The 72,089-nt window shown below is 42.7% G+C and overlaps 1 non-coding gene across 1 annotated transcript; it reads left to right on the forward strand.

Moving 5' to 3' along the window:
• The first annotated feature begins 28,910 nt into the window (after window positions 1-28,910).
• Window positions 28,911-29,017, forward strand: LOC131252395 (small nucleolar RNA R71). The gene has a single exon (XR_009174417.1). It is a non-coding gene; the product is annotated as a small nucleolar RNA R71 (small nucleolar RNA).
• The last annotated feature ends 43,072 nt before the right edge of the window (window positions 29,018-72,089 follow it).

Raw genomic sequence — 72,089 nt, forward strand, 5'->3', positions numbered from 1 at the left:
TGAATGATTTAATTTTTGTATCTGTGGTGAATGATTGTAATTCATTTAAGCATATGTGGTGAATGCTTGTAGTAGATAGCACTCTTGTCTCTTACTTAGTTTGTGATCTTGATCCTTACAAACGTTCGTGAAATCATGTTGTCCTACCTAAAACTTTATTTTTGGTGTAAGGTTATCCTACAAACTAAGTTTGAATCAATTTCTCAATACTATTGCTATTGAGATCTGTGACTTATTCTGCTTTATTTATTATTTTTTTTTGGCATAGCCCCCCCCCCCCCCCCTCTAGGACTATTAGCTTGCCTTTTTCACTTTTTTTTTATGATGCTGATGAACTCTACTCTGATCATTAATTATGAATGAATGTGATCTGACTATATGCAAATGTGGGAGACAACACCCATATGTGACTTTTCCCTAAGTGTAATACTTAGGTTTTCATAGCTAGGATAGTATACCTGAGCCATGAAAGTCAAAGCATTACAAAGTTGTTTTAAAAGCATTTGCACATTCTTTAGTTAATGTTCACAACTCCAAGTGTAGGGTCACGATATAGTAATAATCTCAGTAAGACCGAGGTCGAATCCACAGGGACTAATCTCATGTGTAATCTGAAAGTAACTAGAATCAAAACTAGAAGAAGATCTAAATCTAAATTAGGAATAAAAAGGAAGTAATTGTGAAGTGTTTAATTAAAAACTTAAGAATTCAAAGGTGGGAACTAGGGTTTCCAAGGATCCACTTGTAGCAATTAGGGTGATTCCTTACTTGGTTCAAGTAACACAGTTGAAATTGGAGTCATATCCTATCCAATTGGAAGATATAGCAATTAAGATCACATCTGAACTTCCTTTGACCTAATTCTCAAAAGAGGAGAATTATGATATTTGGCAGGGATTCCATCACCAAACCATGCCCATGAGACAATGGCAAACAATAGGATTTACCAATATCATAATCTTAAAATGGGAAAAGAAGATACTCAAAGCTATTGCAGATCTACTGTAATTTAACTCACAATAAATAATTCAAAACTAAAAGTATTCCTTAAATATCAAACTAAAATCAAAGTAAGTTCAACATAAACATGAATCAAAGCAATAAAAATATCCCACCACACTACAAGCTTCACCTCTTAGCCCTACCTAAGAGGTTTAGCCAACCATAGACATGATTGGAACTAAAACCCTAGAAGAAAGCATGAAAAACTAAGGAAGAAATGAAGAAAAATGCTTGACGATGACTCTCCACCCTTGTGTTTTGCACCTCCACACCGACTTAGAAGAATCTAGAAACTGCCTCAAATTTACGTAGTCTGCGTAAAATCTACGTAATAGCTTCAATGTATCGAAGGTCTTTCGATATGATCTTCGATATAAGCTTTAATGCATCGAAGGTCTTTCGATATCATCGAAACTGATCTAGAACTGTCCAACAAGTTTGGCTTAAAAATCCTATAATTTTTAATTCCACCTTCGATACATCTAAGTACCTTCGATATGATCATCGATGCATCTAACTACCTTCGATATAATCAAAGGCGATTTTGACAGTTTTTCAGAATTAGACTTTTCTAGTCCAGGAATCTATTTTTAAGGCAATTTTAAGGATTCCTTTTCTTCACATTCTGTCTTCGATTCTCTTACTTCATCACTTGGTTTCCTTGGATCTTTAGTATGTGAATTCTTCAATATTGGTCTCCTAAGATCCATCCCTTGCCTTGGTGATCTCTGAGCATCAAATTTATGCTTTTAGCACCTTTTCCAATCCAAGCTCTTAAATTCACCTTACAACACAAACATGAGTAAAATAGGACATTAAGCAGTATCATATTCATAAAAGCAAGTTATAAATGGGGAATAATATACAATATTTGACCCTTAACACAATCCCCAACCAGCATTTTGCTAGTCCCGAGCAAAGTATGTGTGAAATAAACCTCAATACTAAATGTCCAAACCATTTTTTTTATAAATCAATCCTTTATGCAGTCGAGTATGAATGAGTAGAATTAAGGTGAGAGAATGAGATTTTGAAAACCTAGAGCCGAATCATATAAGCTATCTATCAAATTAGAGTATAAGTCTATTTATCATGTTTTTCAATGTGTTCAATGAAAAATCAACTTCCCATAACAATACTATCTTTTCATCAAGCTAGCCATGCTCATCACTTCAAGATTAGTTTGAACTCAAATACTGATTTCGAACTTATCCCATTTTCCTTCTTTTTTCAGTCTTTGATTTTATATTGACGGTCAAATTTTGTACATTCTTTTCAGTCCTTGCATTTTTTTTCATTCTTTTTCCATTTTTTTCATCATACATGACCTTCTTGTCAATCTCACTATTTTTTAATTGGTTTTTCATCTTTTAAGGTGGATAAAATTCTCCAGTCTTGATTCTCACCACCAATCAATGATTCACATGCTAACAATCAGAAATTCTAACACGACTTATAGAAAGTAGAATAACCGTGTCTTGTGATTTAGATTAACATGATATTTGAACTTCCTCATAATAAATTACATGCAAGGACTTAGGTGATAGACTACTTAATTGATCAAACTCCAACAATCCAAAATTCAATATCTATCTTATTATACTCAAAGCATTCTTGAATACACAATTCATCGCTTCCCAAACAGATTTCAACTTGAAACATTAAAAATTTCAAAATTCTTACTCAAAACTGAGAAAACACTGATTAGTTTACCTATTCCCCCATCCCTAACCTAAATTCTACAATGTCCTCAATGTAAAGGAAATAAGCATGTAATGCAAAAGAGGCAATGAAAAGAAAAGAGTAGTGATGGAAAGATAATACCTGAAGAAGGAATTTTGAGGCTTTTCCAATGATTTCAGTGTGAAGATGGATTAACACAAAAACTAAACAATTGAAAGCAAACTATCCTAGTCCTAAATCATATGAAAGCAATAAACCTAAAATAGGAAGACAGGGGAAAGCTACTCAGTCACGCAAAAAGCTTCCTCCTCTGGCCAGTATCTTGATAAATTCCTCAGTAGGTTTTCTTAATAAGATCATCCAAAAGCCCATTTTACAATAGGCTCGGATGTCTTGGAGCATGAATGTCTAGAGAAATTTATGGACCTCAGCATAAAGTTTCCTTTAAAGCTCCTGAGGTGTCCAAAGTATATATGCTTCACTTGTGATAGAAAAAGTTTTGAAGTTAGTACAACATGGTGAATCAGAGACTACAAGTAAATGAAATTCAGAAAAATTCGTACTAGGTGGTATAGTCCCAACACATTCCGAAGTTTTAGACCTTGGTTCAATTTTCAGTTCCTCCTCCTTTGATGGTAAACATTTACGATCTATGGAATGAAGGATTTCAGAATGAGGGTTCTCTCGGTCAGTAACAATTACCAAGGTATTGTCTTGCAAGGCATCCACTATGTCTTGTATCAATGGATCATTTGAATCCACCAAGTGAGCCAAGCATTCTTTTAAATAGTCGAAGTATTCAGTTGAAAGGAGTTCATTCACCACATCTAGATATGTGATGATATGCCCAATAACTCCGTTATTTTTTTTAGAGTAGAAATGAGCATACTCTCCTATTTTTTCTCAAGGTGGGATGAAAGCACCACCGTGTATGTCTCTTCTTAACCTAAATAAACCTGTTGAAGCTCAACGGGCAAAGGTTTTAGGTCAAGCTTCGGTGTCTTGAAGCTAGACAGTAGAGGCATTACATTAGTTTAGGGAAAATCTTCAAATTATGGCCTCCAGCGATTAACTTCAAGTACCGGTGTGGTTTTAAGCATGACATCCCTCTTCCTGATCGTGCCATCATCCAAATCAGGGGAGTGGGCTAAACACGTCTCAAGAGGGTCATAATATAGAGTTAGGAGCGCTCTATCTTCCACGAACGAGTCAATCATGTTAATGTCGTGGGCCTCGTCATCATCCTCTACCTGTTTGCTCATATTGAAAAAGATATTGAGCTCTAATGTCATATTTCTAAAAGATAAACTCATGACCCCGTTCCTACAATTAATAATTACATGTGATGTGGCAAGGAATGGGCGACCAAGAATGACAGGAATTTGAGTGCTCAGGTCCATGATGGGTTAAGTATCTAGGACGATAAAATCTACTAGGTAGTAGATTTGTCAACCTAAACCAACACATCCTCGATTATCCCTCTTGGTACACGAACTAATCGATCAGCAAGTTGTAATGTGGTCCGGGTGGATTTTCATTCACCTAGGCCGAGTTGTTCGTAAACCGAGTAAGGAATCAGATTAACACTTTCCCTCAAGTCAAGAAGTGCATGCTCAATTTGGTAGTTCCCAATTACACAAGTGATGGTTGGGCTACCAGGGTCTTTGTACTTTTGTGGCACATCTTGCTTGAGGATGGCACTCACTTTTTCTGTCAGAAAAATTCTCCGTTGAATAGCTGCCGTCTCTTGGTAGTTCATAGATCTTTCAGAAATTTAGCATATGAAGGGATTTGTTTAACAGCACCCAGTAGAGGAATGTTAACTTCACTTGCTTAAGAACCTCTAGAATATCCTGAGAGTTTGATAGAGGTTTTGGTGCAATAAACCGGTGAGGGAATTGAGCAATCAGCTTGCCTCGAGGTTTCGGTTCTAACCCATGTTGGGCAATGCTAGGTCTATCATTCATGTCTTCTTCTGGGCCCTTAGACTATTCAATCTTTACTGGAATAGATTTTTCAATTGATTTACCACTTTCAGAAAAACGCAATCGTTAGTCCCTGACAACGGCGCCAAAAACTTGACCACAACCCCAAGTGTAAGGTTGCGATGTAGTAATAATCTCGGTAAGACCGAGGTCGAATCCACAGGGACTAATCTCGTGTGTATTATGAAAGTAACTAGAATCAAAACTAGAAGAAAATCTAAATCTAAATTAGGAATAAAAAGGAAGTAATTGTAAAGTGTTTAATTAAAAACTAAAAAATTCAAAGGTGGGAACTAGGGTTTCTAAGGATCCACTTATAGCAATTAAGGTCATTCCTTACTTGATTCAAGTAACACAATTGGAATTGGAGTCATATCCTATCCAATTGGAAGATTTAGCAATTAAGATCACATCTGAACTTCCTTTGACCTAATTCTCAGAAGAGGAGAATTATGATAATTGGCAGGGATTCCATCACCAAACTATGCCCATGAGATAATGGCAAACAATAGGATTTACCAATCTTATAATCTCAAAATAAGAAAAGAAGATACTCAAAGCTATTGCAGATCTACTGTTATTTAATCATAATAAATAATTAAAAATTGAAAGTATTCCTTAAATATCAAACTAGAATCAATGTAAGTTCAACATAAACAAGAATCAAAGCAATAAAAATATCTCATCACGCTACAAGCTTCACCTCTTAGCCCTAGCTAAGAGGTTTAGCTAACCATAGACATGATTGGAATTAGAACACTAGAAGAAAGCATGAAAAACTAAGGAAGAAAGGAAGAAAATTACTTGGTGACAACTCTCCACCCTTGTGCTTTGCTCCTCTATAAACCCTAGATGATACCCAGGGATGCCTTGGGGACTCCTGTTTATAGTTGAGCAACACCTCCTTTCGCATCGACTTGGAAGAATCCAGAAACCGCCTCAAATTTACGTAGCCTGCATAAAATCTGCGTAACAGCTTCGATGCATCGAAGGTCTTTCGATATAAGCTTCGATGCATCGATGATCTTTCGATATCATTGAAACTGGTCTAGAACTGTAAGCCCCGTATCCTATATCGTACCGTTCCATAGGCTTCCGCGGTCTTTCCAGTCGAATTCCGGCAACCTTCGACCCTTAATCGGTATTTGCGCGCGACCTGGATTCTCGTGCCGTCAACCCGAGTCGACTTAACCCAGGACTCGTACCTTAGCGACCGCGTCGTCGCCGCGGTTCCGATGCCGCGATTCGCGCGCTGATGCGATACTCTGGTCAAGAGTTGTGGGCCAGCGTTCGGTGCGAGGAAACGCCGCGCGTGCAAATTCCGAGGGAATCTCTACAAGGTTCACATCAATCTCATCAATCCCATCATGTCAAGTACACATCAACTTTCACCCTTTCCCAAGCAACCCCCAAAGTCAAAAAGCTCTTACACAACCCATGCTTTTCTTACACATTTAGCCAAAAAAGTCAAAAAAGTTCTTACACTCCCATCCCTCTCTCCCATCCATCACTCCATCACCCATCATTCTCTCTCTCTCTCTCCCTTACAAATCTCTCTCTCATTTCAACTCTCCCTTAAGCAATTCCATACGTATGAGCCCCTCTCCCATTTCTCCCAAGTTTCAAGTGTGGCCCATTTCCTACCCCTTCATCTCTCATCTCAACCATCCATTTTTCATCTTCCTCCATCAAAGAGGAGCACAAGGAGCTAAGGAAGCCAAGGGAGCAAGAAGATCAAGTGGTGGGTGCCTTGATAGGGTAGATTTTCATATTTTTAAGATGGGCCAAGTGAGACCAACCGATCAATGGTTCGATCTCACTTTGGACCTTAAGATGTGGCCGATGGCCCACTTGGATTATCATGATCATTCCATGATGGGGCCATTCTCCATGGACCCCATCATGATGTTTATTTTCTTGCATGCTTAGGGTCATCTAGACCGTCTATTTTAGTGGAGAAGGGATCTCCACCGTTGGATTTCAATTCCATGGACCCACATGTAATGGGACCCACTTGATGTATGATTTAGTGCAAGGGAGGGCCCATAGTGCCGGGGTCCCTCCATCACGCGGGTCTCACTCTCTATCTCTCTCCCTTTTTATTTTATTTTTATTTTTTTGTGGTGATGATAATGAAGTTGTGTGGGACCCCACCATGAAGTAAGTATTTTACCCAAATTATTTATAAGTGGGGACCCACCTTATATATGTAGTACCATGCCATCCATCACTTGGTGGCCCACCTAAGCAGGGCCCACCTCCAACCAATATACAAAGTCCAGCGTCCAGGGACGCTGGACGTTGCTGGAAAGACACCAATATCAGCTTTTTTTCCAAGGCTTTGGGGTGGTCCACTTGTGTAGGCCCCACCTTGATGTATGTATTAAATCCACACCATCCATTCCTGTCCCAAGCCCCTTTTAGGCGTTGAGCCGAAAGATGGGATCAATCAGACCTTCGGGCGGGCCATACCATACCAAATGGTGGTTTTCACCATTGAAACCTTCCCTGATTTCCTATACGCCAAAGTATGTCCGATATTGGACTTGTTTTGCTTATCTTGAGCCATGGAGGCCATTGGACGGAGTGGATTGTCAAAATATGTGGACCCCACCTGTAAAATCCATGGTTTCTAAAAATAAAAAAAAAATAAAGTATTACATCGTTCCCGATAGTCATTTCTTTAATCAGTGGAGAAGAGCATACTCTAGATCGGAATCGTGGGGAAGTACTCCTTGATCATTTCTACCAACTTAAAGCCATTCATAGGGTGGGCCACTACCTGAAGTGGGCCCACCCCAAAAATCAGCTTGATCCAAGACTCAGGTGGTCCACACTGTAGGAAACAGTGGGATTGAGCCTCTACCTTTGAAAACCTTTTTGGGCCCACAGAAGTTTTGGATCAGGGTGAAATTTGTTTTCACCCTTCATCTAGGCCCGCTTGGCCTCATCAACAGGTTGGATGGCATAGAAACATTACGGTGGGCCCCACATGGAGCCCACACAGATGTATGTGTTTCATGTCCACCGTCCGCCTGGACGGTGGAGCCCACTGTGATGGCGTGTGTGCTGTGATGGCGTGTGTACTGTGTGCGTGTGTGCTGTGTGCGTGTGTGTATAGTTATATATATTTATATATATATATATATGATATTATATTATATATAATATTATATGTATTATATATTATACCATATTTAATATAATGATGATGGGAGGCCCATCTCAATTATTTTGGCCCATGAATGAGGCCCACTTTGATACGTATGTAAAGCCCATGGGTCGAGGCCCATTTGAGGTATTAGGGGCCCATGGGTTATGGCCCATTAAAAAAAATGTTTTGGGGCCTATGGGCTTAGGCCCATTTGATGTACATATGGGGCCCAATTGGCGAGGCCCATTTGATATACATAAGGCCCATGTGAGTAGGCCCATTTGATGCATTCTAAGGCCCACGGGTTATAGCCCATTGCAATGTACATAAGGCCCATTGGTGCGGCCCATTGATGTGGCCCACTTAATGAATATAGGCCCATATGATACGGCCCATTTGATGTGTTGAAGGCCCAATGGGATATACCAAAGGTCCATTGCAATGTGCAATCCCAACATGATTTATGTAATGATGTTTGCCTTAGGAGCAATGTTGGTTTGACGTCCACATTGCAAGTATAATGTTGGTTAAATGTCCGCATTATGCCTTTCCCTAGGGCCCATTGTTGGGCCTATGCGTGTGATGTGTAAGCCGTCTAGGCCCATCTTCATTATGAACATCATCTATCCCATATAACATGTTTAATTCCATGATTCATGATCATATGCATCATACGTATGCTTGATATGAGAAATGACTGATCATAGCGTATGCCTTTGGGCAGATTGTTTAGGGGCTCCCGTACAGGGGGTGTTGCCGTACATGAGCGCACTATACGCGTAGGATTGCTGTATGACTGGATAGTGTGATTCATGCATTTGCATTGTGTGATATGGTTACTATACGCCCTAGCGACATCAGGGCCGTAGCCTCCACAGACACATCGTGGTTGGCAGGATTGGATACCGAAAATCTTGTTCTACATGGGGTGCTATAGATATCCCTGGGTGAAAGTCCCTAAACCCTTATGGTACCAAGAGGTTGCTCCAACGTCTAGACCGAGTGGGTGCATGAGCGCCGAGTGCCGATTACCAGATGGTCGCGCTTTCCACTGTGTCGTGGTCGGTTGGAAGGGGGTGCGGCCTTACCCGCCCGAGAGGAGGGGGCAAAGCTAGGCTGAGTCTGACCAACTCGAGGAATGGGTCCGCTATTGACGAGCCGAGCCCGATATTGGCAGGCGGATAGTGAGGTCTTTTCCACTCACCTTATTGCGCGCGATGGGGCGACAATCTGGCTTGGAGTGTACTAGACCCCGGTGATATTTCAGATTTGAGCCGTATTGACATGTGGACTTAGATGAGGATTTGCATGCTTGAGTTGCATTTCGCATTGCATGGCCTTGGTATGGCCGACATCATTCTTTGCACCGCATGGCCTTGGTACGGCTAATGGGATTCTTGGCATTCATCAGCATGTTCCGCATTACTCTGATACTGCATAACTACATTACCACCTTGAGTATAAACTTTCACCACCCTCTAAGCTCTCTATAAGCTTATGCATGACCGTTGCGTGCAGGTGACGTTGGATCGCAGCAGCGCTGAGGCTTGGGCACGTAGCTGATCTTTTTGGAGCTTTTGGTCTATCATCATTGTATTTCCCTTATGCTTATTGTACTTGTAAAGTTTTTTATTATAGTGAAAATGTAATGGAGTTTTTGGTTGTTGTTTGTGGGTTATGCCTTTGGTTATGCTTGTTACGAATCAAACTGATGTTGAAAATCCTCCTTGTAGCATCCTAGAATCGGAACCTGGCGAATGGACGCTGGGAGCCGAGAATGGGGTTCTACGGAGGCTGTCGGCGCCAGATTCGGCGATCGGAAATTTTGTGAGCCCGGTTTCCGAGTTTGGGGCGTGACAGAAGTTGGTATCAGAGCATAACTCGGAAATAACTAAAGACAACATTACATGTCTGCTATGAATGATTTAAGTCCTAAGTTCGGATAGCCTAACGATCTTTTACTACCGACCCTTAACAAGTGTGCCTTCGAGAGTTTTCAAAGTTGATAGGCACCTTCACTCTTTCCTGTGGGACATGTCGCATAGGAGAGTGACCCGATCGACTCCCGCACCACCACCTAAGACTCCGGCTCCACCACCTGCGGCTCCCACGCTACCACCTACGATTCCTGCTCCACCACCCGAGATTCCTTCTGCCCAGCCTGAGGATGCCGCTCCTCTACCAGGGATTCATGCTGCCCAGCCTATGGGTGCAGCTCCTCCACCAGAGACCAGTGCGGAGCCGACCGTATCTGTGAGTGCTTCCCAGTTACAGCAGATGCTGCAGGCTGTGACGGCCGCACTTCAGGGGCAGGGCAGACCCCCAGTCGTTTCTCCAGCACAGGCAGAGCAGGAGCGCTCGAGTGCCCTCCTTCGAGAGTTCCGACGCCTCGATCCCCCGCACTTCCAGGGTGAGCCAGACCCGACCGTGGCTGAGAGATGGCACGCCGATGTAGAGAAGATATTTGAGACGATGGGATGCGCGACTGAGCGATGAGTCCGATTAGCCGTATTTCTTCTCCATGGTGAGGCTGAGCACGGACCTCCGTCACCCGTGTTGCAGGGCCTGATTTTGTATGGACTTGGGAGGATTTTGTGGATCGGTTTGACCGATGTATTTTCCCGATCACATCCGGCGACAGCGTTGGAGTTCGAGGCCTTGGTGTAGGGCGATATGACAGTGGCTCAGTATGCCGCTCGTTTTTGTAGCAATGTCCAGATTTGCACCTTACTTAGTGGATGATGAGGAGCGGAGAGCCCGCCAATTTGAGGGCGGCTTGCGTTACGGTCTTCGAGGCCGTGTTATTGGGCATGAGCTCCCTACCTTCGAGGAAGTGGTGCGAAAGGCCAGATTTTTGAGGCCGAGTGGGATGGTTCTCAATCGTGGTCCGAGGAGAGACCGGAAGAGGCAGCCCCCTCCGAGTGTCCCCAGCAGCGTCGACCAGCAGAGGCGCACAGTCGCCCAGCCTTTCGAGCACCAACAGCACCTCCAGCACCAACCTCCGAGGCAGTTCACCGGCACTTGTTTTAGGTGCGGTGCGACAGACACCGTATGTGGGAGTGTCTCCCCCAGCAGCAGCAGAGAGGTCCATAGCAGCCTCCACCACAGGAGCAGCAGAGACCCCCACAGCAGCAGAGAGCAGCCCCCCCCACCGAGGCCACCTCAGAAGAGCTCAGCCACCTCCGAGACGCAGCAGCAAGAGGCAGAGTCGACCGCCTCAGGCAGCAGAGAAAGACGCTCGTAGGGGACAGCACCTCCCCACCGGCCTGGCTCGATTCTATGCGGCCCAACAGGATCCTAGTCATCCGGAGGAGTCGCTGAGGGTATACTTCCAGATTCGCATGCATTGCACGTGTGTTGTTTGATTCTCGTGCATCTCATTCTTTTATGGCCGAGAGTTTTGCCGATCGACTGGTTTGCCATTGGAGTCTGCTCGTGAGGGGTTGACAGGATCGACTCCCTTGGGGAAGACCGCAAATGTTGGGCCGATTTTGCTTGTCTTGCCGCTTTGGCTTGCGGAGATATCGTTTTGCCTCGCCGACTGCTTTGCTTTGCCTATGTCCGAGTTCGATGTCATCCTCGGGGCATGGATTGGCTTGCCGAGTCACCTACGCCATATTGGATATGTTCGCGAGGATCACATTTGTATACCGGCTTGCCGCAGCTTCAGCTTCATTGCCGAGCCTGCAGGGAGAGCCGTTGTCTTGTTTGATGTCTTGTGCCATAGAGGAGCCCTTAGCGGTGAGCATCGACCAGTTGCCTGTGGTTTGTGATTTTCTCGATGTGTTTCAGGAGATTTCGGGATTACCGCCTCGTCGACTCACCGAGTTTCGATTGATCTCATGCCCGGTATCGCGCCTATTTCAAAGGCCCCGTATGCATGAGCACCATTGGAGTTACGTGGAACCGCAGGAACGCTTGGACGAGGCTGAGTTAGGCTTTATCCGTCCGAGCAGCTTCACCGTGGGAGCGCCGGTACTTTCGTGAAGAAGAAGGATGGCTCGCGAGGCTCTACGTAGATTACCGCGAGCTCAACAAGGTCACGATCAAGAACAAGTACCCGCTCCCGAGGATTGATGATTTGCATCCATTTGACAAGATTGACTCAAGGCTTGAGGATTAACTTCGGGTCCGAGAGGAGGACATTCCAAGACGATTCGTGACGTCGTTATGGTCATTTTCGAAGTTTCGTGTCATGTCCTTCGATCGACCAATGCGCCAGCAATTGTTCATGCAGCTTGATGAACGAGGTCTTCCGTCCGTATCTCGATCGCTTTGTTGTAGTCTTCATCGACGAAATATTCTGATTTATTCGAGGACTCGTGAGGAGCATGAGCAGCATTTGGAGGTTACGTCGCAGACCCTCCGCGCACACCGGTTGTATGCGAAGCGGAGAAGTGCGAGTTTGGGCAGGAGGAGGTGAAGTTCTCGGGGCCACGTGGTGACGAGGGAGGGTGTCGCAGCAGACCCCTCGAAGGTTGAGGCATGCGTCAGTGGGGCCAATCCACGATCGCGTCCGAGATCCGTAGTTTCCTTGGTTTAGCGGGCTACTTATCGGCGTTTCATTGAGGGCTTCTCTCGTATTGCAGGCCCACTGACTGGTTGACCCGGAAGGGCGCAGAGTTTATTTGGAGTGGCGGCTGCGAGCGAGCATTTATGGAGTTAAAGGACCGTCTGAGGACTGCCTCCTATCCTCACTCTTTCTTCTGGGAGTGATGGTTTTATTGTATTTACTGATGCCTCGCATATTGGTTTAGGTGCTGTCCTGATGCAGCACGGGAGACCAGTGGCCTTCGCGTCTCGCCACCTCAAGGTCTATGAGCTAAACTACCCCACGCATGATTTAGAGTTAGCTGCAGTTGTCTTCGTACTGAAAGTGTGGAGACACTATCTCTATAGGGTTAGGTTCGAGCTCTTTTCTGACCACAAAAGCTTGAAGTACCTCTTCTCGCAATCTGAGTTGAACATGAGGCAGAGGCGCTGGATGGAGCTCCTGAAGGACTATGATTTCGATCTCCAGTACCACCCGGGTAAGGCGAACGTGGTGGCGGATGCCCTCAGCCGTCAGCCACGAGGCCTGGTGGCGCATATGATGATTCAGGAGTGGCGGATGCTCGAGGATATAGCAGAGTACGACTTTGAGTTTGGCTTGCAGTCTTCTATTGTGCAGTTATCGAGCCTGTCGATTCAACCCTCTCTTGTCGAGTCATTACAGGATTACCAAGAAGAGGCAGCATTTAGGAGTCAGGCAGATTGGTACAGATGGTGGACTTTGCTTCAGAGGCCGATTATGTGTCCCGGATATTCCTGAGTTACGCCGAGATCTTATGACCGAGGCACATCGATCGCGGTTTTCTATCCATCCTGGCTCGACGAAGATGTACCATGACATGAGGCGACAGTATTTTTGGGCGGGGATGAAGCGCCAGATCGCCAGCTTTGTGGCCGAGTGTGACACGTGCCAGCGTATCAAGGCCGATCATCAGAGACCCCCTAGTCTATTACAGCCGTTGAGTGTCCCAATGTGGAAGTGGGAGCACATGTCGACAAATTTCATTATTGGCTTGACGAGGACTCAGCACAGCCATGACGTCATCTAGGTTGTTATGGATCGTCTAACGAAATCGGTACATTTTATTGAGATTCGTGTGACTTGGCCTTTAGACCGGCTTGCGGATTATTCATCGAGGATATTGTGAGACTGCATGGCGTTCCAGTGTCGATCGTTTCTGACCGAGACCCGAGGTTCATGTCTCAGTTTTGGGGGAGCTTCCAGAGAGCGATGGGGACTGATTTGCAGCTCAGCACCACATACCATCCACAGACCGATGGCCAGACCGAGAGGGTCAACCAAATCCTTGAGGATATGCTTCGAGCCTACGCGATTGATTTTGGGGATAGCTGGGATGAGTATCTACGATTGGCTCAGTTCGCGTACAATAACAGCTAATCATGCGACCATCGGCATGGCTCCTTTCGAGGCACTATATGGCAGGACCATGCAGATCACCAAGTTGTTGGACCGGTTTGAGAGCGTCGTCTCTTAGGTCCCGAACTTGTGCGGAGACGTCCGAGGCTATTGATATCATCAGCAGAGGATGCGCATAACTCAGAGCCGAGAAGAGTTTTGCCGATCGTCGGCGTCGTCCCTTGAGTTTGATGTAGGGGACCATGTGTATCTCAAGGTCTCGCCCATGAAGGGCCTAGTTCGATTTGGGGTCTGAAGGGCAAGCTTGCCCCGAGATTCATGGACCTTTTGAGATCACTCGGGCGCGTTGGCGTGCTGTGGCTATCGGTTGCCTTACCATCTCGTTGCCAGGCCCACAACATTTTTCATGTCTCCATGTTGAGGAAGTTTGGGTCAGACATCGTATCGATTGGCAGCCGGTAGAGGTTCGTGAGGACGCTTCCTATATTGAGTAGCGCCAGTATCCTTGATCGGAAGGAGCAGTCCTCCGGACCAAGGTCATTCCGTTGGTGAAGGTTCGTGGGGTCACCATTCTGTGGAGGTCTTGGGAGCGCGAGGCCGAGATTCAGAGCGTTATCCCCATCTTTTTCGATGATTGATTGTGTTGTATGTTGTATGTTATCCCGATTTTATATAGTGATGTTTTTTTATTTCGACCCGACCCTTAAGGATTGCCGCGCGACGATTCTCCGGCCAACCCAGCACTCAACCCAGACTTAATTCAGCAATCGCTCGCCGCCGCGGTTCCATGCCGGACTTCGCAACCGATACTCTGAACAAGATTTGGCCGTGGCAGGAAGAAACCGCCGTGCAATTCCGAGGAATCTCTCAAGTTCCACATCAATCAACCATCATCCCATCATGTCAAGTACACATCAACCTTTCACCCTTTCCCAAGCAACCCCAAAGTCAAAAAGCTCTTACACAACCCATGCTTTTCTTACACATTTAGCCAAAAAAGTCAAAAAAGTTCTTACACTCCCATCCCTCTCTCCCATCCATCACTCCATCACCCATCATTCTCTCTCTCTCTCTCCCGTACAAGTCTCTCTCTCATTTTAACTCTCCCTTAAGCAATTCCATACGTATGAGCCCCTCTCCCATTTCTCCCAAGTTTCAAGTGTGGCCCATTTCCTACCCCTTCATCTCTCATCTCAACCATCCATTTTTCATCTTCCTCCATCAAAGAGGAGCACAAGGAGCTAAGGAAGCCAAGGGAGCAAGAAGATCAAGTGGTGGGTGCCTTGATAGGGTAGATTTTCATATTTTTAAGATGGGCCAAGTGAGACCAACCGATCAATGGTTGGATCTCACTTTGGACCTTAAGATGTGGCCGATGGCCCACTTGGATTATCATGATCATTCCATGATGGGGCCATTCTCCATGGACCCCATCATGATGTTTATTTTCTTGCATGCTTAGGGTCATCTAGACCGTCTATTTTAGTGGAGAAGGGATCTCCACCGTTGGATTTCAATTCCATGGACCCACATGTAATGGGACCCACTTGATGTATGATTTAGTGCAAGGGAGGGCCCATAGTGCCGGGGTCCCTCCATCACGCGGGTCTCACTCTCTATCTCTCTCCCTTTTTATTTTATTTTTATTTTTTTGTGGTGATGATAATGAAGTTGTGTGGGACCCCACCACGAAGTAAGTATTTTACCCAAATTATTTATAAGTGGGGACCCACCTTATATATGTAGTACCATGCCATCCATCACTTGGTGGCCCACCTAAGCAGGGCCCACCTCCAACCAATATACAAAGTCCAGCGTCCAGGGACGCTGGACGTTGCTGGAAAGACACCAATATCAGCTTTTTTTCCAAGGCTTTGGGGTGGTCCACTTGTGTAGGCCCCACCTTGATGTATGTATTAAATCCACACCATCCATTCCTGTCTCAAGCCCTTTTTAGGCGTTGACCTGAAAGATGGGATCAATCAGACCTTCGGGCGGGCCATACCATACCAAATGGCGGTTTTCACCATTGAAACCTCCCATGATTTTCTATACGCCAAAATATGTCCGATATTGGACTTATTTTGCTCGTGCTGAGCCATGGGATGCCATTGGACGGTGTGGATTGTCAAAATACGGACCCCACCTGTAAAATCCATGGGTTTTTCTAAAAATAAAAAAAAATATAAAGGATAACACAGCAGCTGCTGCTGCTGTGTCAGACGCAGCAGGCAGCGCCTGCGCACGGCGTCCGGGCGGACGGACGTTCATGCAGCCACCCACGGCTGTGGCTGTGGGCCCCACCTTGATGTTTACCTACCATCTAAGCCGTTCATAGGGTGGGCCACTACCTGAAGTGGGCTCACCCCAAAAATTAGCTTGATCTAAGACTCAGGTGGTCCACACCGTAGGAAACAGTGGGATTGAGCCTCTACCTTTGAAAACCTTTTTGGGCCCACAAAAGTTTTGGATCAGGGTGAAATTTGTTTTCACCCTTCATCTAGGCCCGCTTGGCCTCATCAACGGGTTGGATGGCATAGAAACATTACGGTGGGCCCCACATGGAGCCCACACAGATGTATGTGTTTCATGTCCACCGTCCGCCTGGACGGTGGAGCCCACTGTGATGGCGTGTGTGCTGTGTGCGTGTGTGCTGTGTGCGTGTGTGTATAGTTATATATATTTATATATATATATATATATAATATTATATTATATATAATATTATATGTATTATATATATATATATATATATTATATATTATATCATATTTAATATAATGATGATGGAAGGCCCATCTCAATTATTTTGGCCCATGAATGAGGCCCACTTTGATACGTATGTAAGGCCCATGGGTCGAGGCCCATTTGAGGTATTAGGGGCCCATGGGTTATGGCCCATTAAAAAAAATGTTTTGGGGCCTATGGGCTTAGGCCCATTTGATGTACATATGGGGCCCAATTGGCGAGGCCCATTTGATACGCATACGGCCCATAAGATTAGGCCCATTTGATGCATTCTAAGGCCCACGGGTTATAGGCCATTGCAATGTACATAAGGCCCATTGGTGCGGCCCATTGATGTGGCCCACTTAATGAATATAGGCCCATATGATACAGCTCATTTGATGTATTGAAGGCCCAATGGGATATACCAAAGGTCCATTGCAATGTGCAATCCCAACATGATTTATGACAGTCGTGCCTTGGGAGCAATGTTGGTTTGACGTCCACATTGCAAGTATAATGTTGGTTAAATGTCCGCATTATGCCTTTCCCTAGGGCCCATGCGTGTGATGTGTAGGCCGTCTAGGCCCATCTTCGTTATGAACATCATCTATCCCATATAACATGTTTAGTTCCATGATTCATGATCATATGCATCATACGTATGCTTGATATGAGAAATGACTGATCATAGCATATGCCTTTGGGCAGATTGTTTAGGGGCTCCCGTACAGGGGGTGTTGCCCTACATGAGCGCACGATACGCGCAGGATTGCTGTATGACTGGATAGTGTGATTCATGCATTTGCATTGTGTGATATGGTTACTATACGCCCTAGCGACATCAGGGCCGTAGCCTCCACAGACGCATCGTGGTTGGCAGGATTGGATATCGGAAATACTGTTATACATGGGGTGCGATAGATATCCCTGGGTGAAAGTCCCTAAACCCTTATGGTACCAGGAGGTTGCTCCAACGTCTAGACCGAGTGGATGCATGAGCGCTGAGTGCCGATTACCAGACGGTTGTGCTTTCCACTATGTCGTGGTCGGTTGGAAGGGGGTGCGGCCTTACCCGCCCGAGAGTAGGGGGCAATGCTAGGCTGAGTCTGACCAGCTCGAGGAATGGGTCCGCTATTGACGAGCCGAGCCCGATATTGGCAGGCGGGTAGTGAGGTCTTTTCCACTCACCTTATTGCGCGCGATGGGGCGGCAATATGGCTTGGAGTGTACTAGACCCCGGTGATATTCCAGATTTGAGCCGTATTGACATGTGGACTTAGATGAGGATTTGCATGCTTGAGTTGCATTTCGCATTGCCTGGCCTTGGTATGGCCGACATCATTCTTTGCACCGCATGGCCTTGGTATGGCTAATGGGATTCTTGGCATTCATCAGCATGTTCCGCATTACTCTGATACTGCATAACTACATTACCACCTTGAGTATACACTTTCACCACCCTCTAAGCTTTCTATAAGCTTATGCACGACCATTGCGTGCAGGTGACGTTGGATCGCAGCAACGCTGAGGCTTGGGCGTGTAGCTGATCTTTTTGGAGCTTTTGGTCTATCATCATTGTATTTCCCTTATGCTCATTGTACTTGTAAAGTTTTTTATTATAGTGGAAATGTGATGGAGTTTTTGGTTGTTGTTTGTGGGTTATGCCTTGGTTATGCTTGTTACGAATCAAACTGATGTTAAAAATCCTCCTTGTAGCATCCCAGAATCGGAACCTGGCGAATGGGTGCTGGGAGCGGAGAATGGGGTTCTATGGAGGCTGTCGGCGCCGGATTCGGCGATCGGGAATTTTGTGAGCCCGGTTTCCGAGTTTGGGGCGTGACAAGAACTGTCCAACGAGTTTCACTTAAAAATCCTACAATTTTCAATTTCACCTTCGATACATCTAAGTAACTTCGATATGATCTTCGATGCATCTAAGTAACTTTAATATGATCGAAGGGAATTTTGGCAGTTTTTCAGAATTAAACTTTTCTGGTCCTAAAATCTGTTTTTAGGACAATTTTCAGGATTCCTTTTCTTCACTTTAAGTCTTTGATTCTCTTCCTTCATCCCTTAGTTTCTTTGGATCTTTGACATGTGAATTCTTCAATCTTGGTCTCTTAAGATCCATCCCTTGCCTTGGTGATCTTTGAGCATCAAATTCATGCTTTTAAAACCTTTTCTAATCCAAGCTTTTAATTTCACCTTGCAACACAAACATAAGTAAAATAGGACATTAAACAATATCATATTCATAAAACCAACATATAAATGGGGGATAATATGCAATAAAGTTTCCTTTTCTATAGCGTTTTGATTATTCTCAACTGTTCAATTCAGGAGAAAACTACTAACCGTCAACTGATTGTTACACGTGTAGGAAACCTCTATTTTTATAAAAGAATAAGGTTCTTTTTACTATCCTGTCTACTAACTTCGCAACTAAGACTCCACATTCTCAACTATCGTATCTACTAAGTCATCATACACGACCACCCATACATAAACTTAGAAAACTAAACAAAAGATTCTTTTTATTAATGAATAAGAATTTACAAATAAATATATATATATATATATATATATATATATATAAAGATAATAAATGGGGAAGCCTATCCCTGAGGAAGCTCCTCGACCTCGGGGGTAGCAGCATCATGGCCTTCAGGAGCGTCGTCATCAAGGCACCCTAAATCCATGTCATGATACCTTTATTGGACATCTTCTCCGCACCATTGGAAGTCGATAGTAAATATGTCCTCCATCTCAGCTGTGTGCTCCTTAAAGGCCCTGAACGCCTCCATGGCGACTGCTTCCCTCCCAAGAAATAAGGCCTCAACTTCTACCATCTGACCCACCGCCTCAACAAGGCGAGACTCCCCCTCAACCACATAGGCCGCCAGATTAGCCTTCTCCCACTGCTCTATGGCCAGCAAAGCAGCGTTGTTGGCCTTGTCTGCCTCAAAGGCCCTTAAGGCCTCATGGAGGGCCTCAACCTCAAAATAGCCTGCTGCTCGTGCCTCCACAACCACTTTCATCTCCTCAGCCTTGACATGAAGCTCAAGCCTCTCAGCTACTTCTTCCATGTGACCCCTCAGGTCAGTCAAACAATGGCAAGGGGAGAGAACCCGGTAGCACTCTGCAGATTATAGACAAACAAAGATTAGTAATGCCAGCAATAGAGGATAAAGTATAAAAAAGGGGACCGATGATAATACCTTGATTATCATCGATGCCACCATGCCTAACAGAGATTTAGGGTGTAGGGAGAGCATCACATTGATCTCCTTAAGCACATGACAACATCTCCAATGAGCTAGCATGGCCATATGTTGCTGAAGAAGCATAGGGACTACCATCCTAGACGTCCTGACAGTCGTAACACCTCAAGAGCCTGAGACTCAGAAGCTCCCCCAGCTGCAATATCCACAGCCGAGCCTACTAGAGTGCCCTCTGCTCACCTACGTACGAATAGGAGACAACTCGGTTCTACGACCTCCCTTGGGGTAATACACAAGAGGGAGGGCTTTGTATAGCACTATCTAGGCAGCATCGTGAAGCACCCCAGGAGCTGCCCCCATGGAAGATCTTATAAAAATATCCTCCTCCAACCTCGCCTGCTTAGTCGGGAGAAGAACCTTAGGGGAAGGCTCCATCACCAACCTCCTCGTGCCGATCTCCAAAGCATTGACCCCAGATGCCTGTCAAGCTGATGATGAAAGAGAAACCCTCTTTGCGGCAGTCCTCAACCAGTCTAGCTTTGTTGCAGAGGGGAGTGTTCACAACCCCAAGTATAAGGTCACGATGTATTAATAATCTTGGTGAGACCGAGGTCGAATCCATAGGGACTAATCTCATGTGTATTCTAAAAGTAACTAGAACTAGAACTAGAAGAAGATGTGAATCTAAATATTAATAAATTGAGAGAGTGATTTTGAATATGGTGATTAAAACTTATAAATTTAAAGGTGGTAACTAGGGTGTCAAGGATCCACTTGTAGCAATTAGGAAGCTACCTTGCATGATTCAACGACACACTAGAATCAGAGTCCTATCCTATCCAATTGGTAAGAAGAGATTTATCAGATCTTTAAACTTCTTATGAATCTAATTATCAATGGATGAAAGTGGTGAAGATTTGGAAGTGATTCTGTCACCTAACCATGCCCAGGAGACAAGGGAAACAACAGGATTTACCAATCCCACAACCAATCATAAGAGAATTGTGAAAGTTAGGAAGGATTCTGTCTTCCTACCATGCCCAAGGGATGATAATGAACAACAGGACTTACTAATTTCACAATCTCAAATCAGAAAAAGAAAATATCTCAAACTATCGCAGATCTATTATAATCTGTCACAACAAACCATTAAAAACTAAAAATATTCCTTCATAATCAAACTAGAATCCAAGAGAGTTCAATAAAACATGAATCAAAACAAAGCAAACATCCCAATCATGCTATAAGCTTCATCTCTTAACCCTAGTTAAGAGGTTTAGCCAACCTTAGACATGTTGAACAAAGAACTCTTAAGAAAAGCATAAAAATAACTAAGGGAAGAAAAACTCTTGGCGACGGCTTATCTACACTTTTGCTCCACTAATTTAACCCTCGAAGATGCTTAGGGATGCTCCGGGGACCCCTATTTAGAGTTTTGTAACTCAAACTTTCACACTGAGTTGGAAAAATCCATAAACCACTTCAAATTTCCACAATCCGTGTGTTAGCTGCGTAATCCAGGACTAGTCGAGGGTCACCTTTGACGGGTCGAGGGTTTCCTTTGACAAGTCGAGGATGACCTAATTTTCCATGATTTTATCGCTGGAGTTCGAGTCGAAGAATCCTCGATTGATCGAGTTGGGCCAAGACCAGTCGAGCAGGAGCCAAGATCAGTCGAGCAGGAGCCAGGACTAGTTGAGCAAGAGCCAGGACTAGTCAAAGATTACGCAAATTCACTTAAAAACTTCAATTCTCTTCATTCTTGACTTGGTTTTCTTGGATCTTTCGCATGTGAGTGCTTCATTCTTGGTCTTTTAAGATCTATCATTGGCTTTAGTGATCTTTGAGCATTAAATCCATACTTCTAGCATCCTTTTCAATCCAAGCTCTTAAATTAACCTTGCAACACAAACATGATTAAAATAAAACATTAAGCATTATAATGTTCATAAAACCAAGTAATAAATGGGGTCTAATATGCAATTTTTTTCCTCAACACAATTCCCAACCAGCATTTTGCTAGTCCCAAGCAAAGTATGCGAAAAATAAATCTCAATGCTTAATGTCAGAAATCTTTTTTAGAAAACAATCTTTTATGCACTCAAGGATGAATGGGTAGAATTAAGAAACAAAAGTAAGATTTTGAAAACCTAAAGGCCAATCACATAAGCAACCAATCGAATAAGTTCTTTATCCACCAAATCGGAGCGTAATTTATATATCAAGTTTTTCAATGTGCTCAGTGAAAGTCAATTTACTCCTCGCACGAATACTATAAATTCATCATGTTAGCTATGCTCATCACTTCAAGAACAATTTGAAACTCAAGTACCGATTCCAAACTTAGCCCATTTTCCTTCTTTTTCCAGTTTTTTATTTTATATCGACGGTCAATTTTTTATTCATTCTTTTTATTTTTGCATTATTTTCTAGATTTTTCATTCTTTTTCATGACCTCTTTGCCAATCTCCTATTTTTTACTGGTTCTTTTCTTCTTTTAAGGTGGATAAAATTCTCCAAACTCAGTTCTCAACATCCATCAATGATTCATATACTAACAATTAGAAATTCTAGTATGTCCTACAGAAGGCAAATTGAATGTGTCTTATGATTTGACATGATATTCAAACTACTTCTTAATCAATTAAACACAACCACTTAAGTGATAAGTTACTTAGATGATTAGACTTCAGCAATTCAAAATTCAATCTCTATCTTATCATACCCAATTCATCGCTTCCCAAATAGATTTCAACTTGAAACTTTAAATTTTGAAAATTTTTGCTCAAAACTGGGAAAACACTGATTAGGTTACCTACTCCCCCATCCCCAAACGAAAAATCTACATTATCCTCAATGTAAAAGAATAATCATGTAATGTAAAACGAGGAAATGAAAAGAAAAGGAAGTGATGGAAAGGTAATACCTGAAGAAGGAATTCTAAGGCGTTTCCAATAATCTTAGTGTGAAGATAGGTTAGCACCAAACAAAACTCAACAAAGTATAAGAAAACTATCCTAAACGGTAGAAAGCAAATTGTCCTACATTCCATGAAAGCAATAAACTAATCCTAAAGTAAGGAAGTAAGGGAGAAGCTACTCAGTCATGCCACAAGGTTCCTCCTCAGGCCAACATCTTGATAATTTTGTCAGTAGGTTTCTCAACAAGATCATCCAAAAGCCCTTCTTGCAATAGGCTCAGATGTACTGTAGCATGAATGTCCAGAGAAATTTATGGACCACAGCATCATGTTCATGATTGGAATTTAGAGGTTTCCAGAGAATATATGATTCACCTACAAAAGATAATTTCTCAATATTAGTGGGCAGAGGTGAATGAGAGACCAGAAACAATTGAATAATAAAAGGGTTGTTCACCGTGGTCCCTTTAAAATCTGAAGTTGTAGGCACCGTTTCAAAATCTATCTCTTCCACCTGTAATGGTAAGATTTTAGTGTTAGTAGAAAGAGTGGCATCAACTTCCTGGCTAATATGATCGTTTGAATCCGTAAAGTGTGCCAAGCAGACATCTAGAGATTCAGGAGTTTCAATTAAAAGAAACTCATTATCTTCAAATGTATCTATCAAGTTTATCTCATAGGTCAGGTCCTCATCCTCTTATGACTTGTGTAAATGAAACACATTGAATTCTACTGTCATATTCCCGAAAGATATTTTCATTACTCCATTCATTTAATTTATGATAGCATTAGCAGTGGCCAGGAATGGCTGACCTAATATGATTAGAATTTGAGCACCCATATTTGAAGCCGAGTGTGTATCCAATACGATGAAATCTATTGCGTAGTAGAATCTATCGACTTAGACCAACACATCTTCTATCTTACCTCTCGGTATTCTAGTCAAGCGATCAGCTAGTTGTAATGTTGTTTTAGTAGGTTTCAACTCACCGAGGCCTAATAGTTCATATACCGAGTATGGTATCAGATTAACACTTGCCCAAAGGTCTAAAAGTGTGTTGTCGACCTTAAAGTTTCTGATTACACATGAGATCGTAGGACTTCCAAGATCCATATATTTTGGGGGAGTGTTTCGATTCATTATGGTGCTCACCTGTTCAGTAAAAAATACTTCTTTATGTACGTTTAGTGTAAGACCTGTACCCTAAACTGTACTATTTCGTAGGCTTCTGCAGTCCTCCCGGTCGAATTTCAGCGACCCGTGACCTGTAATCAGCATTTGCACGTGACCCTAAGTCGCATCCCGAAGATCTGAGTCGGCTCGACCCAAGACTCGTATCCTAGTGACTGTGCCGTCGTCGCGGTTCCAATGCCGCGTCTCACGCGTCGATGCGATACCCAGGCCAGGGTTGTGGGCCCACGTTTATTTTGAAGAAAACACCACGCATTGCAAATTTTGATAGAATCTCTACAACCGATCATATCAATCACTCAATCACAAGTTAAGTACATAACCCATCCCTCTCTTACCAACAAGGCATGGCTCCCATCTCTCTCCCATTCCCAAAGTCAACTCTCTCTCTCTCTCCACCCATCCCTTTCTTACAACATCCACTCCTCCCATTCCATCTCTCTTATAACACCCTCTCCTCTCTCATTCTCTCCACCATTTCCAAGCCTCCATGAGAGAAAAATTCTAAGGAGAGAAAGCCTAGTGTGTGGCCCACTCCCTACCCCTAAATCCTCATCTCCACCCTTCAATCTTCATCATCTTCCATTAAAGGAGCTTAAGAGATTAGCATTCCAAGGAGCTAAAGAAGAAGGCCAATTAGTGGGTGATCCACCATTGATTTTCATTTGAGGGCCCACTTATGATGGGACCCACTTTGATGTATGTGTTGTGATCTAAGAGGGACCCATAGTGGCGGGGCCCCTCCACTACTCTCTCTCTCTCTCTCTCTTTCATTATTTGTGACCCACCTTAGCGAATGGATTAGATCCACACCGTCCGATCATGAGGCCCACCTTGCTGCTGCCCATTTTGGGCAGACCCTGGATGAAAGGAAATAATATATATCAGCTTGATCCATGTGGGGTGGCCACGTGTGGACCCCCTACCCTGACATATGCGTTATATATATCCACACCGTCCATTGCTTGGACGGTGGGACCCACCCCACGTGTGGGGCCGTACCTTGATGTATGGTGTTCATCCAGGTCGTCTCAGGCCTGGATACTGTGCAGTTAAAAAAAATATATATATATAATATAAAAATAATAATATAATATTATATTATTCATATATATATATATATGTATGTGGTGGGCCCCATGTGGGACCCACCTGTTGGATGGATTGGTTGGGATCCCCACACCAACTACGTCTGATGTATTGACATTAGTTCCGTGGGACCCACTAAATGTATGGGTTTCATCCACGCTAACCATCCATATGTGGGCCCTATCATGAGGTATGCGTTAAATCCATACAGTCCAACATCCTAGACATGTGGGACCCACACCATATGTATTGTATCATCACCGTCCATTCTCTGGATGGTGATTGCTGGAATACCTCACACTAACTATAAAGCTGGTACATTGACGTCAACAAGTTATGTGGGTCCCACCTGAAATTTGGATCTATCCCCATCTCTTGAATGTGTACGTGGAACCCACTACTGATGTATATGTTATACCACACCGTCTATTATGTGGGCTACGATGCAAACCAGTGGATAGTTAAACATCCACCATTGAAATCCTTTTGGGAGCACAAAAGTTACAGATCCTTTTGGGAGCACAAAAGTTACAGATATTTGATTTTCCTCTTAATTCAGGTCTTTGTGACCATATGAATAAATTGGATAGAAAATAAACATTATGGTGGCCCTGTGAGGATTAAATAGTGGAAATCATTATCTCCACTGCTATTTGTGGTATAGTCCAAATGATCTTCCGATATGATTCATTTTCTTTTGAGTAATGCTCTAAATTGATCCCTAAAATAGATGAATGGTGTAGATGGTGCGGCCCATGTGTTGCGGCCCACTTAATGTATGTGAGGCCCATTAATGCGGCCCATGTGATGCGACCCACTTGATGTATACGAGGCCCAATGGTGTGGCCCATGTGATGAGGCCCACCTTGATGTATCTGTGGCCCATTCATTAAGGCCCACCTTGATGCAATTGCGGCCCATTTGATGAGGCCCGATGTGATATATATTAGCCCATATGATGAAGCCCACTTGATGTATATGAGGCCCATTGGCGCGACCCATTGATGCAGCCCACTTAATATATATGAGGCCCAATATGATATATTTGAGGCCCATGAGTAAGGCCCAATGTGATGTTTCTATGGCCCATGTGAGGAGGCCCATTGTGATGTGTTTGTGACCTTTGATGAGTCCCAATGTGATGTATGAGAGGCCCGTATGATGAGGCCCGATGTGATGTATATGAGGCCTTTGAGTGAGGCCTAATGGGATGTGTATGAGGCAATGGGCCCGCTATATTTTAGGCTTTATGTGGGCCACTCCATGGGAACAATGTTGGTTAAATGTCCACATTGATGGGCAATGATGGTTAAATACCCACATTGTGACATTCCCTTAGGCCTTGTTAGACCCATTCTCATCATTCTCTAAGTGGGTTAACCCAAATCATTGGGCCCCATTCATGTTGCATGGTCCATCATCGTCGGAGATGGATGGCTTCGTACTATCGAATTTGATATATCCACAGTCGAGGGCCGATCTTTATATTATGGTTTAGATCGGTTGGTCATCTAGCAACCCCACCTTGCATGTAGGCCAATTATCAAGGCCGATTATCAACACTGATTATGAGTATACTTAGCATATCATCATGATACATGCCCATACGCATCATCTATATGCTTGGTATGAGACGCAGTTAACCATTGCATATGCCATTGGGCAGGTTGTTATGGGACTCCCAGGTAGGCAGAGATTGTCTCACATGACCGCACGATATGCGCAGGATTGATGTATGACTGGATTGTATGACTCATGCATCTTGCATTATGTGTTGTGATTACTGTACGCCCTAGCAACACCAGGGCCTTAGCCTCCACAGGCATATCGTGGATTATAAAATTGGACACTGAAAATACTGTTATTAACATCGGGGCACCATAGATGTCCTTGGGTGAAAACCCCTAAACCTAACGGTACCAAAATATGCTCCAATGTCAAGACTGAGTAGATATATGAGACAACGAGGGCTGAATACCAGGAGGTCGTGTCTCCCATTATGTCATGGTCGGTTGGAAGGGGTTGTGGCCTTACCCGCCGGAGGGTAGGGGCAATTACTAGGCTGAGTGTGACCAGCTCATAAATGGGTCCACTATCAACGTCCGGATAGATATTGGCAGGCTATTGGCTAGGTAAATAGTAAGGTTTCTTATGTTCATTTGGACTGCGCTCTGGAAAAGGGGTAGTGTCATTTGGAGTGTACTAAACCCCGGTGATTTCCCAGCGTGAGAATTGTACTAATATTTGATTTTCTAGCGATAAGTTGCATTGATATGTGGATTCGAATGAGGACTGGTATGTTTGAGTTGCATCTCGCATAGCATGGCCTTGGTATGGCTGACATCATTCACTCCTTACATCGTATGGCCTTGATGTGGCCAATAGTATTCATGCCTTACATCGTATGGTCTTGATGTGGCCAATAGCATTCATGACTTGCATTGCATAGCCTTGGTAAGGTTGATAGTATTCATAGATTCGCCAGCATATTCTGCATTACTCTGATATTGCATTCTGAGCACGCTTATATTGTGCACACACTTTCACCACCTTCTAAGCTTTCTATAAGCTTATGCACGATTGATGCGTGTAGGTGACGCTAGACCATAACTGAGCAGGAGTGCGCCGCAGAGCTTCTGGGGCTTTTGACTATCGATATTGTATTTCCCTTTATGCACATTGTACCTTAAAGATTTTAATCATAGTGGATTTTGTGATGGTGTTTTGGTTATTGTTTGTGGGTTATGCTTATGGTTATACTTATTGCGAATCAAATTCATGTTCAAAATCCTCCTTATAGGATCCGAAGATCAGAACCTGGTATATGGGTGCCGAGAGTCGAGAATCGGGTACTATAAAGGCTGTCAGCATCAGATTCGGTGATCGGGAATTTTGTGAGCCCAGTTTTCGAGTTTGGGGCGTGACATTTAGCTTCCGCTTTACGGCACACAGATCTTTCAGGAATTTGGCGTAAGATGGAAACTGTTTAATTTCATCCAACAAAGGGGTGTTGATCTTGACTTATTGAAAAACCTCTAGAATATTTTGACTCTCACTTAGCCTTTTTGATGGGATGAGGCGTTGGGGAAATGGGGCCACGAGTTTGTATCCCTGCATTAGTTCTTTGTCATATGGAGTATTGCAAGATTCACCACCATCCTTTGAATTTTTGGATTCCTTGGGCTTCTCAACCTTCCTTGGAATCTTTTTGTCATTTCATTTCCATTTGCCAAGGTGGTGATGGTCTTAACATGTTCCAGATGCTATGTTGAAGAGTTGAGATCACATATCTCACATTGTCTTGTTGGGTTAGGTTGCAGTTGGGCCACAAAGATCCCAGCCTCCCTAACATTCAGCTGTGTCTCAAGTCTTGCAACCGAAGTTCTAGGCTCATTCATAGACTGCAGTTGCTCTTGCCTAAATGTATCTAATGTATCTTCAATGGTTCTCCTTAGTGGAAGTCCACTAAATGGCCCTTGTGGATAATTAGTTACATTTGCAGTTGGTTCATTTCCCCAATTAATGTTCCACTCATCGGGAGTGTGCATGTCAGAATTTGGTGCATTAAGTGGTCGTTAATACACATTTGTAGTATCTGCTTGAACATGAAACACCTCTTGAAAAGCTAGGATTGTAAGACAATCTTTGATTGGGGGTACAATGCTCTCACAAATTTCACATACGGTTTCAACGACTACTTTGGGTTGAGATGATTCCTTCCTTGATTCCAAGTCCTCAATTTTTCATGCGAGAATTGCCAACTATACATTAATATCGTCCTCCTTCTTAAGTACATGCATTTCCATCTCTCTTGTCATTTCCTTGAGAGTACTAGCTTGGTTTGATGTGTCCCATGATTGAGCGTTTTCAGCTAGCATGTCAAAGTAATCCCATGCATCTTCTGGTTTCTTATCCATGAACTCGCCATTACACATCATCTATACGGATTGGCGCATGTTTGGACTGAGTCCGTCATAAAAAAGATCAATTGTCCGCCAAGTTTCGTAACCATGGTGTGGGCAGGCGAGAAGTAAGTCCTTGAACCATTCCCAACATTTAAAGAAAGTCTCAATATTTTTCTGGGAGAAGTTCATTATTGCCCATCTAAGAGCATTGGTTTTACGAGCCGAGAAGAACTTTTTAAAGAACTGCTGGCTCATCTTTGCCCATGTGCCAATGGATCTAGGCCTTAATGAATGAAACCATGATTTGGCTTTTTCTTTTAGAGAGAATGGAAATAATTTAAGGCTAATTGTATCAGGAGGAACATCATTAAAATGTATGGTTGTAACAATCTCTTCAAATTCTTTAATATACATATAGGGATTTTCTAAATCAAGTCCAAGGAACTTAGGAAGTAATTGGATTATCTCATGTTTCAAGTTCACATTTTTTGTATTGATTAAGAGAATTATGCATGAAGGTGAACTTGTTCTCACAGGTTGTAAATAATCTCATAAAGTTCAAATTGGGGAACTTGATGCACTTCATTCCCATCACACACCGTCCTAATAGGTGGTGTGTGATGCACAGGGTCTTCATCAATCCGATGTTCCTCAGCCATGTTCTTAGATGATTTTTCAAAAATATTTGAGGATTTTCCAACTTGTCAATCGACCTTTCAACCAAAACTCCTTTTCTCAAAGATCTCAAAGTATGTTTTCTTACCCGTGAGGGCATGAACCACACCAAAATTATTTTATTTATTTATTTATTTAGTTTTTAAATTCCTACAACAAGTATGGAATCATAAGGAGAGGAAAGAAGTTAGAAAGAAGTTACCAGATTGGAGAGTTCTATGTTAGGATCCTACAAAACAGAAAACAATGTTAGTTTCAAAAAAAAAAAAAAAAATTTACAGGAAAAATCCTTTTAAAAAAATTCTAAAATTAGAAAGTTCTAAAAAGAAAAACAAAAATAGAAAGATGAGTTAGTTTCTAAAAAGGAAAGTTCCTAAAAAAAAAAAAAGCAACCTAGTTTCTAAAAACAAAAAATAGAAAGTTTCAAAAAATAGTTAGTTTCTAAAAACAATTAGGAAAGTTTCTAGACTTAGAAATAGAAAGCTAAGTTAGTTTCTAAAATAATTCAGAAAACCCTAATCCTAAAAATAGAAACTAGAAAAACCCTAATCTTAAACTAATTCTAAAACTAATTAATCTAAGAAAAACACAACTGTTAGTCCCGGGCAACAACACCAAAAACTTATTCACAACCCCAAGTGTAGGGTCATGATGTAGTAATAATTTCGGTGAGACCGAGGTCGAATCCACAAGGACTAATCTCGTGTGTATTCTGAAAGTAACTAGAACTAGAACTAGAAGAAGATGTGAATCTAAATCTGAATAAATTGAGAGTGTGATTTTGAATAACGTAATTAAAACTTAAAATTTTAAAAGTGTTAACTAGGGTGCCAAGGATCCACTTGTAGCAATTGGGAAGCTACCTTGCATGATTCAAGGACACAACTGGAATCAGAGTTATATCCTATCCAATTGTTAAAAAAAGATTTGTCAGATCTTTGAACTTCTTATGGATCTAATCATCAACGGATGAGAGTGGTGAAGATTTGGAAGTGATTCTCACCTAACCATGCCCAGGAGACAAGGCAAACAATAAAATTTACCAATCCCACAACCAATCATAAGAAAATTGTGAAAGTTAGGAAGGATTCCATCTTCCTACTATGCCCAAGGGACGATGGTGAACAATGAGACTTATTAATTTCACAATCTCAAATCAAAAAAAGAATATATCTCAAGCTATTTTAGATCTATTGTAATTTGTCACAACAAACCATTAAAAACTAAAAATATTCCTTCATAATCAAATTAGAATCCAAGAGAGTTCAATAAAACATGAATCAAAACAAAGCAAACATCTCAATCACGCTACAAGCTTCACCTCTTAGCCCTAGCTAAAAGGTTTAGCCAACCATAGACATGATTGAATGAAGAACTCTTAAGTAAAGCATAAAAACAACTAAGGAAAGGTAAGAAAAATTCTTGGCGACGGCTTCTCCACACTTTTGCTCTACTCCTCAAACCCTCAAAGATGTTTAGGGATGCCCAGGGGACCCTTATTTATAGTTTTACAACTCAAACTTTCGCACTAAGTTGGAAAAATCCAGAAACCGCTTCAAAATTCTGCAATTTGTGTGTTGGCTGCATAACCCAGGATTGGTCGAGGGTCACCTTTGACGGGTCGAGGGTTTCCTTTGATGGGTCGACGATGACCAGATTTTCCATGATTTTATCGTTGGAATTTGAGTCGAGGAATCCTCGACTTGTCGAGCTGGGCCAGGATCAGTCGAGCAGGAGCCAGTACTACTCAAGCAAGAGCCAGGGCTAGTTGAGGATTACACAAATTCACTTCAAATTTTCGATTTTCTTCATTCTTGACTTGGTTTTCTTGGATCTTTCGCATGTGAGTGCTTCATTCTTGGTCTTCTAAGATCCATCCTTGGTTTTGGTGATCTTTGAGCGTTAAATCCATACTTTTAGCATCTTTTTCAATCCAAGCTCTTAAATTCACCTTACAACACAAACATGATTAAAATAAAACATTAAGCATTATAATGTTCATAAAACCAATTAATAAATGGGGTCCAATATGCAATTTTTGACCCTCAACAGGGAGCCCCAACCTCTTGCCCTAGGGATGATCTGCCATCTGTTCAAGATAGAAAGGAGAAGGATAAAGTAAAATATATCGACTACAACCATCAAAACCCTACTAAAATCAAATGTACCTGACGAACCGGCCGTCGAAAAGCCAACTTGCTACATGTTTTGCTATAGGAATTGTTTTTATTTTGCTGTAGGATTTTGATTTAGGTTTAATTAGGGTTTTGTCATGTTCATGTTTGAGTGGATACGGGATTACTCTAATCAACTTCTAGAAGACAGGATATTAGTTGAAGGGCTGTCAGATCATATATAATTAGGAAACACCCTATATCTCATAAGTTAATTGGAACTACGATTGAGAATCGACTTGTTTATGAGGAAAACTAGGTATATGATGTTTCACTAGTTAGGATGATATTGGATTATTATGTAGGTGATTATACTTATCAATAGCCATTGAGTACACCCACATATAATACGTATTATGATCTTGATTGGAGGAATCATCAAAATTTTAGTTGGAGGAATAGACCAATGGCTAGCACTGACAAGAATCCTCAAGGTCCTCTTTCTTTGATTCTTTGATTCTTATTCCTTTTTTAACACCAAAGAAATTTCAAAAGGATCAAGTTCAAAGGTTCATGAATGATCAAGCGCAATTCAATCAAAATGTCGTACAAACATTCTAAGACATCAAAATATCATTAGGGATATTTGCATCCTCCATTAAAATATTAGAATCACGCCTCATTAGGGAGGAATAGACCTTTCTAACTCAACCTAAGGCTAACCCAGAAGCATAATGGGAGGCGAGTGATTTCAATTCTCCCAGCTCGCTTGTTGAGCATGTAGGCAGATGGACACTTATGTCCGGAAAAAGAGTAAAATCTCATGTCAGGGTTGAAAAAGTATAGCCCCACGGGAAATGGCTCATTTGCGCTTCTGGCGTACAGTATCCTATAAAGCTATTATAGTAAAAATCCTAAGAAAATCTGGGTTTCCTCCAAAGATTTTGGCACCGATTTCCTTAGCTGGGAAGCTAGGTGGGGCCACCACAATGTTTATATGCCATATGTTTTGCCAAACATGAGACAAAATACGAGAAAAATCAAAATTCAAGTTTGCCTCGAGATATTAAAAAAATAAAATAAAAATAAAAAATAAAAAATAAAAAAATAAAAAAATTATTGAAGCCTTCTTAGGGTCCACTTTAATATTTATATGCCATCCAAACCATTCATAAGGTCATTACCACTTGAATGAACTGAAAATATAGAAAATCTTAGCCTGATAAAAGACTTCTATGGCCATACAAATGTTTCAACGGTGGTCGTTTAATTTTCACTTTTTCCTCTCTTGTGGCCACAATTGAGTTTTGAATCTGCCTTATTTTTTAATTATTATTATTTTTTTTTATCCTGTCTTCTAAAATAAACCGAAAACATAGACGCACGGGTAAGATTGCTCGCAAACATCGCAGAGGACCCCACCCACCTTTCCAGAAACTTCTAATATGCGTCGCACCCTAAGATACCCAAAATTTCGCTCTCCATGCGTTAGTAAGAAGGTTAGGAGGTGCGCAAATGTGCACGGGTGCACATGTGAAAATCTCTCTCCATGTCTCTCTCTGTATATAAAACAAACAATAATATTCAATTGTCAACCCTATCAAAAGGCATTGGACTATTAGCTTGGCCCATCAGGGCTCATCCAGATAGGCATGAACAAGTCAATTTTCAGGATACGGTGGACCTAGCGGAATTTCATGTGTACTTCCATCCAACCAAGGTGGACCCTACATGATGGATATTTCACCTTTTAATGATTTTTTTTTTTTTTTTTAAAAGCGTCATACCTCCATTTCCTTTCCACTAGGATTAATCCTTTTCTATTGTAATAATAGTTAGGATCATTGTCAAATGAGCTCCCCAACCAATGGATCCCTGTAGTTCTCAACAATCGGTTTGATTGGAAGTTTCCACCCATACTATCAAATGGAAAGAAAACAAACTTTCCAATTGTCTAAGAATGTTCTAATCTTAGATTTTGATTTTCCAACATTTGATTGCCTTTTTGCCTCTAAATAACTGATAAATCATAATCTTAATTTAGGCAGTTTCCTATTACTCACACTACTTGAAACTCGGTAACATTGCAATGTACGATAGGCTAGACAAACTGAAAACTTAATAAAACTAAATCTCATTAAATTTTGCATGCCAAACTGTCCCTAAATATTTTAAAATATTTGATAAGTTGGGGTTCATAAACAAAGGAAGAGACGAAGACGATTCGAGCAAAGTCACGTGGCTAATTAAATATTTTAAAATACTTGGTAACTTGGGGTTCATAAACAAAGGAAGAGACGAAGACAATTCGAGCAAAGTCACGTGGCTAATTTTGGAAGGGGAGGCACTTGTTGCATGTGGTTGCGATTTTATGCCCACGCATCTCCATGTTATAGGTTGAAAAAAAAAAGTGATAAACGTGCGGAGTAGGACAGCTGACATGGACGGAGCTATCCGCTCTCATCAAGTCACGAACACACGCCCACTCAACTTTAGATGCCACATCTTATAATTAGATCAAAAAGTGAATTTGGACAGTTGAATGTCTGTCATCTTAACCGTCTATTTGTGACATGTACGTCGCTTGCTCTGTTGTATCGCACTCCACTATTGTACCAGTTAAGTCCAATTTTCTTGAATGTGCTTGTAAGAAAATACTAAAAAATATATGGTACAATGGGTAATGTTCTTTTTATTTAATCAAGCCAAATATTTCCCTCCAACATGCCACCTTTGCAGGATATCTGCACCATGCAAATGGTATGCCCCACCATGATAATCACCTATAATAATAAAAAAAGTATGACTGATCTATGTTCTCCCTTTCTTTCGGTTTCAATTTTGGTCATGTGATTTGTGCGGGAGTGATAAAATTGAATGGTTGGCTCAATTCATAACGAAAAACTACGACCCCATGCATCAAGATAGGCAGAAACGCTGGAAATTAATGTATGTGACCGAGATCGATCATCTATTCAGCTATGTGCATAGCATTGTTTAAGATGATCAGGCGATTATTAGAGGGTGGGGATCGTCCTCTAAAAATGGGTTACACCTACCTTTCATGCAAATAACTTTTTCAATACAGATAAAACAAAAAGTAAATTCTAATAGACAGCCACAAAGAATGACTGCAGGACACCTTTCCGAACGAAGAACTTTGCATGATACTCAAACTGAATCTAGTTTAGGAGCGTAGACTCGAATAACTTCTAAAGTTAATAACCACTTGATTATTGTTACGGATTACAATAAGAAATGTAAATGACAGACAATGCTAGGGTTAACAACTGCTTGATTACTACTACGAATTATACTAAGGAATGTAATAAGGAGCATAAAGTAGTTGAAATATAGGGTTGATTTGGTTGGTGGGTATGAGACGTCTTCTTTTGCCGAATTCCTTTGATATTTATTACCTTAAACTGATCATCTTATTGTTTCCCACATTCTAATGATTGCTATAATCGTTTCAACATTACTGACCTTCTAGAGCCCTCCTTTTAAGTCCGTCATCTGTCCTATAACCACTCCAATCTTTGTTATTGACTTGACACCGCTACAACTGGCATTATCACTACAAAATCCTCTTCGGATATCTTTACAGATTTTAAATACATCATGCAACTCTTTTAAAATTACATATGTCCCTCTCTGATTGACTCTCATAGCAACGGACAGAACTAGGATACAACATTGCCCCCCATGCTGCTTCGCCTTTGGAAAAAGGTGTAAGCGACTTGTGACCTCTCATAAATGTGGTCGTTCTTTTGGCCACATGGTGACGCTTCATTTACTACGCATGATCGAGACAATTCCAAATGAGGGTCCTATTTTCCTTTTTTAAATTGAGAGTTATTCCCATGACGACGTGTGTATAAGAGGCATACCATACAAGATCATGAATACACCCTAATTAATACACCAAACTTCGACCAAAATAAACCCCATTTCCACATGTTTCTGAGCTTATCAAGCATTCTTCCATGTTTATTCATTTTCTAAACCCTAACTCTCTCATTTCAGCAATGGCTAATTGTTCATCATCTGTCTCTCCAACCTTCCAGTAAGATGATCTAATACAAACATTAGAAGGTCTTTCCAAAAAGTTCACTAACGAGATCATCTTCAAATCCACGTTGGATGATTATTATTGCCTTCACCTAGCCTTCTTCACCGAAATCGAGGTAGATGAGATCCGCCCAATCGATCGTTTCTTTCTAAACTTCCTTGGCGAAAACATGCTTATTCTATCTCAATCAATCAACGATCCTTCCAATGCCCTAAAAACTTGCGATCTTGGTTGAAACTCTTGCTAGTATGGCACGATTGGTTTGACCGAATCGCTGCACAACATAATGTTTCTTAGAAAGAGATCGACATCTATGAATGTATCAAATTATCACTATATGATTACATACTAGATCTCCCTCTCCTCGCTATAGCATCAACATTCTAGAATTCATCCATGAACAATTTCTTCTTTAGATGCGTCCACTTGAGTTTGAAAATTTTGGATGTCTATGCCCTTACCCAGCCTCTTCCTATTGGATGAATGGGTTTTCCAAGCTTCACTCATGATAAAAAGAGACACTTCAGCAACAAGGCCGGTAAAGCGTATTCCTATTTCATGCTTGCTTACTATAAACATAAAGGCCCGATCGAGTATGAAGAACAGACAACCGTATTACTACTATGGATCTGCCACCATCTACTTTGTGTGAATGCTCTCCATATCACCAACGAATATGTTCAACCGGTTGAGGTACTTACATTAGATAGAAAATTAGCACTTGCGCCCTTCGCACTCAAGCAACTGTATAGAGGCATGTTCGAGCTAACCACCAAAGGCCTATTTCACAGTGGAGGACCGTTATGGCTTCTCCAACTGTGGTTATATGAATATTTTCATTCTTTACTTGTATATTCTCCTCTTCCTGATATCATATATACCTCTTATGGCCATCGCAACATTCATTTTTCCCAATAAGTGTGTAAATTTTCTATATACATGGAGGCAAGAATGCCAAGACTAAAATCGAGCAATACTATCTAAATTTAATTGCTCGACAATTTGGCCTTGTCCAATGTATTCCTTGTCCCTTCACCCAAAAGACTTGCAATCAACCCCCTTAGTTTTGGCCAATCATCGATCAAGTCGAACTCTACCATTCTCTCCATTCCACTTTTTAGTCGGCCAGTATATCTTTTGAGCTTCCTAAATTTTCGAACCATTCATAGATAATGGACAATTTTTATGAATGGTGGGTGAGGCATTATAAGTAATTGGTCGCCACATCTATTGAGCATGTTACTTCTCACCTTTATTCCTTGATGGACTTACGAGGAAAGAAGAAAATTGCATCCTAATCAGTCACGACTTCAGGACGAAGGATAACCAGGTTGAGGGATATATCAGTCTAAATCACTACAACAACAGAAACTCAAGTAGTTGAGACTGCTTCTAAACCAAAATGCCAAAAATTTATAGTGAAGGGGCCTGTTCTTTGAAAGAGTCCAATCCAATCTCCTCCATCTACTCCCATAAGGATTGCTGATTTGGAACCTCCTCTTCGTCTAGCTCCTGAAGCTCCTACTATGGTTATTGTTCGAGCTGATCCAACTATACCGCTGACGTTAACAAGTTAGTCATCATCAACCATAATGTGTGGCCGACTAACATTACAAAAATCAGGTACTTCTTTGGCTGACATTGTGTCTTCTTTTAAAAAATATTTAAAAGCTAAGTACTGACCAAGACTCTCCATTGAAGATTATGCTATAAAAATTAAGGAAGGCCTTAAACGTCATACATATGCTCATTATAATCAATACTGCACCAAATGGTGGCAAGAGAGGGAGAGATTGAATAATCCAAATCTTCCTTTTGATGACAAATATCTTGCCCCCTATAAACCAAATCTGCCACTCTTCCCAACTTTTGCTTAACCAATGGCAACGATCATTAAAAATCCTTGGTTAGTAAACAATCGATTCACCGTCATCGCTATCCATTCTGACTTAAGTGGATGTTACTTTCATTCCTGTCTTTTTTCACATTCTTCTTATTTTCATCATTTTCTTTTTAACCATGTTCTTTACTCATAGTGACTCATGAGTTGTCGACCGTAAAAAGGCAAGTTTTTCCAGAATCAACACTTTAATAATTTGAACAAGCTGTCGAGGCTGTCGAAATAATAGATCTCTTCATCTTCCTCCAATCCAAGAAATAATAACTGATGAGACAGAACTCATGCCTAGGGTCGATCAATCTCAGATGCCCATAATTTTTATTGACCACGGGGACGTAGAAGATGAGGCTGAAGTGAACACTCACACTTTAGCTGCTACTCCCCAGAGCTCTCGGAGTGCATCATCCTCACGATCCACTCCAGCATCGACTTGACAACCATATCCAGTCTTAAGATCTTCCCATGATGAAGAAGAACCACTTCAGGCGAGTATAACATGTGAAGTCATCGTCTCTGACCAAGTAACGACAGGAGTTCAAGTGGTCGACATTTTTGTGTCTCATTCAGAACAAGTACCTGATCTAGCACCAATGTCAGCTGATGATGCTTTAATATCTGAAGATGTGCTTCCAATTGAAGACATCCACTCCTCCCTCCAACAAGCTCTTAGCAATGATATTTCCATGGTCGAGTCCCCCGTGCACTCTATTGAGTTACAACAAGTTAAAGAAGAAATTTAAGTGCTAGTACACTTGTTGCATCGACCAAACTGATTGAGAAGCTTACCGAATTTTTCAATTGCTTCCAAGTCTACTCTTATTTGGTTGACAGCCTCGTGGTTAAACTTTCAGTACTTAGAGAATTTTTGGATGTGATAAAAAGAGTATCGTGAGCTCCATACCATGATCTAACATCTTGAATCCGAGTAAGAGAACGTAACTTCTCAACTGGATACGGCCAGTGATGCCTGAAAGAAGCTCTTAGTCGAACATGAAGAGTTGAAGAAATCGGATGCTAAGTTAGAAGATATGAGTGTGTAAATTGTCGCTCTTGAAGCACAACTAGAGGTGATGAAGAGGTGTTTCAAGGAGAAGAAAGAGGAGCGTGATCAGAGGAAGAAGACGATTAAGGACCTGGCCATGTTTGCCAAAGCACAAACAAAAGCAATTGGCCAGATTAGATGGGTAGCCTTGAGACATCAAGTTGTTTTGGCCAGGAAGAAAGATAGATAGGAGAAATTGAATGATGCAATTGTTAGATTTTCTTCTTTTTGGTTCTAACTTTCCTCATGTATTTTTAACAATTAATAAAGTTAGCCTCCGAGTCACCTTTATTTTGTTTCCTCGGCAGTCTTGTACTTAGCATTTTTTTTTTTTAATTTTGCAATCCATAACTGACTTGGTGATGTTGCAAATGAAAAACAAGGAGTTGTGCACTGCCTTAGTTGAAGTATATACCATGATGACTACATGTTCCGACTTCTCAGGAATACGAGGCGTTATTGCATGTCATAACTGCTTATAATGCATCGAACATGGGGGAAGGTGTAATCGCCTATATAAACAACACTCAACCCTATATTGTAACTCACTAAAAACCCACATACTTCTAAAACTCCTTTGATTTGCGAATATGGATTCCAACCAATCATCCTCCTCTTTCTTTAGTTAGGTCAAGGCCTACCTAAAAGAGATTTTTGATTTCGGCCTTGATAATTGTGGCCAATCTTCGAAATTCTTGAGGTACCGAGGAAACTCTATTGCCTTGGAGATAGATATTTTCAACTCGACTTTGAGTTGCAAAGGGTTATTGAATATCTGAGATAACAAGCCTCTGCACAGGAAAAATATGACTCCATGGGGCGATGCTTATGGGAGAGAGTGGAACAATCAGCTTCGTTGGAATAGGGTCCACAAATTCAACAAGACTTTGCTGTAAGTCCTTCATGCTCAATGAACTGAGAGAATAGACGACATTAAGGAGAAGAGCATGGTTATGTTGCAAAGGATCTTGTCATCCCAGATGAATACGATCCAGCATTGAAAACTTTAATTTAGTTATTCCAACCACCACCTCTATCAAATGTGGCCATTAAATGGATCCAATGACACTAATCATTCCTTCCATTTTTTCTTACTATAACTCTCTATTGCTTCCTTTACCTTTAAATTGTCTACAGACTCAGCCCCATGTCCTTCTCCACCATCTATGCACAATTCCTGTCTTTCTTGAAGGAGATTCTCATTGCGGGGATTGAGTATTTCTCTCAATCTAATCTCCTCCACAACGTCTATCATTTTGTCAAAGATGTTATAGAGGTTTCTCAAACTGACCCACCTCTAAAGGAACTTTTAGAGGTTCTAACCAAGTTGCAACATCTTGGGGATTTTTAGTTCAAAGCAAGCTTGGAGGTTGAAAAGTACATAGACCTGATTAGGGAGCTCTCTACTATTCATGTGAAGTCCAAAACCCTTTCCTCCCACTATGACACAACATGGATCCATTGCTTGCACTATAACCATCAACATCAATTCAACAAGGCAGTGTTACGAACGTTCCAAGTTTATCACCAATTGTTGGCCGATGATCTAGATGAGATTGAACATCTCTATCTTGAGAGGGATCATCCTAACTCTCAAGAGCTCATGGACTTTGTGGAATCTCAGATCGACCTTATCAGGCTTGATCGCAAGTGAAAGCTACTCAAAAGAAGGAAATTGAAAGTGAGGTCATTGCCCCAATGAAGTCCTAGATTTCCTTGACTGCATTATGGTTGGGCAACAAGCTTGGAGGAGTTAAAAAATGCGGGCCAAGGAGATAAGAGCATCAGTACTTAAGGAGTTTAAGGAGATCAAAGCAGCCTATCCCTGAGCTGCTTGAAGTCCTTGCCTTTTCTTATCACATTTCTATTTTTTTCTTATTTTGTATGGCTGATGGCCTAAATTTCTTCTTACTGCAATAAAATCCTTTTTCTTTCCATGATTAATGGTATGACATTATTGGTTACCCCTTTTCTTGTTACTTGGTCTTGCCTGCACTACCTCCCATAAAAAAAGGTAGTAAGTTTTCAAGAATCAACAGTTAATTGGGGTCCTTGCAAATTTTCCATCCATATCGTGCAAGACATAGGCTCCAACCTTAAGGACTTTGATGACAATATAAGGCCCATCCCAAGTAGGCGAGCATTTCTTGCCCAAGGTCTAGTCCTTGTGACCTATTAGTAACATTGCCTTCCAAACATTGTCTCCTTCCTTGAAGGACTTCCCTTTTACTTTTTTGCTATATGCCCAAGCAACCTTGGCCTTGTTGGTGACGATAGAGTCTAGCTCTCTCATGTGGATCTCATCTAACCTTTCAAGATCTAGCAGTATGGCTTCTGTGAACTCAGGAGGGGTTAACCCACCTTGATGTGTGACCCTTAATGATGGCACAGTGACCTACAGGGCATCACTACATAATATCCATATGTTAACGCAAACAGACTTATTCCGATACTGGTGTGGGGTGAAATCCTATATGCCCAAAGTGCCTCAAACAACTTCGTATGTCATTCTTGGGAATTCATTTCACTCATCTTCCTCAGTATGTTCTTTATTACCTTGTTACTAACCTCGGCCTAACCATTTTTCTACGCATAATATGGCATTGATTGTACAATTTGGTTTTTGTATCAGTCGATCATGGCCTTGACTTCTTTTATTGAAAATGTCACACCTCGATCTATAGTGATTGATTTGGAAATTCCAAACCTATGAATGATATGAGTTTTGATGAAATTGATAATCTCCTTATAACTGACCCCTTTCATGGCTCTTGCATCCACCCACTTAGTGAAATAATCAGTGAACAAAATGAAGAAAGAATTCATGTGTGATGTAGGTGGATGAATTTGCCTATCAAATCAATCGCCCATAATGGAAAGGTCGTGGCTTGATAATCGGATGAATCTCGACTGCGGGCACATTCTATATCGGTTCGTTTTTCTCGTATGCCTTGCACCGTATGGCATAATGAATGCAATTGACCATCACAGTTGGCCAGAAATATCCGTAACACCTAGCTAAGTTTCTTTTTCCTTTCAACCTGATGAGCTCGAATGTAACATCCTAAAATTTCACAGCTAGAGTTTATACTCATGCCCGAGAAAATTCGGGTGTTAATGATTGAATGAATAGGATGCTTCAAAATCACACCCCTTTTTTCTATCACATCCAGTTACATTCATGAAGGTAACCATTCACGAGAATAAAATTGACTGTAGTTATTATTTTATTAGAATAAAAGAATTCAACAAAATTATTAAATGCCCTCTCAATGGGAGCTTATTACATTATCGAGTTTGCAGTGGAAATATAAAATTAAATTATGAAACTATCTTCTCACTCATTCAGTATAATCTTCCATAGGAAAATGGTTTTCTGGGTCTTCGTTTTGTACATCACTTGCATCATCTATGCGGTTGGAGAGGGTCAATGCCCTACTCATAGTGATACATATCCTTTAAGATTGATAATAATTCAAGAGATTCATAAAAGCAATGTAAGGGTTCTTATACATCTCGTACTTCACCACTACAAGAGGTATCAGCATGCGCAACCAATCTACATGAATACATGCCTAGTAAAGTGTGTGTGACTCATCATACATAGTGATTATCATAATATGGAATATAATTCATAGAAAACCCGACTCACCCCGCATCCCATAACTACGGAGATTCACCGACGTGTCCAACGCTAATGTGGATTTATGCGAACATTTCAAGGCGACACAACAACGTGGTTGGGGGATTTATGTAACACGATGTGTTCATGGAGTGAATATTTACAACATTCAATCCCGAGAAGTAATGTAACACGCATGGCGATTTACTTACATCAATTGTGCACGACGCCAACCAACCCACGAAATTACGTGCCAACTAAGAGGGCCACTACCCATAACGCATTACGTCCACGATAAATATTGAGTTACTAGTTATGGTACCTCTAACACATCACTTGCATTGATAGAAAGATAATTTAAATTATGGGGGTTTTGGAATATCAAGACACATGCCTAACCCATAAAGGTAAATAGTACAAGGCTAACAAAATAATGAGGAGAGTAGCAATGGCTAACTCAACAAAGAGAAGAGTGGTAATGGCCAACTCAACAAAGAGGAGAGTAGCAATGGCTAACTCAACAAATAGGAGAGTTGTCACGCCCCAAACTCGGAAACCGGGCTCACAAAATTTTCGATCGCCGAATATGGCGCCGACAGCCTCCGTAGTACCCCATTCTCGGCTCCCGGCACCCATACACCAGGTTCCGATCCTAGGATGCTACAAGGAGGATTTCAAATCATCAGTTTAACTGTAATGAGCATAACCAAAAGCATAACCCATGAACAATAACCACAAGAACACCACCACAAAATCCACTATGATCAAAAACTTTTGAATACAGTGCATACAAAAGGAAAATACAATGTAACGAAAGCAATAAAACTCCAAAAGCTCGACTGCACGCTCCAACTGCGGCGAGACTATGGATACGACTGAGTCCTGGCGTCACCTGCACGCATCAATCATGTATAAGCTTATAGAAAGCTTAGAGGGTGGTGTAAGTGTATGCGCAATATAAGTGTGCTCATAATGCAAGGTCAGAGTAATGCGGAATCATATTGGTGAGTACATGAATGTAATTAGCCGTACTAAGGCTATGCGGTGCAAGATAAGAATGTTATCAGCCATAACACGACCATGTGATGCGAGATGCAACTCAAGCATGCCAATCCTCATCATATATCAGTACAGTTCTCATTTTGGATAATCACCGGGGTTCAACACACTCCAAATAGCCGCACAATCCAAGTGAGCCTAAGAAACCTCACTATCCGCTTGGCCAATAGTCTGTCAATACCTATCCGACATGTCGATAGCGGACCCATTCGAGAGCTGGTTAAGCTCAGCCTAGTATTGCCCCCTACCTTCAGGCGAGTAAGGCCACACCCCTTTCCAACCGACCACGACAAAGTGGGAGACGCGGCCTCCTGATATTCGGCCCTCTTGTGCTCATATATCCACTCGGTCTCGACGTTGGAGTCATCCTCTGGTACCATCGGGTTTAGGGATTTTCACCCAGGGGCATCTATGGCACTCGTATGCTATAACCAAACATTTTTTGTATCCAATCCAGCCACCCACAATGTGTCTGTGGAGGCTTTGGCCCTGATGTCGCTAGGGCATACAATGATCACACAAATACAAGTGCATGAATCACCCTACCAAACATGCAACAATCCTGCACGCGCCGCGCGCTTATGTAGGGCAACTCCACATATCAGGGAGCTCATAAACAATTCACCCAAAGGCATATGCTATGATTAGTCACTTCTCATATCAGGCATACATATGATGCGTATGATCATCAATCATGGATCTATACTAAACATTTATAAAGAGATGGGCTCTGTGTATAACGGAGATGGGCGTAGACGGCCTACTTACTACAAGTATGGGCCTATCAGTGGGCCTCAGGGAGATTTATAATGCAGACATTTAACCAACATTATCCATTTAATGTGGACGTCAAACCATCATTGCTCCCAAGGCGTAGCCCACTACAATAGTTAACACATGAACCACGGTAGAATCACGTTGTAATGGACCTCATGTACAACCCATTGGGCCTCGATCCATGGGCCTTCAATACATCAAATGGGCCTCAAACTATGGTCTCATATATATCAAGGTGGGCCTTAATGGGCGACCATGAATACATTAAGATGGGCCTCAACTAATGGCCTTATACAAATCAAGTGGGCCTCAATGGACGTCCCATAAATACATTAAAATAGGCCAAGTCACATGGGCCTCATATGGCAGCCCGTGATTGGCAAAATTAGAAGGAAAGAGGATTCGACACACTCATCATGGTGGACTTGCCTAGGGTGGCCCATATTTGGGGCACATAAATAGGGTGGACCCCATAAAATAAGTGAACAGTGTGGATACAAAACATACATTAGTGGGTCCCGTGTGGGCCCACCATAAACATTTATTTTCCATCCAATATGTGAATAAAGGTCACATAGACCCTGAGGTCACTATACTATTTATTTGCCATCCAACGGTTCATAAGGTCACGTGGACCAGGGGGTGGGTCCCACTCTAATATTTATTTGCCTCCAATCTATTCATGAAGTCAAGTGGACCAGGGCCCACCATAATGTTTATTTGCATCCAGACCGTTGATACGGTCACGTGGACCAGGGCCCACCATAATGTTTATTTGCATCCAGACCGTTGATACGGTCACGTGGACCAAGGGGTCCACTGGAATGTTTATTTGCCACTTAAACCATTCATAGGGTCACGGTCAAGGGCCCATCGTAGTGTGGTTCGCAAATCCAGCCCACCCATTATGTGTGTCTCACTTGGCTAAGCGTTCAAACCAAGTTTCAGTCGCATCCAAATTTCAGGTAGGGCCCACTAAGTATTTTTATATGTTTTTGGCATGTCTTCACATGATTTTAGATGGTGTGGCCCACCTGAGTTCCGTATATGGCTGATTTTTGGGGTGGCCACCTGGTCCGTGGGGACCCATCAAATGCATGGTGTTGATAGTCGAAACGCATCAAGGTGGGGCCCACAGTTGGGGCCATGAGCCCTAGCTCGTCCGTCCACCCGCCCATGCAGCCGTAGGTAGCACCTGCGTCTTCTGACAGCAGCGCTGCTGCTGTTTTGTTTTTTTGTTTTTTTTTAAAATGAAAATTCGTGGTTTTTGGTAAGTGGGGCCCACCTTGGACGAATCCAACCCAACCATTGGTCCCTGTGGCTCGATACAATCCCATCGAGTACAATATTGGGTGGTTTTTTATGTACAGGAGCATCAGGGAGTATATCAATGGTAGGAATACTGTTTCCTATACCATGGCCCGCCAGGAAACCAAATCAGTCTCATTTTTCAGCTCAACGCCTAAAATGATCTGAGGAAGAGGATGGACGGCTTAGATTAAATGTATACATCAAGGTGGGGCCTACCTAAGTAGCCCACCCAAAAAGCCCCTTCTTTCTTTATTACCTTGAAAGTACACACCCTGTAAGTACACAATCCGTATTAGCCACCCCTGCCCAACGTCCAGAGACGCTGGACGGCTACAGCATCATGGTGGGTCCCACATACATGTGGCCCACTTGCATGTATATACATATATATAATATATATAATATATATATTATATATCATATATATTATACATAATATATAGAAGTAATGGTGTATTGGGTCCATCTAAACAATGGATGGTGTGGATCATCACCTACAATAGGGTGGGTCATACCATCTAATGTTTGTGGACGGAGTAGATATAACACATTTTAGTGGGATCCACACCATCACAATGGAAAGAGAGAGAGAGAGAGAGAGAGAGAGAGAGAGAGAGACAAGAGAGACAGTGATGGAGAGGAGGGACCCCGCCACTATGGGCCCTCCATTGATACAACACATACATCAAGTGGGTCCCACAACAAGTGGACCCTAAAATTTGAAATTAATGGTGGATCACCCACCTCTAAGCCTCCTCCTTGCTCCCTTGGCTTCAAATGTTCCTTGCCTTTGCCTTGGACGGTGGATGATGGGGTTTGGATGGTGTGGATGGAAGATGAGAAGGTGGACCACACTTGGGAGGTTGAGGGAAGCTTGGACGTATGGAGTGTCTTGGGTTGCTTGGGAGAGAGCTTAAGAAAATGGAATAAAGGAATACAATAGGAAAAAGAATGGATGGTATGGGGTGGTTTGAAAATTGGGTAAAAGAGGGATGGTTTAGTTTGAATTTTTTTAAAGAAGGAATGGTGAGGGAGAGAGAGGTTTGACTTGTGGAAAAAGGAGGAGTGCGGTGGTTGTACTTGGATAAGGGATGCATTTATGGTTGATCGATGAGACTTGTTGTAGAGGTTCCCTCGAGATTTGTAACACGCGGCATTCCTTCGGAATAAACGCAGACCGACATCTTCTAGCCTGGGTATCGGGTCAGTGTGTGAGTCGTGGCATTGGAACCGCGGCGATGGCACGGTCGCCAAGATATAGGTCTCTGTTTGCGTCGACTTTGGCATAAAGGTCTCGACTTAGGATTACATGCAAACGTCGGTTACGGGTCGAGGATTGCCAGAATTCGACCGGTAGGATTACGGAAGCATACAAAACGGTACGGACTAGGGCACGGGTCTTACAACTCTCCCCTCCAAATAAAAATTTCGTCCTCGAAATTTACACAATCATTGCAACCAGACTTAACTCATGATAGAAGAGGAAATAAGGAATTATCAATAAAATTGAATTCAGCATACATAATATAACATACAATCAATCATCAAAGAGGTGGGGATAGCACTCTCGAATCTCAGCCTCGCGCTCCCAAGACGCCTCGTCAACAGAATGGTGACCCCACTGAACCTTCACCAAGGGAATGACCTTGGTCTGGAGGACCTGCTCCTTCCGATCAAGGACACGAACTGGCTGCTCAGTGTAAGAAGCATCCTCATGAACCTCCAACGGCTGCCAATCAATAACAGAAACTACGTTTGACCCACACTTTCTCAACATAGAGACGTGAAAAATGTTGTGGTTGTCAGATAACCGAGATGGCAAGGCAAGCCAATAGGCCACGACGTCAATGCGCTCAGTGGTCTCGAAAGGTCCTATGAATCTCGGGGCAAGCTTGCCCTTCGCTCTAAATTGAACTACGCCCTTCATGGGTAAGATCTTGAGATACACATGGTCCCCTACATCAAACTCCAAGGGACGATGCCGGCGATCAGCAAAACTCTTCTACCGGCTCTGAGTTGTGCGCATCCTTTGCCTGATGATATCGATAACCTCTGACGTCTGCTGTACAAGCTCAGGACCTAGGAGACAGCGCTCTCCAACCTTGGTCCAACAACTCAGAGATCTGCATGGTCTGCCATACAATGCCTCAAAAGGAGTCATGGCAATGGTCGCCTGATTGTTGTTGTTGTATATGAACTCAGCCAATCACAGATGCTCATCCCATCTACCTCCGAAGTCAATCACGCAGGCCCGAAGCATATCCTCAAGGATCTGGTTGACCCTCTCGGTCTGCCCATCGGTCTGCGGATGGTATACGGTACTGAGCTGCAAATCAGTGCCCATAGCTCTCTGAAAGCTCATCCAGAACTGAGATATGAACCTCGGGTCTCGGTCAGAAACGATTGAGACCGGAACGCTGTGCAGTCTCACAATCTCCTCGATGAATAACCTCGCAAGCCGGTCTAAAGGCCAAGTCGCACGAATTGCAAGGAAATGTGCCGACTTCGTCAGACGGTCCACAACAACCCAGATGGCGTTATGACCACACTGAGTCCTCGGTAAACCTATGATAAAATTGGTAGATACGTGCTCCCACTTCCACGTCAGGACACTCAATGACTGCAATAAACCAGGGGGTCTCTGATGATCGGCCTTGACACACTGGCATGTGTCACACTCGGCCACGAAACTGGCAATCTAATGCTTCATCCCCACCCAAAAATATTATCTCCTCACATCACGATACATCTTCGTCGAGCCAGGGTGGATAGAAAATCACGATCGATGTGCCTCGGTCATAAGATCTCTGCGCAACTCGGGAATATCCAGGACACATAATCAGCCACTGAAGCGAAGTCCACTATCAGCACTAATCTGCCAATCTGTCTGACTCTCAGATGCTGCCTCTACTCGATAATCCTGTAACGACTCATTTATTTGTTGAGCCTTGTCACCCTTGCGACAAGAGGGGGTTGAATCGACAGGCTTGATAGCTGAACGATAGAAGACTGCAAACCAAAATCAAAGTCGTACTCTGCTATATCCTTGAGCATCCTCCACTCCTGAATCATCATATGTGCCACTAGGCCTCGTGGCTGACGGCTGAGGGCATCCGCCACCACGTTTGCCTTGCCTGTGTGGTACTGGAGGTCAAAATCATAATCCTTCAGGAGCTCCATCCAGCGTCTCTCCCTCATGTTCAGCTCGGACTGAGAGAATAGATACTTCAAGCTCTTGTGGTCAGAGAAGAGCTCGAACCTGACCCCATAAAGATAGTGTCTCCACACCTTCAGTGCAAAGATGACTGCTGCAAGCTCCAAATCATGCATGGGGTAGTTCAACTCATGGTCCTTGAGCTGACGAGACGCGAAGGCCACAGGTCTGCCGTGCTGCATCAGGACAACACCTAATCTAATACATGAAGCATCAGTAAATACAACAAATTCATCACTCCTAGAGGGAAGAGTGAGGACAGGAGCGGACGTCAGACGGTCCTTCAGCTCCACAAATGCTCACTCACAGGCGTCACTCCAAATAAACTCTACGCCCTTCCGAGTCAACCTGGTCAACGGGGTTGCAATACAGGAGAAGCCCTTAATGAAACTTCGATAGTATCCCGCTAAACCAAGAAAATTGCGGATCTCGAACGCAGTCGTGGGCTGATCCCACTAACGCACTGCCTCAACCTTCGAGGGGTCCACTGCGATACCCTCCCTCGTCATCACGTGACTGAGGAATCTCACCTCCTCCTGCCAGAACTCGCACTTCTCCAGCTTCGCATATAGCTGGTGGGCACGGAGGGTCTGCAAAACGATCTCCAGATGCTGCATATGGTCCTCACGGGTCTTCGAATATATCAGAATATCGTCGATAAAGACCACAACAAACTGATCGAGATATGGATGGAAGACCTCATTTATCAACTGCATGAAGACCGCGGGCGCATTGGTCAGTCCAAAGGACATGACCTGAAACTCAAAATGACCATAACACGTCCTGAAAGCCGTCTTCAGGATGTCCTCCTCTCGAACCCGAATCTGATGATAACCAGAATGCAGGTCAATCTTCAAAAAGAACTGTGCACCCTGCAGCTGATCAAATAAATCATCTATCCTCGGGAGCGGGTACTTGTTCTTGATTGTGACCCGGTTGAGCTCGCGGTAATCCACACAGAGCCTCAACAAGCCATCCTTCTTCCTGATGAAGAGTACCGCTGCTCCCCATGGAGAACTGCTCGGACGAAAGAATCCCAACTCACGTAACTCGTCCAACTGTTGCTGCAACTCATGCAACTCCATCGGTGTCATACGGTATGGGGCCTTCGAGATAGGCGCGGTACCACGTACAAGGTCTATCTGGAACTCAATATGACGGCGCGGTGGCAATCCTGGAATCTCCTGTAACACGTCGGAGAAGTCACAAACAACCGGCCACTGATCAATACAAATGGCAATAGGCTCCTCGACGGCACAGGACATCAAGCATGACAACGGCTCTCCTCTGGGCTCGGCAACGAACTGTAACTGCGACAAGCCTGGTATGTAGAACGTGACCGTCCTCGTGGAACAGTCCAAGATGGCGTGGTACTCGGCAAGCCAATCCATGCCCAAAATAACGTTAAAATCGGACATTGGCAGCATAAATAAGTCAGCGGGCAAGAAAATCTCTCCCGCTAACATGAGGCAAGACGAACAGAAATGACCTAATACTGTAGTCTTCCCCAAGGGCGTTGATACGGTCAATCCCTCGTTAGAAGACTCGGTCAGTAATCCAGTCGATCGGTAAAAATCCTCAGACATGAATGAGTGCGAAGCACCGGAATCAAACAATATTTGGGCGATCCATGAAGAGACTGGAAGTATACCCTCAATGACTCCTTCGGAGGTCTGTAGGTCCTATTGAGCCGCATAAAATATAGCCTGAGCTGGCTAGGGAGGTACCTGTCCCCTCTGAGGTCCCTGGTGCTATTGTTGCCTCTGCGGCGGCTTATACTGCTGTCTCTGCTGCTGCTGGGGTCACGGCGGCTGAGGTGTCTGTGTTCCCTGCTGATGGGGTTGCTGCTGTGCTGGAGGCTGCTGCTGTGGTCGCTGCTGTACTGGAGGCTACTATGGTGCTCTCGGTGGCTGTAGATGAGGGCGAGGGCACTCAGACAGGAGGTGCCCTGTCCCACCTAAAACAAGCCCTGTAAACGGCTGCTAGGGTGGCGCTGGAGGTGCTGCTGGGGCTGCTGGTGCTTTTGCAAGTGGGTAACTCCTGTACCTCTGTGGTCGTTGATGCTGCTGGGAGCTACTGGAGGGGGCCTGCCTCTTCCGATTCTAACCTCTCCTCTGATCTCGGTCGCTCTGCGAGCTGGCCCACTTAGTCTCATAGATCTGAGCCCTCCGCACTACTGCCTGAAAGGTAAGAAGCTCATGCCCAATCACACAGCCTCGAAGACCGTAACGTAAGCCGTTCTCGAAATGGCGGGCCTTCCACCCCTCATCATCAACCATATATGGCGTGAACCTTGATAGCGCCACAAAACGTGCCGCATACTGCACCACAGTTATGTCCCCCTGCACCAGAGTCTCGAACTCCAATGCTCTCTGACGTCAAATATGGTTAAGGAAGTACTACTCCTTGAATCGGTCGATAAAGTCATCTCACGTCCAGACATAATCAGGTCCTGCAATGTGGGTAACAGAGGTTCACCAGTGCTTGGCCTCTCCCTAGAAAAGAAACACTGCCAACCGGACTCGCTGCTCGGTCGTACATGACATGATATTAAAAATCTTCTCCACATAGGAGCGCCATCTCTCAGCTGCTGTCGGATCTGACTCGCCCTGGAAATGCGAAGGATCGAGCTATTAGAACTCATGAAGAAGGGCACTCACACGCTCCTGCTCAGCCTGGGCTGGAGAAACAATTGGGTGCCTGCCCTACCTCTGAAGTGCAGCCGTCACAGCCTGCAACATCTGCTTTAACTACGAGGCACTCATAGGCACGGTCGGGTCGGCACCGGCCTCGGGTGGAGGAATAACATCCTCAGGTAGGGGAGCAGAGATCTCTGGCGGTGGAACTGGAGGCGCAGGTGGTAAAGCTGAAGCCTCAGGTGGTGGAGCAGGGTGCGCTTGGGTCACTCTCCTTGGCGACATGTCCTATAGGAAAGAACAATGACGCTAATCAACCTTGAGAATCACACGTTAGGGAACTCAATCAAAAGGTTTTGCACTCAGAACCTAACCGCCTTAAACTCATAGCAAACATGTGATGTTGTTCTCAGTTATTCTCAAGTTATGCTTTGATACTAACTTCTGTCATGCTCCAAACTCAGAAACCGGGTTCACAAAATTTTCGATCGCCGAATATGGCGCCGACAGCCTCCGTAGTACCCCATTCTCGGTTCCCAGCACCCATACACCAGGTTCCGATCCTGGGATGCTATAAGGAGGATTTCAAATCATCAGTTTAACTGTAATGACCATAACCAAAAGCATAACCCACGAACAATAACCACAAGAACACCACAAAATCCACTATTATAAAAAACTTTTGAATACAGTGCATATGAAAGGAAAATACAATGTAAAGAAAGCAACAAAACTCCAGAAGCTCGACAGTACGCTCCAACTGCGGCGAGACTATGGCCGCGACTGAGTCCTGGTGTCACCTGCACGCATCAATTGTGCATAAGCTTATAGAAAGCTTAGAGGGTGGTGTAAGTGTGTGCGCAATATAAGCGTGCTCAGAATGCAATGTCAGAGTAATGCGCAATCATGCTGGTGAGTACATGAATGCAATTAGCCATACCAAGGCTATACGGTGCAAGATAAGAATGTTATCGGCCATAACACATCCATGTGATGCGAGATGCAACTTAAGCATGCCAATCCTCATCATATATCAGTACAGTTCTCATTCTGGATAATCACTGGGGTTCAATACACTCCAAATAGCACTGTCGCTCTCCTAGCCGCACAGTCCAAGCGTAAGAAACCTCACTATTCGCCTGGCCAATAGTCTGCCAATGCCTATCCAGCACTATTTGATAGCGGACCCATTCGCGAGCTGGTCAAACTCAGCCTAGTATTACCCCCTACCCTCGGGCAAGTAAGGCCACACCCCTTTCCAACCGACCATGACACAGTGGGAGATGCGACCTCCTGGTATTCAGCACTTGTGCGCTCATATATCCACTCGGTCTCGACGTTGGAGTCATCCTCTGGTACCATCGGGTTTAGGGATTTTCACCCAGGGACATCTATGGCGCCCGTATGCTAGAACCAAACATTTCTGGTATCCAATCCAGCCACCCACGATGTGTCTGTGGAAGCTTTGGCCCTGATGTCGCTAGGGCATACAATGATCACACAAATGCAAGTGCATGAATCACCCTACCAAACATGCAACAATCCTACACGCGTCGCGCTCTTATGTAGGGCAACTCCGCCTATCAGGGAGCCTATAAACAATCCGTCCGAAGGCATATGCTATGATCAATCACTTCTCAAATCAGGCATACATATGATACGTATGATCATGAATCATAGATCTATACTAAACATGTATAAAGAGATGAGCTCTATATATAACGAAGATGGGCCTAGACGGCCTACTTACTACAGGTATGGGCCTATCAGTGGGACTTAGGGAGAGTTATAATACGGACATTTAACCAACATTATCCATTCAATGTGGACGTCAAACCATCATTGCTTCCAGGGCGTAGCCCACTACAATAGTTAACACATGAACCATGGTAGAATCACGTTGTAATGGACCTCATGTACAACCCATTGGACCTCGACCCATGGGCCTTCAATACATCAAATGGGCCTCAAACTATGGTCTCATATATATCAAGGTGGGCCTTAATGGGCGACCATGAATACATTAAGATGGGCCTTAACTAATGGCCTTATACAAATCAAGTGGGCCTCAATGGACGGCCCATAAATACATCAAAATAGGCCTAGTCACATGGGCCTCATATGACAGCCCATGATTGGCAAAATTAGAAGGACAGAGGGTCTGACATACTCATCATGGTGGACTTGCCTAGGGTGGCCCATATTTGGGGCACATAAATAGGGTGGACCCCATAAAATAAATGAACAGTGTGGATACAAAACATACATTAGTGGGTCCCGTGTGGGCCCACCATAAATGTTTATTTTCCATCCAATATGTAGATAAGGTCACATAGACCCTAGGGTCACTGTACTATTTATTTGCCATCCAACGGTTCATAAGGTCACGTGGACCAGGGGGTAGGGCCCACTGTAATATTTATTTGCCTCCAATTTGTTCATGAAGTTAAGTGGACCAGGGCCCACCATAATGTTTATTTGCATCCTGACCGTTGATAGGGTCACGTGGACCAAGGGGTCCACTGGAATGTTTATTTGCCACCTAAACCGTTCATAGGGTCACGGTCAGGGGCCCACCGTAGTGTGGTTCCCAAATCTAGCCCACCCATTATGTGTGTCCCAGTTGGCTAAGCGTTCAAACCAAGTTTCAGCTGCATCCAAATTTCAGGTAGGCCCGACCAAGTGTTTTTATACGTTTTTGGCATGTCTTCACATGATTTTAGATGGTGTGGCCCACCTGAGTTCTGTATGTGGCTAATTTTTGGGGTGGCCACCTGGTCTGTGGGGATCCATCAAATGCATGGTGTTGATAGTCGAAACGTATCAAGGTGAGGCCCATAGTTGGGGCCGTGAGCCCCAGCTTGTCCGTCTGCCCTCCCATATAGCCGCAGGCAGTGCCTGCATCTTCTAACAACAGCGCTGCTGCTGTTTTATTTTATTTTATTTTTTGAAAAATAAAAATCAGTGGTTTTTGGTAGGTGGGGCCCACCTCGGACGAATCCAGCCCAGCCATTGGTCCCTGTGGCTCGATACAATCCCATCGAGTCCAATATTGGGTGGTTTTTTATGTACAGGAGCATCAGGGAGTATATCAATGGTAGGAATACTGTTTCCTATACCATGGCCCGCCAGGAAACCAAATCAGTCTCATTTTTCAGCTCAACGCCTAAAATGATCTGAGGAAGAGGATGGACGGCTTAGATTAAATGTATACATCAAGGTGGGGCCTACCTAAGTAGCCCACCCAAAAAGCCCCTTCTTTCTTTATTAGCTTAAAAGTACACACCCTGTAAGTACACACAATCCGTGTTAGCCACCCCTGCCCAGCGTCCAGAGACGCTAGACGGCTACAGCATCATGGTGGGTCCCACATACATGTGGCCCACCTGCATGTATATACACATATATAATATATAATATATATATATATATTATATCATATATATTATACATAATATATAGAAGTAATGGTGTATTGGGTCCATTTAAACAATGGATGGTGTGGATCATCACCTGCAATAGGGTGGGTTATACCATCTAATGTTCGTGGATGGAGTAGATATAACACATTTTGGTGGGATCCACACCATCGCAATGGAAAGAGAGAAAGAGAGAGAGAGAGAGAGAGAGAGAGAGAGAGACAAGAGAGACGGTGATGGAGAGGAGGGACCCCGCCACTATGGGCCCTCCATTGATAAACACATACATCAAGTGGGTCCCACAACAAGTGGACCCTAAAATTTGAAATTAACGGTGGATCACCCACCTCTAAGCCTCCTCCTTGCTCCCTTGGCCTCAAATGTTCCTTGCCTTTGCCTTGGATGGTGGATGATGGGGTTTGGAGTGTGTAGATGGAAGATGAGAAGGTGGACCACACTTGGGAGGGAGAGGGAAGCTTGGACGTATGGAGTGTCTTGGGTTGCTTGGGAGAGAGCTTAGGAAAATGGAATAAAGGAATAAAATAAGAAAAAGAATGGATGGTATGGGGTGGTTTGAAAAATGGGTAAAAGAGGGATGGTTTAGTTTGAAATTTTTTAAAGAAGGAATGGTGAGGGAGAGAGAGGTTTGACTTGTGGGAAAAGGAGGAGTGGGGTGGTTGTAATTGGATAAGGGATGCATTTATGGTTGATCAATGAGACTTGTTATAGAGATTCCCTCGAGATTTGCAATGCGCGACGTTCCTTCAGAATAAACGCAGATCGACATCTTCTAGCCTGGGTATCGGGTCGGTGTGTGAGTCATGGTGTTGGAACCGCGGCGATGGCACGGTCGCCAAGATATAGGTCTCAGTTCGAGCCGACTTTGGCATACAGGTCTCGGCTTAGGATTGCGTGCAAACATCGGTTACGGGTCGAGGATTGCCAGAATTCGACCGGTAGGATCACGGAAGCGTACGGAACGGTACGGACTAGAGCACGGGTCTTACAAGAGTGGGAATGGCCAACTCAACAAAGAGGAGAGCGGCAATGGCTAATCCAAATAAGAGAAGAGTAGCAAGGGCTAACTCTACAAAATTGGTAAAGGCAAGGACAAGGCTTGTATCCATTGCCCCATAAAAATAATGAAGATTACTCTATTGCCTTGGAGATCCTGGGATCGTGGGGATCCTTCCGATCTCCACTATTTTGGGTTGTCGTCGAATTTTCATTAGGTGGAGATTGGATGGCTCTGATCTCTTTGGGCTGTCGAGGTCTGGAGTTTAGGTGAGAGAACTCCTTGTGCGTACATTTTCTTCAGATGTTGTAACAGCATCCAATTTTGTCTATTTTAGGGGCGGTGGGGTCTGATCATGATGTGTATTTGAGAAATCCTCTATGTTCATCATCTTGGTCAGATCATGTAGACCCATGCGTTCCAATATGAAGCTAATCTGAGCCTTTAGTGGACCACATCACATTTTATAGGAAGATGTAATCCATAACTTGAATGTCTCTGAAACCAACGTGATTGACTAAAACACGTAGCAAGATGCGTGCTTCATAGTGGCATCTGGTGGGGTTCACTTGTTATGTCCTTTAAGAGATCTACTCCGTTCACCCTCTTTGCGAGATTATATTCGGCTATGGCCTCAAGTATGGAACCGATTTGAGTCCTAGGTGGGCCACACGTTGTAATAATGTGTGTGTTTTACTCCACACAAAACCACTTACATAACTGAATTCCTAGTGCACTGGCGTGCGGAGGTTACACCTTCTAGTCCAATTGTGAGGGATCAGTGGGGTCCATTATGATTAATTTTTTGGAAATCTATTTCACTCATTGGTTTAGTTAGGTCATGTTGGCTCATGAGCCCAAATATGAAGCAGATCCAGGCTTGACATAAGATTATCTTGAAATTCTCCTAGTGGGTTTTGAAACGAACTTAATCTCAATTAGCGGTCCACATTCAATCATTGAGACCAAATTTTGGGAGAAATGTGTAGTCAAGATAGGTAAATGGTTGGATAAATTTTGGTAGTTGATCGATGGTGGAAAAACTCTAAATATAAACTATCACCTTTTACATTAAAAGGAAGAAACTAGCTTTAACGTTTGATGGTGTAAGATCATAGATCGGGCCTAATTTTTATATAACCTCGTAGTCATATGAGACCAGAGTGTGGTCCAAATTTGAGTTATGTTGGATGGAAGTGGTTAAATCTAAGGATCTAGGTTTATAAAGAGTTGGTAGGACCTAAAGGGATAACTTGGTAGCTAAGTAAAGCCCTACCAAAGTGGGGCCTTCATATTTTACACTTGTTTCATATGATGGCCAATCCAAACCGTTCATATGAAGGTAAGTATCCTATTACAACTACCCACGAGTTTTCTTCACTCGATGGACACCACAATCAATGGTTAATGGGTTGATTTGTTAATTGGGCCACTTTTATAATGATCTAAGGGCTGAATTTTGATGTGTACAATTAATTTATGATAATTAGCCTTGGTATAAAATTTCGCATGAAACGGATCACAAGAACTGCATGATTTGGAATTCAAGAGTATAAGTTAATGGCATTTTCATAATTATTGTTGATCTAATAGTTTTATGAAATCTAATGGTTCTACATGGTTATATGCACCTTTCTAAATAATTCTTACAAAAGAACTTATATCTAAATTATTACGGATAAAGAGTAATTCACCAATTCATGGGAAGGTACATATGTCAAATCACATGATGGATGATCTTGTCTTAAAATTAAACGGTCAGATGACTTGATCTGTGAATGGAGACTATTCCTAATTATCAAATTCGCGTTGGGGAATAGATGTAAGGTTAGGTTAGCTAGATTGGTACTGTACATGTGTACATAATAGGTTAAATTCTATCGTAACACTCGAGAACTTTCAATACTTGGTATTGAAAAGCTCAGGGTGTTACATAGAACCCTTTATGGACTTCGCCCATAGCCAGCATAGCTTCTCCTTTATCTAAGCATCTCAATAACACACCCTCAGCCCCTTTCCGGTACAATTCATTATAAACCATGAGATAATTGACAACTGATCTTCTTAGATCTCTATTAGACTTAATCTATAGGCTTTGAAGATAGCCTAATAAGGGGAGCTTTCCCTTCATCCTCCTCTATCTTGACCTAGCATATTTCTATAATTATTTTTCTCTCAAAGACTGAGAGTAAGGATCTCCTTTGTACCACGACCATCCTTTCAGTCGATCCCTTAAGGATGTTCAATCTTGCGGTCATCTGTGCCATTTCATTGACATCCATGTTTTGATCGCGAGTTATATGCATTAATTCTACCTCATCAAAATTATCTATCATTTGGGATGCCAAGGCATAATATGGTAACAATACCAGGCTAATGCACTTGAATAGTCCTGTCATCTGATTGATTACCAATTGTGAATCACCCACTACTATCATATTTTGTACGCCTAGTTCCATTAGTAATTCTGCACCAATTGTCATTCAAATTCTAACTGGAATGTGATTTTTTGCCTATTTCCGTTTAGTGTGATCAGGATAATCCCAGCTCTTGAAGCTTTATGCATCTTCGAGCCATTAAAAATTTACTTCTAGGGTGTTAAATACACATAATGCAAGTCTAAAAGCTTTGAGGAAAGTTGGCCTTCTAGGTCAGATGGACGGTCAGCCAGGAAATTAGCTATAAACTAACCCTTTATTGTTTTTTGGGGTAAATACATAAGATTAAATTCAGATAGAGCCAAAACCCATTTATTGATTTGACCGCTACGAATCGGTCGGTTTAACATATATTTTACTAAATCAGTCAATGTGATTACATTAACTCTTTCGGCCAACAAATAATTCCTTAGTTTGGTGACCGCAAAATACAAAGATAAGCATAATTTCTCTATCGTAGAATATCGTCTCCTAGTATCGAGGAGCATCCGACTTCGATAGTATACTGATCACTTTTTCCAATCATCATCATCTTGGGCTAATAGTGCTCTGATCGATTCTACCGATGTCGTGACATACAGCTTGAGATTTTACTAAATCAGTCAATGTGATTACATTAACTCTTTCGGCCAACAAATAATTCCTTAGTTTGGTGACCGTAAAATACAAAGATAAGCATAATTTCTCTATTGTAGAATATCGTCTCTCAGTATCGAGGAGCATCCAACTTCGATAGTACACTGATCACTTTTTCCAATCATCATCATCTTGGGCCAATAGTGCTCTGATCGATTCTATCGATGTCGTGACATACAGCGTGAGTGGTTGACCTTTGACTAGTGGCATTAACACTATCGACTTCATCAAATACTCTTTAATCTTTTTGAAAGTCAGTTGATATTCTGCCTTCCATTTAAACTCAACTCTTGCTTCATTTTTATCAATGGAGAAAACACATTAGTTTTTCCTGCACAATTGGAGATAAATCTTCATATAAAATTGACTTGTTCGAGGAATCATAAAAATTCTGGTTTGTTCCTTGGCGAGTGAGCATTTATGATTGTTTGAGCCTTATTTTGGTCCACATCAATCCCTCTCTAATATACAAGGAATCCCAGAAAATTACCGAACAACACTCCAAAGGCACATTTAAGGGGGTTCATTTTCAACTTTTGAAGCCTCATTCACTCAAACAACTTGTGTAAATGAGTGAATGGTCTCATACATCGGCTGACTTAATTATTACATCATCAACATAAACTTCCATGGATAGGACAATAATATCATGGAATATAGCATTCATAGCCCTTTGATATGTAGCCCCTACATTCTTGAGCTCAAACGGCATAATGGCCCATCAATAGGTTCCCAAAGGCCCAAGGCACCTAAATGTCATTTTCGGCACATCATAAAGCGCAATGTATATCTAGTTTACCCAGAATGGGCATCCATGAAGGAAACCATTTGATGTCTGGCTGCTCAGTCGATCAACTGATTGGCCACGGGTATGGGATATTCAGTCTTAGGTGTGGCCAAATTTAAATTTCTAAAATCAATGTATACTTATAACTTACTGTTTTTTTTATCACTAGGACCATGTTCAAGATACATCTGGCATACTTAATATGATTAATGAAACTGACATTTAGTAATCGTTCGATCTCTTCCATTATTTTCTGAGTGACTTTTATCATCATTCTCCTACACGACTGCTTGTATGGTCGATACCCTTTACTAGCAACATGTGCTCAACTAGGCTTCGATTTAGTCCTGACATCTAATGATAGTCCCACACAAAGAAATTAGTAAATTCTTTAAGCAAACCAGTGAGTTCGACTTTATTTGCGGCTTCAGCAATCCACTGATAAAGGTTAACTTAGGGTCCTGCTCGGTTCCTAGGTTCACCTCAACCAAGGGATCCTGAATTTGAACCTGAGAGTCTTCCAACTCATCAGGGGCTTCTTTTAAGTCTATGTTTATTTCATCTCCATATGTTTCATCAACGGAACAACCATTGTCAACATCCTTTAAGCTCTCTTCGAGCTCTTTATTCTACCCGTGAAGTCGGTCATTCGCTTCTCGTCTATCAGTGTACTAGTCATGGGATTTCTTTAATAGTATAGTGTGAGACTGGCCAAGAAGGTACAATGTCCCTTGGTAAGTTATCAACTGGATGAATTGCAGTAGTAATATCTCACACAATATTGTTTTGATTCTTCTTGACAAATAACCCATCAGACATTCATGCTTGTTTCTTTCGGTGAAGTGAATAGGTCTTACTTCATCTCCGTAGTAGTAGGCTTCATTTGCATATAATATAGCCAAGAATGGCTTGTTATCGACCAATACTAATTTAACTTTATCCTTATTCTAAAATATTATAAATTGCTGTAAGGAGGAAGGGATACGCGCAAAAGAGTGGATCTAATCTCTTTCGAGCAGAGCATTATAATTGGACAGAGTATTGACTATGAATAAAGGATTGAATACTCTTTTAGTTCCTACGGTCAAATTGATCAGTAACACACCATATGTATTCGTGACATATCCAGCAAAGTTACTGGCTGTAACCTTAGATTGGATCAAATCAACTGGGGTTTTTTCCAATTTTGGCATCATTCTTACTGTGAGAAATTAACGACAACCCCATTATTGACCAGGATTCTCTAGTTACTGGGCATCTCTCTAGGTGGGTGTATATATACAGTGGTTCAAGATGCTTAGTCATATCATGAGTGAGCCTTTCTATGCTCGCTCTTGGTGCTCCTTCAATTCCATCTTCTGGTGGAAAAGAAGAGTGTTGTATCACTATAGTAGGACCAAGCTCCTCTATGTCACCTTCCATCTTACTGGGTTGAGATGGCTTGGACTAAAAACTAAATGAGAAAGTAACTATCATGTTACAATCAAACACCACAGGTGTCAATGAACCAAAACTAATCTTCGAACCCAAAAATTACCCCCTAGTTTTTTTGAATTGGGCTGCTCATTAGAACCTAGACCGAAACATTTGGTGTTCTTATCAGTCATTAAAGTTGCCTGTTAGACCCTTATCCTATTCCGTACTGTTCTATAGGCTTCCACGGTCCTTCCGGTCAAATTCCGCCAATCCTCGACCCGTATCCGACGTTTATGCGCAATCCTAAGCCGGGTCCCACATACCGAAGTCAGCTCGAACCGAAACCTGTACCTTAGTGACCGCGCCGTCGCCATAGTTCTAACACTGTGATTCGCGCACCGAACTAATACCCAGGTTAGGAGATGTGGGTCTGCATTCATTCTGAAGAAACGCCACACGTGGTGAATTTTAAAGGAATCTCTATGACATGTCCCATCAATTAATCAATCACTTAATGTCAAGTAGAAGCCATACCCCAAGTACAACAACCCATCTCTCCTTTTCCCTTAAGGTAACCCTCTCTCTCCCCTCACCATTCCTCTTTTTACAAAATTTAAACTCACCCGTACCTCTTCATTACAACCACCACTCCATCCATCCCTTTAACCCATTACTTCCCCCTCTCTCTCTCTCATTCCCTCTCTTTACTCCCAAGCAACACCCCAACGTCCAAGCCTTCCCAACTCTCCCAAAATTAACAAGTGTGGCCCACCCTCTCATCTCTCATCCCCACCATAAAAAAAACTCCATCATCCACCGTTAAACATTGAGCATAGGTGCATACAGGCCTAAGGAGAAAGAAGGAGGCCAATAAGGTGGGTGATTCACCGTTCACTCTTATTTTAGGGTCCACTTATTGGTGGGACCCATTTTAATGAATGTGATATAACCACGAGGGGCCCATAGTGGCGGGGTCCCTCTATCATCATCTCTCTCTTTCTCTCTTACTTGTATAGTGATGATGATGAAGGGGTGAATGGCCCACCTGGTTTGTGTATGTCCCACCATGAAACATATATTTTCCCCATGCCATTCACCTACACGTGGGACCCATCTGATGGAAGTAATGGATCTACATCATCCAGCCTGTTAGCGAGCCTGGATGGAAGGGAAAACATAAACATCATGTTGATCCAGATTAAGTGGGGCACGCACATGTGGGACCCACCATGATGCATGCATTGTATCCGTTGTCCAATGTCCAGGGACGCTAGACGTGGCTTACAATGAGGTGTGAATGTTGTGGGTGGGGTGCGGCTAACAGTGTAGTGTGAACTGACGTGAGTTGTGGGTAGCATTGAAATGTGGACTATTCATGCAGGCCCCACCTTGATGTATATATTTAATCCAAGCCATCCATTTCATTCTCTAGATCATTTTAGGCGTTGAGCTGAAAAATGAAGTTAATTCGAGTATCTGGTGGGCCATATCTTGGAAAATGGTGGTCTTTACCGTTAAAAATTCACCTGATGATCCTATACACCAAAATACCTCGGATATTATACTCGTTTGGCTTGTCTTGAGCCGTAGGAGTGAGTGAACAGAGTGGATTTTGTTGATGCAGGCCCCACTTATGAAAATCCTTAGAAAAACCCAAAAAAGAGAGGCAGCAGGCGCTACCACTAACTGACATGCAAGAAGCCTGCTGCGCTGTACGTGAAACGGCCAGGGTCAGTGGGCCCCACCTCAGGTCCCACCTTGATGTGAGTTGAACATCATCATCGTGCATTTGGTGGGCCTCCCTCCTAGCTTCGGGCCACCCAAAAATTAGCCATGTACGTGATCCAGGTGGCCCACGTCATAGGAAACAGTGTTGATTGAACGTCTGCCATTGAAACCCTTTTTGGGCGTTCACAAGTGTTGGATCATTTTTGAAATTTATTTTTCTTTTTCATCCAGGTGCGTGTTATCCTACCAGCAAATTGGATGGAAAACAGACGTTATGGTGGGCCCACGTGGGACCTACTGATGTATGTTTGTATCCATGCCTTCCAACAAGGTGGAAAGGTGGAATCCACCGTGATGTATGTTTGTATCCACGCCTTCCAGCAAGCTAGGAAGGTGGAGTCCGCTGTGATGTATATTTGTATCCATGATGTCCATCTATGGGACCCAGCATGATGCATGTGCTGCATCCAAACCGTCCATCCTTTTGCCAAGCTCATTTTATGGCTTGAGGCAAAAATGAGACAAATCCAGTTGTCAAGTGGACCACACTATAGAAAGTATTGGAGTCAATGCTACCATTGAAACCCCTTTTGGGTTATAAAAGCTTTGGATCGATATGATACTTGTTCTCACCAGGTCCTTGTGACCATAGGAATAGTCTGGATGGAAATTAAATGTGGTGGTGGGCCCACTGGGATTTGAAAGTGGAAAATTAATATCACCACTATTAGTTGTAGTATGGTTCATATGATCTTTGGATATGATTCGTTTTTTTTAATGCTCTATAATGATCTCTATAGATGGATGATTGATTCGGCCCACTTGAGTTGACCCATTTGATTCGGCCCATTCAACTCGGCCCATTTGACCTAGCCCGATTGATTTAGCCCATAGTTTCGGCCCATGTGACTAGGCCCATCTTGATGTATTTGTGGCCCATTGTTGAGGCCCACTTTGACATATATGAGACCCATGTTATGAGGCCCATTTGATGTATTGGAGGCCCATAGGTCGAGGCCCAATAGGACATACATAAAGCCCAATGTAGTGTGATTCCACCATGATTTATGTGTTGACCTTTATAGCGGGCTATGCCTTGGGAGCAATGATGGTTTGATACCGACATTGTAAGCACAATGTTGGTTAAATGTCCGCATTGTGACTCTCGCTAGGGCCCAATGATAGGATCATACTTGTAGTGTGTAGACCATCTAGACCTATCTTCGTTATGAGCAGAGCCCATCACCACATAACATGTTTAGTATAGATCCATGATTCATGATCATACGCATCATATGTATGCCTGATGTGAGGAGTGACTGATCATAGCATACGCCATTGGGCAGACTATTCCTGGGACCCACCTTGATGATGTGCTGTATATCCACTCCGTCCATGGTAGGTGAGACCCACCTTAATGTACATGCTCTATATTCGCCTGTCCATCTAGACGAGTGGCGTAAGGCCACCATGATGTATTGTTATATCCAATCGTCCTTCCGCTTGAGGATGTTGACCCCACTTGAATGTTTGTGGTTCTCCAGCCGTCCATCTGTCCAGGGTGGTGTGGGAACCCGCCGTGATGTATGTATTCACCATGCCACCCATCGGCATGTGGGTCACACCATGATGAATATGTTTCAACCACGCTGTCCATCTGTTTTGTTAAACCATGGACTGCCCGATTTAACCCACTTAATATATATGGGGCCCACCTATTTTATATTTAAGGCCCATGGGTTGTGGCCTATTGTGACATATTGAGGCCCATGGGTTATGGCCCATTGTGACACATTCGAGGCCCAGGTGGTGCGGCTCATTATGATGTATTCAAGGCCCATGAGACATGGTACATTTTGATATAATTAAGGCCCATAGGATGTGGCCCCTCGTGATGTATATTAGACTCGTGTCAAATGCCCATTGTGATGTATTCGTGGCCTAAGGGCAAGACCCATTGTGATATGTATTAGGCCCATGATGTGTGGCCCACTTGATGCATTCGAGGCATAGGTACGTGGCCCATTTGATGTATATGAGACCCATTAATGCGGTCAACTTGATGTATATTGAGGCCCATGGGTCATAGCCCATTATGATGTATTTGAGGCCCATAGGTCATAGCCCATTATGACATATTTGAGGACCATGGGTCATGCCCCATGGTGATGTACATTAAGCCCGTGTATTCAGCCCATTGTGATGTATATTAGACCCTTATATGAGGTCGTGGGCCCACTGTATGTTCGGCCCTATGTTAGCCACTCCTTAGGAGCAATGTTGGTTGAATGTCCATATTGATGGGCAATGATGGTTAAATGTCCACCTTATGACCTTCCCTTAGGTCTCATTAGGCCAATTATCGATGTCGATTATGAGTATGTAACAGCATGGGATCATAATACGTGCCCATAAGCATCATCTGCATGTTTGTTATGAGATGTGATTGACCATTGCATGTGTCATTGGGCAGATGGTTTATGAGACTCCCTGATAGGTGGAGTTATCCCATATGAGCGCACGGTATGTGGAGGATTGATGCATGATTGGACTACATGACTCATGCATCTTGCATTATGTGATTGTGATTACTGTATGCCCTAGTGACATCTGGGCTTTGACCTCCACAAGCATATCGTGGATGGCTAGATACGACACCGAAATATTTAGTTCGACCATCTGGGCACTTTGGATGTCCGTGGGTGAAAGTCCCTAAACCTCCCAGGCCAGGAGACGCCCCAACGTCGAGACCGAGTGGATAAATGAGTGCCCGAGTGCCGAATACCAAGAGGCCGCATCTCCCACTGTGTCGTGGTTGGTTAGGAAGAGGTGTGGCCTTACCCACCCGAGCATAGGGGGCATAGTTAGGCTGAGTTTGACCAGCTCATGAATGGGTTCGTTATTGATGTGCCCGATAAGTATTGATAAACATTAGCCAGGCGAATAGTGAGATTTCTTACGCTCACTTCGACTGTGTGGCTGAGAGAGAGGCAGTGCCATTTGAACTGTACTAAACCCCGGTGATGATATAAGAGATGAACAGTACTGATATGTGGACTTGTTGAGCAGGAGTTGCATACTCATTCATTCCTTCATTCATTATCCACTCGGGTTGGTGGTGCGCAACTATTTATTAAGTGTACCGTTACAATGGCCAGGATTTCGGTTGGGGCGCGTGACTAACCTGAGATCAAGAGTTTACTACATTGAGTCTGACTATCCAAATTAGGTATGAGACTAGTTTGGATAGAAGTCCCTTGTGATGGACCCCATAGCCTGCGATACTACGTACTATCATCCCGACTTCACTCTCCAGCATAGTCATTTTATTCGCATTGCATATTGCATTCCATCCGCAGGCATATGACATTTTGGATTACTGTGTTTTTGTATTTATATGGTCTGGATACGGCTAACGGTATTCGTAAACTCATCAAGAATTGTATATTACATTGCATCATCGACATTTGATATTTGGCTCTCATTTGTGTAGTTGATCTATATTGCGTATTTTAATATTAATTGACTTATGGACTTGTCAGTATTTTCACTTACTCTGATATCGTATGATTCATGATCTTACCAGTATTTTCAATATTGTATGATTATGGCACTATATTGAATACTTAGCACTTTCCTTGTGCACACATTACACCACCCCCTAAGCTTTCTATAAGCTTATGCACGATAGATGCGTGCAGGTGATGTTAGGATGCAACAGTGTGGAGCTTGGAGCATGTAGCAGACTTTTGAAGCTTTGATTTTTGATATATGTATTTTCCATCTTACACTGTATTTAAAATTTTATATTAGTGGATATGTGATGGTGATATTGCTCTTGTGATTTAGGTATACTTGTGGTTATGCTTCTTATAAGATAAATGTACATTGGAAAATCCTCCTTGTAGGATCTTAGGATCGGAATCTAGTGCATGTGCGCTGGGAGCCGAGAATGGGGTACTACGGAGGTTGTCAGCACTAGATTCAGCGAACGAGAATTTTGTGAGCCCAGTTTTTGAGTGTAGGGCGTAACATTGTCCCTATTCACTTAAACGATGGTGAGGACACTTCCAATGCTTCGGTTATCACCATTAGTTTTTCGATCAATAGATCGCACTTGAGAACCACTCCATGCTAAGATAATTAGACAAGTCATCGTGATTGTCATTGTTGCCCAACTCCGCTATATTATTATCCTAGGTACCATCTTCCATTACTTGATTGTACATGACATGTTTTAGAATTAGTTTAACTATGTTTACGATCAACTGTTCATCTAGTTGAGGAATTCTCTAGATGGACTTACACTGCATGGATCATGACAGAGATGCATTCTCAGTCTATGCGAATTCTCTTCTTCTAACTGCTTAATGCCACTAGAAATGAAATTTTTGGGTTTGAGTCATTGCTTTAGGGGCATCAGGGAATTTGGGATGCCTGAACCTTTTCTAGACTTCCTCTCGAGTTGGTGGAGGCTTGACCATTCTTTGACATAGAGTGCTATGTTGAGGCTAGCAGTCATGGGGTGAGAATGCTTTCCTCAGTTGATAGGGATCTTTCTTCTCGATCTCTCTTGGAGTTGCTTGTTCAACCCACATCGCTAGTTGAGGTGAAGCTCCTAAGTCCTGGACCACTCTAGCACATCTCTCATATATTTGCAAGTCTTAACCGATATGTTGTACTTCTCTTTGTCTCTATGTAATTTATAGTCGTTGCATAACACTAATATCAACTTGACCTTGGTCATCGTGACACACCATGGTAATTACCAGGACCAAGATCGACCATTTTCCTTGGTTAATCCAATTTTCATAGATTCCCCATGGCCATGTTGATGTCCAAATTAGGTAGGAATGGATCAGTATTGATCAACATTACTTCTTCACCCTTCTCAGGGAATTTCAACAATCCGCAATCAGTGTTATCATGGATGATGTTCCTGAAAACAACGCTCGCGTCCCATGCCATTTCCTATACTCAACCTTTTTCAATTCATCGGCTGTGAATATTTTGTGATTACTCAGAACTTTAATAAACTTCCCTGCTAGTAGTATCTCGAATATCACATTGGCATGGTCAATATCAAAAGTATATATATATCTTTTAAGCCTCTTGCCTGGTCGACATAATTGTTTCCGCCTTGACCAACGTTGAACATATGAGTGACTTTTTTACCACCGCCTCGACAATCACAACCTGATAATTATGGTCATGATAATATGTCCCGATTGTCAAGTTCTTTTGCCTGGCTCCTTCCTAAAGAAGCTCCTCATATCTAGAAACTTTCCTAGTTAGATTATACAAATCTATAAACTCTGTTCCAATAAATTACTTTTGGAGTTTGTATTCCAAGCCATCTTGTGCGTATTACACAAATTCGTCCTCAGTCATAACAAACTTACACCGGCTTTTCGCTCTTTTGAACCGGATAATATAACTCTCACAAGATTCCCCCGGCAACTGTCGAAAGCATGAGAGATCAGCCATGGTCATCTCCCTGTCCTTGGAAAAGAACTGAGCATGTAATTTTTCATCCATCTCTTGCCAAGTATGGATTGAAATTGGTAGTAAGTTGGAGTACCATGTGAAGGCCGTTGCCATCAATGAATGACTGAATAATTGAAACTAGTGATAGTCATTGTTAGCAAATTCACCACACTATATAGTGAATCGACCTACATGTTTAATAGTTGATTGACCAGTATCACCTAAGAGTAGGGTAAAATCTGGTCGATAATTCCTTGATAATGGGTGTTGTTGGTCAATCCACTCGGGATATGGCTAATTGTAACAACCTTGGAAATTTTGTGTTAATCTTTCCTTAAGTAGTTGTTTTTGGGGTAATTAGCGCTATACTCGATTGCTTGTGAAATTCGCATCAATCACTTTAAATTGTATCTGCATGGCTCTAAACTTATAGATTAGTTAGCGCTATGTTACTCTAGAATCTGGGATCCATCACTAAATCCAGTTGTTCTGGAGAATTTTTGGAAGATCTGGATCGGACCTGGACCGCGCGTCGAAAGTCCGATAGCGATGATCTTAGGCTGTTGCGGTCACCGTGTTGGGCTTGACCATCACCTCAAAAATCAAGTCCATGTGATGTTCTGGGTCGGTTTGATTGAGTTCGGAGTGAAGAGTGTGAGAACGGTTGGAAATTTAATAAGCTTTTATGAAATCTGAGTCGTGTCGCTTGCGCGATGATTTTAAGCTATCTGACCGTTGGATTCTAACCCAATTTCACCCTCTGATCAGGGAAGGTGGCCCAGGCATATCCTTGTGCTTGTGGACCTGATCGAGATTCTGTAACCGTTAAATTGAGTGTACTCCGCCACGGCTGATCTGAAGAGCCGGTCGTACGAAAACTCAGCTTGACCTAGATCCATGGTCAATGAGCTTAAGTCCGACCTTTCGTGGTTATAGGCCCACCAGAAGTGCTTCGTTGGATCGTAAGAGGCAGGTTTTGGTTATACCCTAAGTATACCTTGGCCCTGGGGTTATTTTCATCAATATTAGGCCTATTTATAGTCCTTAAACCCTAGCCCTCTTTTCCATACGAATTTTCTCTAACCCTAGCTTGGAAAGAGAGTGGAAAAGAGAGAGAAAGTGAGAGAGTAGTTGGTGAATCATCTTGGATTCTTTCCTATTCTTCTTCATCCTTGAACCTTCACTTTGAATCGTTATTCTGACGATTCTGAGTTCATCTTTGGGTAAGTTAACCTAACCCTAATCTGTGTTAGAGCTTAGATTAGTCTTGGTGTTGTTGTATCTCATTTCTATCCTTGTTTTAGGGTATTCTATCGCCGTTGACGAAGACAACTCGTCTAAATCAGTTCGGTGTTTCTTTTCTGGCTTAAGGTGCGGACTTTAAGTGTATAGGTTCTGGTTTTCAAGGCTTTCAATGCCAGTTAATGATTTATTCTTGTTATGGATGAGATTTCACATGCCAAATGTTGTATTTATGTTGCGTTCCTGATATGCATGCGTTATATTGAGATTTGTGTATTCTATGTGTATGTATAAAGTACCGTATGCGTATAAAATATGCACATGTGATTGCCATGATTATTTGTCATGTATGTATGCTAGATGTATGTGTGACAACTCCTTAGTAAAAGGAATTGTCCAAATGTATGTATTTCAACATACGTCATGTATGTTGTATCATGTATTCTAAGTGTTTGTACAAATGTCTGAATGATCTAAATTGTGATATTTCAACCTAGTATGGGCGCTGAGAAGCGATTCTCAACTCTCCCACTAGTGTGTATGATTTCCTTCTTGCTAGTTACATTCCATGTTATTTAATTTCAAGCATTTCTTATGCTTACATTTATGTTAAGTTGATATTCTTCAGAGGCTTGAGTACCACTTGATTTAAGTTGTTGTTCCTTACTATTTTACATTCAATATGAATATCTGTAGTAGTGTAATGTGTGTGGGACTATGCATTAGTCCAGAAAATCGGTAATCGGCCTTAAGATCGTGGTTGAGGTTGCTTTCGCCACGTAGGACGTGATTAGACGAACCTGAGCCGTATTAGAGTTGGCGGCAGTGGTTTGGCCACGCGGAGTGTTTGCGCACTCTATGTCGTTCTACTCAACGTGCGCTCATGCTAGTCAAGTTCGTCAAGTAACCCGATTTTTCGATATATGTTCACCATGTATGGACACTACTACTTAAATCTAGGGTACTAAACTTACCAGTGAAATCCTATTAACCATGGTACCTTGATCCGCTAAGACTCATGAGCCGGACAAAGTGGTATGGGACACCGTGGTCGAGCTGTTGGCCTACGCTGGGGTGACGAGCCTCCCCGTAGTGACCAGTGAACAACCAAACTCGTGAGCAGATTATGGTGGTATGGGACACTATATTCGTGCTGTCGGCCTACGTTGATTGGTGACGAGCCCTTTGTAGTGACCTCGAGTATACCTGGATACCGCAATGAGGTGACGAGCTGAACTGTGGTAGTAAAGGTATGAAAGGCGTGCATTGATTGGTGACGAGCCCTTTGCTATGACCTGAAACCATATGATTGTATGAGATGCTTAAGATTGACGACCCTAGAATGGATCACTGTTTGGATGGTGATATGAGGAAGGTATCTTAGCTTCCCAATCTTGCTGTATGAAAAGGACTAATAACAACTTGGTAATCATATCCATGCACCGCATTTGCATGTGCTTTGTAGATGTGGCACACTTTGAGGTGGTGTCATGCGTAACGTAAGATGAAGACGTTGAGGGTGTACGCGTGAGGGCACGCATCATTTTGCATACATCCTTGGATTAACAAGAGTACTTAGGATTTATTTAATTGTTCTGCTTTATCATTACTGCTTGATTGAACTGATAACATATTAACCAGTGCCTTATTGTTCCACTGAGTTGATCACTCACTCCCACGTTCTGGGGCGGTGTTAAACACCCACCAGACTCTATCTTAGGTTCTGATGTTGCAGATGTGGATGCGACTTCTGAGGCAGAGCGGGAGATGGATGATGATGAGGCTGCTTTCTCTTATATGCAGTTTTCAGACGGGTTCTAGCGAGCCTTGTTCTGATGCGCGGGACTCTGGGATTATTTTTGGGATTCAAATGATGTAACTTGATACTTATAATTTTGTTAAGTAACACTTTCTTACGACCTGGTTGGTGAATGCACTTCAGGGATTTACACTTGTACACATATATTTCTATAAGTCTTCCGCTTGCTTTCTTCACTTATCCCTGAATTATATCTGTGATTTGGCTTAATCTATTCCATGTTTTATGCACTAATACAGTCAACATACATCCATCATTAAATATGTTGCATAAGTGATGTTTTGGAACTCGGGAGCTGAGTTATGCTCGACCCCCGAATTTCAGGGCGTTACACTTATGGTAAACCTGGATAGTATTGCGGCCGAGGACTTACCTTGCTACCTCTTGGACCATTTACATGATCTGGTCACGATTACCTATTGAGGTTCAACCATTGGCGGTAGACCATGACCTACCCGATTATGTCCCTCATGGAATTATGAATTTTTGGGAAAATATCTGAAAGGCTGCCATCTCGGAATACTCTAATTCTAAACTTTAAGGATAAAATTTCTGACCTCCCTCTCTGGTCACCTGAACTCGGCGGTTGTGAGAGCATTTTGCCCATCCTGAATCAGAATGGGAGGGGTGTTCTGCTACAGAGTAGGTATCAATGGCAGTTAAACCATGTTACCGGCGAAACTTCCTTCGATATTATACTGCATTACAATAAGTGCTTTTTTAGTAATGATGGCCATCAATTGATGCATGACTTCGGTCTGGTTAGCCATCCATCTGTTAACATTCTCAGTCTGAACATGAAATTTCTCAGCTTGGGAGTATACCAACTCTACCTAAGTTCTCCCTTATTCTTGACCATGCTGAATACTC

Source organism: Magnolia sinica, chromosome 7 (assembly GCF_029962835.1).
Source record: "Magnolia sinica isolate HGM2019 chromosome 7, MsV1, whole genome shotgun sequence".
NCBI classification, from domain to species: Eukaryota; Viridiplantae; Streptophyta; class Magnoliopsida; order Magnoliales; family Magnoliaceae; genus Magnolia; species Magnolia sinica.